At 42.7% G+C, this 72,089-nt stretch overlaps 1 protein-coding gene and 1 pseudogene across 1 annotated transcript; both read right to left on the reverse strand.

The window, feature by feature from the left end:
- Positions 1–24,111: 24,111 nt before the first annotated feature.
- LOC116480329 (large ribosomal subunit protein eL18-like) lies at positions 24,112–24,767 on the reverse strand. The gene has a single exon (XM_032753271.2). It carries the CDS (start codon positions 24,750–24,752, stop codon positions 24,186–24,188), a length of 567 nt encoding a protein of 188 aa, XP_032609162.1. The 5' UTR covers positions 24,753–24,767; the 3' UTR covers positions 24,112–24,185.
- Positions 24,768–27,937: 3,170 nt separating this feature from the next.
- LOC116480115 (zinc finger CCHC domain-containing protein 10-like) lies at positions 27,938–35,327 on the reverse strand (annotated as a pseudogene).
- Between the last annotated feature and the right edge of the window lie 36,762 nt (positions 35,328–72,089).

Genomic DNA, 72,089 nt, shown 5'->3' on the forward strand with positions numbered 1-72,089 from the left:
TCTAATGAGAAATCTGCTGTCGTTCTGATGCTTTTTATTTATAAGTAAGGTATTATTTTTTCCCTAGATGCTATAAAGGTGTTTTTCAACTGGGCTTACACGTATAACCCCAGTATTTTGGGAGGCTGAGGCAAAAGGGTCATTTGAATTCAGTAGTTTGACACTAGCCTGGGCAACATAGTGAGACCCTGTCTCTACAAAAAATGTAAAAAGTATCTGGACATGGTGGTGCATGCCTGTAATCCCAGCTACTCCAGAGGCTGAGGTGGGAGGATCACTTGAGCCTGGGAGAGTGATGCTTACGGTTTGCTCAGCTTGTTGAGCCCTTAGGTTTATGTCTGCTTTCAAATTTGGGACTTTTTAGCCCTGCCCTGTTTCTCCCCGCCTTCTGAGATTTCAGTGACACAAATAGTAGACATTTTGGTGTAGTACCAAAGATCCCTGAGGGTCTGTCTCTTTTTTTTGGTCTTTTTTTTTTTCTCTTTACTGTTCAGACTGGGTAATTCCTGTTGGTCTTTCAGCTTAGTGATGATTTCACCTGTCCCTCTCATTCTGCTGTTATGTCCATTCTCTAAGTTTTTTACTTTGGTTTTTGTATTTTAAAGTACTAAAATGTTCCTTTCACTCTTTTATCGTGTCTTCTGTTTTGTTTTGCTTTTTTTTTTTTGCTCAGGCTTGCTTTCTTTTATTTGTTTTTGTTTGAAGCATGTTTGTAGCTGTTGCTCACTGAAGCTTTTATTATTTATTTATTTATTTATTTATTTATTTATTTATTTATTTATTTATTTATTTATTTTGAGATTGAGTCTCATTCTGTTGCCCAGGCTGGAATGCAATGGCGGGATCTCAGTTCACTACAACCTCCGCCTCTTGGGTTCAAGCGATTCTCCTGCCTCAGCTTCCTGAGTAGCTGAGATTACAGGTGTGCACCACCACGCCCAGCTAATTTTTGTATTTTTAGTAGAGACGGGGTTTCGGCATGTTGGCCAGGCTTGTCTCAAATTGCTGAGCTCAGGTGATCTGCCCACCTAGGCATCCCAAAGTGCTGGGATTACAGGGGTGAGCCACTGCGCCCGGCCTCACTGAAGCATTTTTACTGTGGCTGCTTTAAAATCTTTGTGAGTTAATTCTAATGTCTCTGTTGTCTTGGAATTGGAATATACGGATTGTCTCTTTTCTTTTGAAATCTTCCTGGTTCCTGAGGAGATGAATGATTTTTCATTGAAAATCAGATATTTTCATATTATGTTTTGAAACTCTGCATCTTATTTAAAAATTCTGTTTTAGTTGGCTTTCTCTGACATCTCTCTTGCTAGGGAAGGAAGAGTGCCACCTCATCATTGCCATCTTGACACAGAAATCCAGCTCAATTATTAAGCTTCTGTTTATGCCTGAGATGGGGGTGCTCCTTGTTACTAATACACAGGAAGTTCCAGCTCCTGGCGTGGTCTCCACTGACACTGCAGTGGCCTTGTTACCACTGGTGCTGGTGAACATCGTGACTCTCCACTAGGCTTCCCTCGACCCTATTCAGTGGTGATGGGAAGGAATGCATATTACTGCCAGGAGTGGGTAAAAGTCTAGAATCTGTAAGTATCTCTACTGAAAACTGGGGTGGGAGTAGAGTCACGTTACTGGCCAGTAGGGATGACAATCCTAGCTCTCTGTTTGGCCTTCTCTGACACCATCCCAGTGTGGGTGCTGTGTCACTTCCCACAGTCTCACAAGGGTGAAATTCTAGGTCCCTACTTGGCCTTTGCTGGCCTGTGTGGAGGTGGTGCCATAGTTTTTCTGTGGTGTTTGGCTGCAGTGAAGCAGTTATTATCTAAAACGTCTGTTTTCCTAGGCTGCCCCTACCCTGGTTCTTCGGCAAGAGAGAGCAGTTTTTGTTGGGGTGGTTTTGTCTGCACTTATTAGCATTTCTGGGTTGCCAGCTCATTTAGCTCTGAACCTGAGATATATGAGGCAAAAAGAAAACCCAGGAAATTCACTACTGTGTTTTCCTTTGGGCCCCAAGTTTTCTTTTCTTTTCTTTCTTTTTTTTTTTGAGACGGAGTCTGGCTCTGTCGCCCAGGCTGGAGTGCAGTGGCAAGATCTTGGCTCACTTCAAGCTGCACCTCCTGGGTTCACGCCATTCTCCTGCCTCCGCCTCCTGAGTAGCTGACACCACAGGCGCCCGCCACCACGCCCAGCTAATTTTTTGTATTTTTAGTAGAGACAGGGTTTCGCCGTGTTAGCCAGGATGGTCTCCATCTCCTGACCTCGTGATCCACCCGCCTTGGCCTCCCAAAGTGCTGGGATTACAGGCGTGAGCCACCACGCCCGGCGGGCCCCAAGTTTTCTAGCCAGCATGGCTTTTCTCTTCATCTTTCTGAGCTGAGCCTTGATATGTGTGTGTATGTGTGTGTGTGTGTGTGTATATATATATGTATATTTCTTATCAATGTATTTTACATACAATATCAATGTAAATATATATGTAATATCTACATATATCTATATCTCTATATATTAGATATATGTAATATCAACATATATCTATACATTAGATATATCTATATATTATATATAGATATATTTATATATAAAATGTCCAAAGTTTTTCATTGTACTTAGCAGGAGTAATAAGAAAAAGTAAGTCTATTTCATTTCTCAGAAGTGGGAAATATTATTTTTTTAAAGATTTGACATTTTGTCAACAAAAATAATTCAGTATAAAGGGGAAACATTACAACACAGAATGGTGAGACAGAAAGCAAGGTCCTTGAGTTGGTGAGATGACACATGGAGGGGCTGGTTCTCTGATAGAATCAGGGACACCTCTTTCATTGGCACAAAGGGGAAGGTAGATGGACATATATTGCAGATAGGTCTAGAGAGTCAGGGTTGAGTAGATGAGGGGATTCCTCTACATTAGACCAGGGCTGTTCAATAGAAATTTCTGAGATGGTGAAAATGTTCTATATCTACACAGTCCAGTATGATAGTAAGGGGAGACGTGGCTGTTTAACATTTGCGATGTGGTTAGTGCAACTCAGGCACTGAGTTTTTAATTTAAATTAATTAAATTTAAATAGCTTCATGTGGCTAGTAGCTACCATTGGACAGTATAGCTCTAGATGAAAGATGAGGTAGATTTATTGGTTGAAAGTGAAGCTGAGAGGTGAGAATGTAGGGATAAGTTGGAAGTTACAGAAGAGATGAAAAGATGTAAGACAGTCCTCTTGATGTGTGATCATGACTGGTCAACACAGTGGTGTGATTTTCTCCAGCAAATATAGTTGCAGAAAAATCATATTATAAAAACATTGGCTGGGTGCGGTGGCTCATGCCTGTCATCTCAGCACTTTGGGAGGCTGAGGCAGGTAGATTGCTTGAGCCCAGGAGTTCAAGACCCTGTCTCTACAAAAAATACAAAAATTAGCTGCATGTACACTTGTAGTACCAGCTTCTTAGGAAGCTGAGGTGGGAGGATCGCTTGAGCCTTGGAGGCAGAGGTTGCAGTGAGTTGAGACCAGCCACTGCCCTGCAGCCTGGGTGACAGAGTGAGACTGTCTCAAAAAAAAAAAAAAAAACCCTCCCCACCGCCACATACACATTTTGACAACAGAGTTGAACCAACCCCCATTCTTCTCTAGTTTTCCAGGGAGGAAACAGATGGCCATGAAAATAAATAACTGAAGTTACTGGCCCAAGGTGACTACTACCTGGCATAACCAGGTCCTTCAGTGTTTTTTTCCCTCAAATTAGTACCCTTTCCTTCATTTGTCTGCCTCCTCTTGCACCCTCTATTTGAATAATTTAATACCTATAGGCAAATGTTTTCGTACTCTCTAAAATCAGACCTGGAATCCAGACTGATCTCAGGAAAGGTGTGACCTCCAATATTACTTATGTATAAAATATGAGCAAATATTTTGCCTTCTTTTGTATTTAATCATTTTTCTTTGGCTTCTTTTGTCCCCTATGCAGTCTCAATACCTTCACAGAGGTGAAGAAGCAGCAACCAAATGAATTAGACAGCAACGTGATTCCTAGAGAATGGCAAGACCAATTCTTCAACTGCTTCTTCAGCATTTCTGAAGCATATGGAAGATGACCCATTGTGTTCTCTTAATTCTTTGATAATCTGGACATTGACTTTTCCATTATATGACCTGGGCTTGTGGGCATCATGTCGTAATGCACCTGTTCAGACATCTCCCTGTACCAATATGGATCACTTGAAGAGACTCCTTTGCCTCCATCAAAAAGGATACAGTTGTGTATCTCTTCCATTTTTGTTTACAGTGCCTAAAATTATTTGAGCAGTTTTTCACCTCTTCTCTGATAAACACCTTATTAGTCCTTAAAAAGAAAAGAAAAAAGGAAAATAAAACTCTTATTGAGATCCTAACATGTGACAAATGCAATTATATAAACAATTTATTTATTCAACAAATAGTATATGCACAACCCAATGAAATAAATGAAGGATACATAGATGGTGAAGACAAAGTTCATGCTTAAAAGAAGCTCATAGTCTACTGAGAGAGACAGATAATGTCTAAGGATAAATTGCAGCATAAATAAATTCAACCCTGGGAGGTAACTATTTTTATTTTTATTTTACAGATTCAGAAACAGGCCACTAAAGGTTAAGTAATGAATTCATGATCACACAGCCAGACACAGGATTTCAACTCAGATTCAAATAACGTCAGAACACCTCCCATTGGGAAAAAAACCTGCCAGTAAACTACATTTAAAATTTTATTTTGAATGTCAAGCTTAAAAGACAAGATATAATTAACATATATCACTAAAACATTTTTTTAATGCTCTGAAATATTACCAGGAAAAGTCATCAACTTTGATTCTATCTTTTTTTTTTTTTTTTTTTTTGAGATGGAGTCTCACTCTGTCGCCCAGGCTGGCATGCAATGGCACAATCTTGGCTTACTGCAACCTCCACCTCCTGGGTTCAAGCGATTCTCCTGCCTCAGCCTCCCGAGTAGCATGCACCACCACTCTTTGCTATTTTTTTTTTTTTTTTGAGACAGACCCTTGCTATGTTGCCCAGGCTGGAGTGCAATTGCATGATCTTGGCTCATTGCAACCTCCGCTTCCCGGGTTCAAGTGATTCTGCTGCCTCAGCCTCCCAAGTAGCTGGGACTACAGGTGTATGCCACCATGCCTGGCTAATTTTTTCGTATTTTTTATTACAGATGGGGTTTCACCATATTGGCCAGGCTGGTCTTGAACTCCTTACCTCAAATGATCTGCCCGCCTCGGCCTCCCAAAGTGCTGGGATTACAGACGTAAGCCACTGTGCCTTGCCAACTCTATAATCTTTAAAAGACATAGAAATGTAGTCTTGGAAAATGAGCCCCGGGACTGAATCAAGGACAAAGTCACTGAAAATAACTCCTGGCTTCTTGACATTCTAGCTGTGTAAACATGGACTTGTAACTTAATGTCCTCTAAAATTCACATTTCACATACTTAAGGTGAAGATAAATAATACTTATTTCCCTGGGTGAGGATTATACAAGATATGTCTAGGGATGCAGTAGACATACATTCAAGGTCATCTGACTTCGAATCAAGCAGTGTCATTGTTCTGGTTTTTCCTAGGATTTGATTTTTACAGTATCCAGTTTGTTTATTTGTTGAGAAAAATTAAGGGGGGGCAGAGAAATGAAGCAATGGTTGGAGAGAGAAAGGAGGTGTGTTCACACTGAAGATGAGAGTGTGGATTTATAATCTATGAAACTGAAGTTTTCCTTTGAAAATTGCAAAGTGGACTTTGTAGAGGGTGGAGCTCCATGGTGCTTCACATCCTGGCACCTGGGAATAACTTCCCAAGGACTTAAAAAATTAACAAATTAAAACCACTGTTATTCCTAAGTCAAATTCTAACCGGTGTATCCAACACAGTAATGTGAGGTGTTTATGTTTGGAACCACTGGATAAGCTAAAAGTTAACTCAGGCTTAAAATTAGTTGACACAAAGCAATTTTGGTTGAACCAAATTGACCTAACAAAATGCAAAATTGTTCTAACAGCGGGATTGTTCATTTCACTCTGTGGGTCCTGAATGCAGTGGAAATCCCCACACTGTCTAATGACATTTCTAGGTATACTGCTCCCCAAATTAGTGCTTTCCTGAATGATAAGGCAGCACTAGAAAATATCAAATGGCCAACACTAAGAAGCCATTCTCATATTACTGCCTCTAGGGTGATTGCATTTCAAGGATGCCAAGTTATAGCAAAGACACACTTTCAGGATGCCCAAGACTTTTAGACAATTTGAGAACACCAGAGTTACTACAAAAACTTTACAGGAGGCCACTGATTCTCCATATCTATAGTCATTTGGGCCCAGGTAAGCATGGCCTTGAGCAGAAATGCACCAAATTTGTACTTTCTCTCCCTGGCACCAGGATGCTTCGTGTGCTGGAAAGTTCACATCCATAGTAATTCCCTGTGTTGGACCTGACCTCTCCATCCCAGTTGACTATGGAAAGAAGCCAAAAAAGAGGGGGGTGTTGATGCATTTATTTGCATTTGCCATTTTTATTTGCCTTAGGAACATTAGACCGCAGGCCTCCTTAAGCATGAACTGTTTGTTAAAGTCTGGTGTTGCCTTTTGTGGACTGGTCTAGCCAAGAGTTGTTTTAACCCAAATGGGGAGATGGGGGTGGGGGTGGGGCTGGGGTGGGGTAAGACATCTGCAGAGCCCAACAACCGTTACCAAGGCCTACCCTGGCTCTGCCCCTACCTGCCAAACGTTAAACAAAGCCCCTGGGAGAACTCGGGCAAGCTGAACACCTTGGTCAAACACGAAGCAAACCACCACCAGGTGTGCTTGCAGAACAGACTCTCCATCAGCGTCCTGTCATGCAGAAAATGTTTATCCAATTTGTCAAGATAATCTTTCCTCAAATAAGCTTTGGGCCTATTCCTTGGAACAGCCTGAATTTAGTCGGTATAATGTAACTCTATTTTTTTCACCCATTTTCCTTTAATTGCTGTGTCAACTTTTCCCTGGCTTTAAGCAAACTGAAAGTAATTATATCATTCTTAAGTGAGTAATCTTCTGACTGGGTTAGCTGATTCATGAGTTACTCTAAAATTCTAAACTGTGCAGTTCTTTTTCAAACACATTTTCTTAGATGTTTCGCAAAGTTTGGCTCATCGATGACCCATGGATGTGTTTATTTTGTCACGTTTTGTGGCTACGCCATGACTATATTAGGGCATTTGAAAAGAAGTTAAGTGTAGAAATACGAGAAGGGGGAAAAAGGAAACTTCACCTACTAATTTCGGTATTTCTTGGAAATATTACAGTCATTGTAAATAACTTGCAGCTTCAAGCATGAAGAACGTTTGATTAATGCTTTGAATCATGGTGTAATATTAGAGGCTGGGCTTGATGGACTTAAAAAGCACTCACTTCTTTCATTTCATTATATAGTTTCCTTGCTATTTGACACCTTGTGTGATATTGTTTTGTTTAAAACACAGAAACGCTAAAGGTTACCACATTTTTCTTACTTCTACTCATTGACACACTCCCACAGAACTCATGATATATTTAAAAATAGAAGGCTCAGCCATCTGGCTATTGGATGGTTTCTATTTTTGTTTCTCTTTGCATTCACAAAGTCTGTTGAGTCTGAAATTCTCTATGTTCTGCCCTATATGTAATTGTGTATACACACATACACTTTCTCATTTAAATTTAGCCATTATCAATCTGGGTTTGTTTTACCGACCACAGTGGCACTTTGGTGGGGACGCTAACCTTGCTTAATTTATGCATTAGTCAAGTCTGCATTAAATCCTAACTCTGAGGATTGTTACCTAAAGTCTAAAAGATGCCAAATCAAAGGCATTTCTTATTAATATATACCACCCATGTTTACTCAGGATTTTCATTAATGGAAATAGGCTCCTTGTCTTGGCTTTGATGAAGCCACAGGACTACAGGGAACTTTAAAGCTCATCTCATGAATCCCCATCATTTTACACCCGAGGAAACTAGGGTCTAGAGATGTAGCGAAAGATCAGTTTAAGGTCACATGGCTAATTAGTAGTAAAATTCCCTTTAGAATACAGGTCTCCTGACTTTTTCTAATGCTCTATCCATTTTCATAAACTAGATAAGAGCTAATAAGGATATTTTTTGTGAAGTTCACCAATGTATACTTTAATTACATTAATTATATGTTTATAACCTGTGTTATTTATAGGATTGTGTTTACAAGCAAAACTGAAGTGCATTGTTATGTTTTGATCGTTGAAAATAGTATTTCCTCACCTCTCAGGTGAGGAAACTTTATTGCATGCATGAATGAGCTGGTTAAAAAGGAAGATTCCTCAAGAGAATGGAAAGACAAGCCACAGACTGGGAGAAAATAATTGCAAAAGATACATTTGATAAAGTATTGTTATCTAAAATATACAAACGACTCCCAGTCAGGTGCAGAGGCTCGCGCCTGTAATCCCAACACTCTGAGAGGCTGAGGCAGGTGGATCACCTGAGATCAGGAGTTCGAGACCAGCCTGACCAACATGATGAAACCCCGTCTCTATTAAATACAAGAAATTAGCTGGGCGTGGTGGCGCATGACTATAATCCAAGCTACTTGGGAGGCTGAGGCAGGAGAATCACTTGAACTCGGAGGCAGAGTGAGCCAAGATTGTACCATTGCACTCTAGCCTGGGCAACGAGAGCAAAATTCCATCCCAAAAAAATTAAAAATAAATACAATAAAAATAATAAAATATACAAACAACTCTTAAAACTTGACAATAAGAAAATTGAACAACCTAATTTTTAAAGTAGGCAAAAGACCTAAATAGACATTTCACCAAAGAAAATAAACAGATTCCAAGTAACCATATGAAAAGATGTTCATCATCACATGTCCTCCTCAGGGAACTACAAATTAAAACAACAATATGATACCACTACATATGTATTAGAAAAAACAAAATATAGAACATTGACAACACCAAATGCTGGCAAGGATGTGGAGCAACAGGAACTCTCACTCATTGCTGGTAGGAATGCAAAATGGTACAGCCACTTTGAAGAAGGTTTAAACTAAACATACTCTTACCATATGACCCAGCAATCTTGCTCCTTGGTATTTATCCAAATGAATTAAAATTTTATTAAGATTTTAATATAGCCAGACGTGGTGGCTCACACCTGTAATCCCAGCATTTTGGGAGGCCGAGGCGGGCAGATCACGAGGTCTGGAGATCGAGACCATCCTAGTTAACATGGTGAAACCCCATCTCTACTAAAAATACAAAAAAAATTAGCTGGGCGTCATGGCGGATGCCTGTAGTCCCAGCTACTTGGGAGGCTGAGGCAGGAGAATGGCGTGAATCTGGGAGGTGGAGCTTGCAGTGAGCCAAGATCGTGCCACTGTACTCCAGCCTGGGCAACAGGGCAAAACTCTACCTCAAAAAAAAAAAAAAAAAAAAGAAAAAGATTTTAATAAGAGCTGGGTGTGGTGGCTCTCACCTCTAACCCCAGCTGAGGCTGAGGTGGGAGTTTGAACCTAGGAGTTTGAGACCAGCCCTGGCAACATAGCATGACTCCGTCTCTACAAAGAAGTATTTAAAAAATTACCTGGGCATGAAAGTGCATGCCTGTAGTCCCAGCTACTCAGGCTAAGGTGGGAGGACTGCTTGAGTCTGGGAAGATGAGGCTGCAGTGGGCCATGGTAGTGCCACTGCACTCCAGCTTGGGTGACAGAGCGAGACCCTGTCTCAAAATACAAAACAAAACAAACTCCACAAAAATTTATGTCCATACAAAAAGTTGCCCATGGATGTTTATGCCATCTTTTTTTTTTTTGAGATGGAGTCTCGCTCTGTCACCCAGGCTGGAATGCAGTGGTGCGATCTTGGCTCACTGCAACATCTGCCTCCTGGGTTCAAGCCATTCTCCTGCCTCAGCCCCCTGAGTAGCTGGGATTACAGGCATGTGCCACCACACCCAGCTAATTTTTGTATTTTTAGTAGAGACGGGGTTTCGCCAAGTTGGTCAGGCTGGTCTCGAACTCCTGACCTCGTGATCCGCCTACCTCGGCCTCCCAAAGTGCTGGGATTACAGGCATGAGCCAATACGCCCGTGTTTATGCCATCTTTATTTGTAATTGCCAAAACTTGGAAGCAACTAAGATGTTCTTCAGTAGGTGAATGGATAAACAATGGTACAGGCAGACAATGAAATATTATTCAGTTCTAAAAAGAAATGAGCTATCAAGCCATGAAAAGACATGGAGAAACCTCAAACACATATTATGAAATGAAAGAAGCCAGTCCGAAAAGGTTATATACTGTATGTTCTGGAAAAGGCAAAACTATGGAGACAGTAAAAAGATCAGTGGTTGCCAGGGGTTGAAAGGGGAAGGGAGGGATAAATAGGCACAGCACAAAGGATTTTCAGAACAGTGAAAGTATTCTGTATGACACTATAATAATGAATCATGTCATTATGCATCTGTCAAAGCCCATGGAATGTACAACACCAAGAGTGAACCCTAATATAAGCTATGGTCTTTGGATGACAATGATGTGTCAATATAGGTTTGTCAATTATAACAAGTGCAGGCCAGGTGCGATGGCTCAGGCCTGTAATCCCAGCACTTTGGGAGTCCGAGGCGGGCAGATCACCTGAGGTCAGGAGTTCGAGACCAGGCTGGCCAACATAGTGAAACCCCCATCTCTACTAAAAATACAAAAATTAGCCGGGCCTGGTGGCACGTGCCTGTAGTCCCAGTTACTCGGGAGGCCGAGGCAGGAGACTGACTTGAACCCAGGAGGCAGAGTGAGCTGAGATCGTGCCATTGCACTCCAGCCTGGGTGACAGAGTGAGACTCCGTCTCAAAAAATAATAAATAAATAAAACAAACATAGTGGCACAGATATTGATAGTGGGGCAGGTCGTGTGTTGTGGCAACAAGGGGTATATGGGGAGTCTCTACACTTTCTGCTCAATTTTGCTATGAATGTAGAACAGCCCTAAAAAATAAATTTTATTAATTAATTAATTTATTTATTTATTTTGAGACAGAGTCTTGCTCTGTCACCCAGGCTGGAGTGCAGAGGCCCCATCTTGGTTCATTGCAACCTCCATCTCCCAGGTTCAAGCCATTCTCCTGCCTCAGCCTCCCAAAGTAGCTGGGATTTCAGGCATGCACCACCACGCCCGGCTAATTTTTGTATTTTTAGTAGAGACCGGGTTTCATCATGTTCGTCAGGCTGGTCTTGAACTCCTGACCTCGTGATCCGCCTGCCTCGGCCTCCCAAAGTGCTGGGATTACAGGCGTGGGCCACCGCGCCCGACCAAATTTATTAATTAAAAAAAAAAGATTCCTGCTCTACTCTACCTCACATGTCATCCTCATCCCACCTCCACCCCCTACCAATGCCAGTGCTGATTTAGCTGTACTGAAGTGAGGCCCTGAAATCTGCATTTTTAGCAAGGATGCTAACAGTTCTGATGAGGGGTAGAAAACAGCATTTTCAGAAATCTTGGTCTCTACCCTCCAGCCTGCTGAGGACATAGCTCATATATGAATGAGACACACTGTTTATTCAGTTTACAGACAGCTTGCTTTGAATATCCATTTGCTAACCCACAACCTCCTGAAGCAACCTGCTGCTCAGGAACCCCTACTTTGCAATTAAAGTCATTAAACACAGAGGTCAAACTGTTTTGAAAAAAGGCAGCAGGCTAGGCAGGGCCACAGTATGGTTATTTCCCTCTACCTGTTGGAAGTGAGGACTGGGAAAACTTTTCCATCAACCAGACTGTTCAGCGTGTCTTGGTTAGCTGCACCTGCCTTCTAGCCTTTGCTTTTCTGTTCTGTGATAAGAGAACAAAGCCACCAGCTGAGGAATTGGTTGCCTGAGCCAGTAGGAGCAAAGTATTCCTGGAAGACTTCAGCCCTAATCAGGGGCTGAGGAGTTCTCAGCCAGCTGCGGTCAATGTCAAGCCAAGTAGGAAAGCGTACATCAGCTGGAGAATTCCAGGGTCTTTCTTGAATTTTTTTGTTCTTTTCTTTTCTTTTCTTTTCTTTTTTCTCTTCTTCCTTTCTTTTTCTTTTTTTTTTTTTTTTTTTTTTTCCGGAGACAGGCTCTCACTCTGTCACCCAGGCTAGAATGCAGTAGTGCAATCATGGCTCACTGCAGCCTTGACTTCCTGGGCTCAGGCAATCCTCACATCTCAGCCTCCCAAGTAGTTGGGACTGCAAGTATACGCCACCATGCCCTGCTAATTTTTTAATTTTTTTGTATTATTTGTAGGGACAGGACTTCACCATGTTTCCCAAGCTGATTTTTTTCCTTTTTAAATTTTATTTTACTTTGCTTTAGAGATGGAGGTCTCTCCATGTTGCCCAGACTGGAATGCAGTGGCTATTTCCAGGTTCGATCATAGCCCACTGCAGCCTCAAACTCCTGGCCTTAAGCCATCCACCTGTCTCGGTCTCCTGAGGAGCTGGGACTACAGGCATGAGAGGTCTTTGCATTTTTCAGTTATTTTGTGGGATATTGTGCTTACTCTGTGCAGGACGCTCTTCCAGGCAGTGTGAATATATCAGGAAGTAAAATCCTTGACCTCATGGAGCTTATATTCTATCTATATATAGTGCTTACTATGTGCTGGCACTTCTCTAAGCACTTTACTTGTATTGATTCTTTAATCTTCACAACATTATAAGTTAGGTGGCATTATTACCCCTGTTTAAAGATGCTGATACTGATGTACAGAGAGATTAAGATGTTTGCCTACGGTCGCATGCAACCCAAACTAAACCAGAAACTATGGTTGAGCACTCCCACAGGGCACTACTTTCTTTCAGATCCTGGGGCAAAAATTGCCCTACCTCATCGGTATTACATTATTATTATTATTATTATTATTATTATTATTATTATTGAGACAGGGTGCCACTCTGTCACCCCGGCTAGAATGCAGTGGCATAATCATGGCTCACTGCAGCCTTGATCTCCAGGGCTCAAGCAATCCTCCCACCTCAGCCTCCCGAGTACCTGGGACTACGGGTAGCCACCACCACGTCAGGCTATTTTTTTTTTTTTTTGGTAAAGATGGGGGTCTCACTTTGTTGCTCAGGCTGGTCACGAACTCCTGGGCTCAAATGATCCTCCTGCCTTGGCCCCTGAAGTGCTGATTTATAGGTAGAGAGCCACTGTGCCTGGTTTTACTACATTATTCATAAGGGGGGAAGAGGACTGTCTTAGTCACTTGGGCTGCTGTAATGAAATACCAGACCGAGGTGGCTTTAAACAATAAACAATAAACACTGATTTCTCACAATATGGGGGATAGAAGACCAAGATCGGGGTGCCAGGATAACCAGGTTGTGGTGAAAGCCCTCCTCCTGGGTTACAGGTAGCTATCTTCTCATTGTATTCTGACTTGGTGGAAGGAAAGAAGGCTGGCTCTCTTCCTCTTCTTATAAAGACACTAATCCCATCATGGGGACTCTGTCCTTATGACTGGATCCTGTATGGGAGGGAAAATCAATGCTGTGAAAGATATCATTAGATCAACTGAATAAATTGGAATAGAGATGGCGAATTAGATAAAAGCATATAGGCCATTTGTGGTGGCTCACGCCTGTAATCCCAACACTTTGAGAGGCCAAGGCAGGCAGATCACCTGAGGTCAGGAGTTCAAGACCAGGCTGGCTAAAATGGTGAAACCCCGTTTCTACTAAAAATACAAAAAAATTAGCCAGGCGTGGTAGTGCGCACCTGTAATCCCAGCTACTTGGGAGGCTGAGGCAGGAGAATCGCTTGAACCTGGGAGGTGGAGGTTGCAGTGAGCCAAGATCGCACCATTGCACTCCAGCCTGGGCAACAAGAGTGAAACTCCATCTCAAAAACAAACAAACAGAGGCCAGGCGCGGTGGCTCATGCCTGTAATCCCAGCACTTTGGGAGGCCGAGGCGGGTGGATCACAAGGTCAGGAGATCGAGACCATCCTGGCTAACACAGTGAAACCCCGTCTCTACTAAAAATACAAAAAATTAGCCGGGCGTGGTGGTGGGCGCCTGTAGTCCCAGCTACTCGGGAGGCTGAGGCAGGAGAATGGCATGAACCTGGGAGAGGGAGCTTGCAGTGAGCCGAGATCGCGCCACTGCACTCCAGCCTGGGCGACAGAGCAAGACTCTGTCTCAAAACAAACAAAAAAAACCAAAAAAGCATATAAATTTATGAAATTTATGTCTCTTATGATGACATAAGAGAATATCCTATTCTTGGGACATAGTCATCAATATATTTAGGGGTAAATAGCTAATATAGGCAACTACCCTCAAATTCTTCAGGAAAAAGTTTTATACACACAGATACACACTCATATACACACAAGCACACACACACACAGAGTGAGAATGGGCAAGCCAGAGGAATAAAATCATAAAACAAATGATGTTAATAGGTGAATCTGGTAAAGGATACATGAAAACTTTTTTTTTTTTTTTTTTTTTTTTTTTTTTTAAGAGACAGGGTCTGACTTTGTAGTCACTCCAGCCTCGGACTCCTGGGCTCAAGAGATCCTCCTGCCTCAGCCTCTCAAGTAGCTAGGACTACAGGCACAAGCTACCATGCCCAGCAGATGTTTATTTATTTTTTGGGGGAAGGGGAACACATATTTATGTTTAATAAAAAAAGAAATTTCCTCCTACAATTGAGATTGAGGGTCATGCATCATGCCTGCTGGTTCATTGTTTCAATTCTTTTTTTTTTTTTTTTTTGAGATGAAGTTTCACTCTTGTCCAGGCTGAAGTGCAATGGCGCGATCTTGGCTCACCACAAACTTTGCCTCCCGGGTTCAAGTGATTCTCCTGCCTCAGCCTCCGGAGTAGCTGGGATTACAGGCTCCCGCCACCATGCCCAGCTAATTGTTGTATTTTTAGTAGAGATGGGGTTTCATCATGTTGGCCAGGCTGGTCTTGAACTCCTGACCTCAGGTGATCCGCCTGCCTTGGCCTCCCAAAGTGCAGGGATTACATGTGTGAGCCACTGTGCCTGGGCCAATTCTTAAATATAAGCAACTATTTGAATCCCAGTGAGAACCAGTTACTATTCATTCCCCTGAGACACGTTCCACTTCTTCCTCTATTCGTAGATTATATTAGTAACTAAAGAGAGTAAGAGTCTGCCTGAGACATGAATATATTTTCTGCCTTCAAAGGCTAGAGCCAGAGAAAGTGCCTCCCTCTGACTGTGAGGGAAGGAGGGTCTTTGAGTCACTGAGTGGATGTCTGAGTCTCCACGCATGCTGCTGACAGCGTGCGACTACTGCCTCCAGGTCACCACACCTGGCACACCCGGATCACCTCCTTCAAGACCTTCACTCACTCCATGCCTTTGTTATTCATGGCCATAGCTGGGAGGACCACTTTGTTTCTGGCTTCTTGAGACACAAATGCACCAGTTTCTTTGCAAAGACATAGAAGAGAGGCTTATCCTGGCTGAGAAGGAGACTTTTGTGATGAGTACTGGTTTGTTGATGTCACTGAGGCTACATTTCTGGGCTCCAGGGAGATCAGGGTACCCACCTTCCTGAACTGGGTCACCATCTCCAGGATGTGACTGCTGAGGGCTGTGCATACCACATTGGTGGGACCCCACCCACTACTTTACCTGTTTCATCAATGGTTTGCCTTCCATGGCTGAGTCTCTTTAATGGCAACTGCACCCATACCACACCAGTCTGTGGATGTTCCTAATGCTATTTTTATTTTTGCAACTTTCTGTAAGTTTGAAATTGTTACTCAATAAAAATATTAAAATTGTACACATTTGTCTGGATGTGCACACGTGCATTTTCTGGGGAGAGGGTCGGTCCATGGGTGTTCTTAGGTTATCATGAGAGTATGACAGAAGTGACTTAGATCTGGCATCTTGATTTGTGAAGAACAGTTTATCTGGCTAGGCACAGTGGCTCATGCCTGTAATCTCAGCACTCTGAGAGGCCAAGGTGGGCTAATCACCTGAGGTCAGGAATAGCCTGTAGTCCCAGCTACTCCAGAGGCTGAGGCATGAGAATCGCTTCAACCTGGGAGGCAGAAGTTGCAGTGAGTCCAGATGGTGCCACTGCACTCCAGCCTGGGCTACAAGAGTAAAACTCTGTCATAAAAAAAAAAAAAAAAAAAAAAGAGCGGTTTATCCTTTATTGGAAAGAAATTTGTACTTTAAAAAGGAGAACTGTATTATTTTTAAGTTGCGGATTCCAATTTCTGGTACTCAAATCTGCATTTCACCTTAGCAACCCAGAGGTATGTAAAAACTAGTCTGTAGTATCTGACTGACCTCTGTTCTTCATTCATGGAGCAGTCTTTAAGAACCTATGTAGCACACACACACACACACACACACACACACACACACACAGAGAGACACATACACACAGACACACACAGACACATACACACAGACACACACAGACACACACACACACAGACACACACACACAGACACATACACACAGACACACACACAGACACACACACACAGACACACACACACAGACACACACGCACAGACACACACACACTCACATATTTTAGAGACACGGTCTCACTCTGTCGCCAAAGCTGGAGTACAGTGCACAATCAAGGCACACTGCAGCCTCCACCTCTTGGGCTCAAGGGATCCTCCTGCCTCAGCCTCCCCAGTAGCTGGGACTACAAGCACATGCTATACCTAGCTTTTTTTATTTTTTATTTTTATTTTTTTGTAGAGACATGGCTTTGCTATGCTGATCAGGCTGGTTTTGAACTCCTGGCCTCAAGTGATCCTCCTACCTCAGCCTCCCCAAGTGCTGGGATTAGAGGTGTGAGCCACCACACCTAGCCAGTAGCGTATACTCTGCTACATACACACAAAGATAAAACATAGGTAATTGTTTTATCTTTGTGTAATTTGTCTTTTGAGAAGCCTATAACCTAGTAGAGAAGAAACCTATGGAAAAATAACTGTGATTTTAGTTAGATAGTGCTGAATATCAGGCCAGCTGTGGTGGCTCACACTTTTAAATCCTTTGGGAGGCCAAGTCAGGTGGACCACTTGAGGTCAGGAGTTCGAGACCAGCCTGGTCAACATGGTGAAACCTTGTCTCTACTAAAAATACAAAAATTAGCTGGACTTGGTGGTGGGCACCTGTAATCCCAGCTACTCAGGAGGCTGAGGCAGGAGAATTGCTTGAACCCGGGAGGCGGAGGTGCAGTGAGCTGAGATCATGTCACTGGGCAACAGAGCAAGACTCTGTCTCAAAAAAACAAACAAACAAACAAAAAACAACAACAACAAAAACACAAAGAAAGAAAGTGCGGAATATCTCCAACGGAGGAACCAGAAAGCTATAAGGGTTCAGAGGAGAGAATATTTTAGGCTGAAAGATATTAGTTAGATTTCCCAGGGAAAGAGTCATTAAAGCTGAACTTCGCAACATAAATGAGCTCTGCAAAGGTAGACAATGTGTTTATGTGTGAATGTGTGTGTGTGTGTAGAGTGGGCAAAAGGCAATGTTGGTAATAAGGAACATTGACGGTTGGGCTAAAAATTTCAAATTTTTGTTTACTAGAAAATAGAGTGAGTGTGGAATTTTGAGCTGAAAAATAACATAGCACTATCCTTTTGGAGGAGGCAGAAAAGGGAAACAGGGCCTGACTCTAGCGTGTGCCTCTGAGGTACCCAAAATGGTGGCAGAGTGCAGAAGGCAGGGAGCCAGGGGTCCCAAGCAAGGCTGAGGGAGGGAAGTAAGCTGCCCACCAACGGTAGATGTGTAGAAATGAAGACTAGAACCTTCTTCAGCCTGGAAGTCAAAGAGAAGCAAACTGTCACGTGGCTCCCAGGCAGGGAGGCAGGAGGATGCTGCTGCCAGAGTGCTCCCTCCTCCCCATCCACAGATCTGTGCCACCTCTTGTGAGCACACCTGGCAGATGGCAGGGTCATCTGGGTGGGGGTAAATGAAGGCGGTGATGGGGTGTGGCACACCCCAGGCCTTGGATGACATTACAGCAGTCCTAGACTAGGCCTCCATTTACAGTGTTCTCAAGGCCGCCAAAATTTGAGGGCTCACAGAACCAACTCTTTTGTTGTGTTCAGCTATCACTGTCCCCTAATTATTCATGAATACTTCTGCATGGCAAGGCTATGGCTATTTTTGTTTTTTTTTTTTCCCATGGAAATAAAAACATAGCTCCAATTATCCAGGAGAAAGACAAATGCCAACTCACCTGATGCAGCCAGGCCTTTGATTTCCACACTTGATCTTAGCCAAAAGGCCGAGAAGCGATAGGCCTTTGATTTCCAAAGGATATCAGGAGTGTTGAATCCACAGTCTCACTTCTCAGTTTTTCAAGTGCAGAATTGGATGAGAATAACTCAAAATTCCCGAGAGACTGAGACCCTGCCTGAGTTCCTATTTCTCTTACTGTGAAGGAAGGGCCCACCAATCCACCCCAGGCCCTCCTCCTGCTGATCTTCATGAGGGATTTCTTCTGAGCCAGAGAATTTTCAAACTGAAACAGATTTTAGAGGTCCTTTACTTCAATTGTCTTCAATATAAATGAGGAAATGAAGGTTCCTAAAAGATGAGTGGCTTGTCCAAAGTTATATGAACAGGGCAAAGTACAACCCAAATCTAGATCTCCTGGCTCCCTGTCCAGTGTTAACTAATAAGAGTTGTAGGTTCCCCAAAAAGTTTCTTATGAACTCTTTGAACTCATCTTGTTTTCTGGAACTTTCTCTAGAGGGGTTCTCATGGGTAGTAGACACTAGAGGATGCTGCTGCCCTTGTGGGGTTCAGGTATGAAGTGATCAGGTATGATGACATGGTCTGAATCTCTGAAAGGCTTAAAGGAAATGGAAAGACCTGCTATTTAACAAGACCTGAAACAGGTGTCTTGCTTGTTCACGGAATCTTTCCAGAGTATACCATAATACATCCTGAAAGAGAAGAGAAAATCATAAAGTTTTAAGGAGATTAGATAGTTGAGATTAGCTTTTTGTGATCTTGCAATGTTTTCACTTATTTCCAAATCGTATAACGCTGAGTATGTTGAGCAATCAGGTGAAAATCACATGCAAACAGAGTCTAAGTACTGATAAGAATCCTAAAGGTAAACAATGAATTCCTACTAATGGCTAAGTCACTAAGGTAAGATCCAGTCTAAATACACACCCTTGGTTAAACAGGGTTTCATTAGCTCAGGTTACAGTGGCTCAGGGAAATTTTTCCTTTATGCTTGTCAAGTGAAATTAATTATATATCATCCATCAATCACTGCTGCCAAAGAAGTTCTAGGTGAATATTAAGGAATCCACAGCAGCTCCCCCACTGGGCCCCCACCCCCACTCCCTACTCCTTTAGGAGCCCTCTGGGGCATATTTTGGTGCCTATAGGTAAAAGTTCCTGAGATTTTCTGGGAAGTCACAACTTACGTTTTTGGCTGATAACCTGTGAAAGTTTCCCTTTTCAAAACTTGACACTTGGTGTGTGCTTCAAGTTACTCACAAATATTTGACTTTGTAGAGTGTATCTCAGACTGCACAGCAAATTAGATTCTTGCAAGTTTCCAATGTTAAATTTTTCATATAATAAGTGATGCAAATAATTCAAGAACATTTAAAAATAGACAATACTTTTTAAAATTATAATCCATGTCCTCACCACTCCATTAAATTATTGTTTGAATTTTAATGTATTTCCTTCTATGTATTTAATATATTTCCTTCTATGTATTTTTCTTTCATAGTCACTCTTTCTCCTTATTATAAAAGCAATGAATGTATAGTATAGAAAATTCAGAAAGTATGGATAAGAAAAGAACATAAAAATCGGCCATTAACTAATTTATTGGATGGACAAAGTGGCTCATGCCTGTAATCCCAGCAATTTGTAGGGCTGAGATGGGAAGATTGCTTGAGCTCAGCAGTTCAAGACCAGCCTGGGCAACATGGTGAAACCCTGTCTGTATTTAAATTAATAACTTTACATTTTTTAAATAAAAACCTTCTTTATCCAGACATAGTGAACCTTCCCAGTCTTTTTTAAATACACATTTATATTTTTTTGTTTTTTGAGACGGAGTTTCGCTTTGCCTCCCAGGCTGGAGCACAGCAGTGCGATCTCTGCTCACTGCAACCTCTGCCGCCTGGGTTCAAGCGATTCTCCTGTCTCAGCCTCCCGAGTAGTTGGGATTACAGGCTCTGACCACCGCGCCTGGCTAATTTTTGTAGTTTTAGTAAAGATGGGGCTTCACCATCTTGGCCAGGCTGGTCTTGAACTCCTGACCCCATGATCCACCCACCTTGGCCTCCCATCCTGCTGGATTACAGGTGTGAGCCACTGTGCCCAGCCTAAATGCATGTATTTTATTTTACTTAATTCTAAGCTGCTTTTTCACTTACCTTGCAAAAAAAAAAAAAATACATATTTTAAAATCTGTTCTTTTCAATCAAAAGAATGTGTATACATGCTTAAAACATCAAACGATTGGCTAGGCATGGTGGCTCACACCTGTAATCCCAGCACTTTGGGAGGCCGAGGCGGGTGGATCACCTGAGGTCAGGACTTTATATAAAATACCAAAATTAGCCAGGATGGGGACACACCTGTAATCCAGTATTGGCAGGTGCAGAAATTTTTGAAGCCAAGATTGCACCACTGCACTCCAGCCTAGGCCACAAGAGCGAAACTCCATCTCAAAAAAAAAAAAAAAGAAAAAATCAAATGGTCATTTTATTGGTGATTCGGTAGCATCTTATAATAGAAATTCATTTAATAGTCTACTATAGATGAGACAATTTGATTTTATCAGCTTTGATATTTAAATTTCCTCTCTTTTCTCTTCCCTTAGAGTATTTCATTCATCACACACACTTAGTTTTTTTTTTTTTTTTTTTTTTTTTTTGAGACGGAGTTTCCCTCTTGTTGCCCAGGCTGGAGCGCAATGGCACGATCTTGGCTCACTGCAACCTCCGCCTCCCAGGTTCAAGCGATTCTCCTGCCTCAGCCTCCCGAGTTGCTGGGATTACAGGCATGCGCCTCTATGCCCAGATAATTTTTTTTTTTGTAATTTTAGTAGAGATGGGGTTTCTCCATGTTGGTCAGGTTGGTCTCAAACTCCCGACCTCAGGTGATCTGCCCGCCTCAGCCTCCCAAAGTGCTGGGATTACAGGTGTGAGCCACCGCACCTGGCCCAGCACACGCTTAGCAAGCGTATTTCTGGCCCAGGCTCTAGGTTAGGCATTAAAGATACAAGTATATTTGCTTATTTTAAAAAGTAATTCTTGAGTACCTAATATGAGTCAGACAGCGTTCAAGGTATTTGGGATACAGCAGTGAATAAATGAGGTAAAAATCTCTGCCCTCTTGAACCATAAGTTCTGGTGGAGATGAACAGGAGATGTATTATCCTTGCTTAGGTCAAAATTCAGCATTTTTAGAAAATAAGGGTGGCAGAATTTAATGTCTATATTTAATACTTATCAACATCTACTCCGAACTCTCCTATCCTCAGAGATAAGTACACAACAGTGGGCAAGACATCAGCACCGAAACTCAAGTGGCTTATAGTCCAGGGTGCAGTGTTTCTAAGAGGTACCTGTGTGCCTGAAAAATTTTCATCAACCCAAAATGGATATAGTGATACTTGTTCTGCTCACCCTATTGGATGAGTGTGAAATCAAATGAAATGAATCTGCAAGTGCTTTGAAAGCTTTAAAATGAGGTACCTCATGAAAGAGTTAGTATTAATGTCCTTAGCAGTGGAGAGACATGTACCACATCTGAAACAAGGAGCTAGAATGCCTGAGACTGATCACAAGGCCAGGAAGTCAACGAGACTGGTGTGGGTTTTCCCAACAAAGGAGACACTTTTTAAAATATTTATTTATTTATAATTGAAAAATAAATATTGTATACGTTTACAGTGTACAACATGATGTTTTGAAATAGGCATACATTGTGGAATGGATAAATTAAGCTAATTAACATATGCATAACTTCACATACTGTTTATTTGTGGTGAGAACACTTATTAAGATGTTTTTCAAACTCTTTTTTTTTTTTTTTTTTTTTGGAGAAAGCATTTTGCTGTCTTGCTGGGGCTGGAATGCAGTGGGCTGATCATGGCTCACTGCAACCTCCCAGGCTCAGGCAATCTTCCCACTTCAGCCTTCTGAGTATCTGGGACTGTATGCACTACCACACCTGGCTAACTTTAAAAAAAAAATTGTAGAAATGAGGTCTCACTCCAGCCTGGCCAACATGGTGAAACCCAATATCTACTAAAAAAAAATACAAAAATTAGCCTGGCATGGTGGCAGGCGACTTAATCCCAGCTATTTGGGAGGCAGAGGCAGGAGAGTCGTTTGAAACCAGGAGGTGGAGGTTGCAGTGAGCCGAGATCAAGCCACTGCACTCACACCTGGGGGATAAGAGCGAGACTTCTCTCAAAAAAAAAAAAAAAAAAAAGAAAAGAAAAAGAAAAAGAAAAGAAATGAGATCTCACCATGTTGCCTAGGCTGGTCTCAAAATCTTTAGCTCAAGCGATCCTCCTGCTTTGGCCTCCCAAAGTGCTGGGGTTACAGGTGTGAGCCACCGCACCTGGTCAAGACATTATTTTTTAGAGCAGTATCAGGCTTACGTCAAGATTGAGAGGAAGGTACAAAGATTTTCGACATACTCCTGCCCCCGCACATGCATAACCTCCTCTGTTATCAACATTCCCCACCAGGGTGGTACATTTATTACAATTGGTGGACCTAATTGATACACCATTATTACCCAAAGTCCACAGTTTACATTAGGGCTCACCCTTAGTACTATATATTCTATGGGTTTGGACAAATGTATAACAATCTCCACTGTCCTAGTCATACAGAGTATTTTCACTGCTCTGGAAATCCTCTGTGCTCTGCCTATTCATCATTCCCTCCCCTCTAATCCCTGGTGACCAATGATCTTTTTACCATCAGGAGTCTCTCTCTCTCTCTCCTTTTCTTTTTTTTTTTTGAGATGGAGTCTTCCTCTGGCTCTGTTGCCCAGGCTGGAGTGCAGTGGCATGATCTCGGCTCACTGCAACCTCCACCTCCAGGGTTCAACCTCCAGGGTTCAAGCAATTCCCGTGCCTCAGCCTCCAGAGTAGCTGGGATTACAGGCACCCGCCACCATGCCTGGCTAATTTTTGTATTTTTAACAGAGACAAGTTTTCACTATGTTGACCAGGCTGGTCTCGAACTCCCTGGCTCAAGTGATCTGCTTGCCTTGGCCTCCCAAAGTGCTGGGATTATAGTCATGAACCACTGCACCTGGCCCATGGAGACTTTTTTTAACAGATGGGCAAAGACATGACCATAATTGACAATTGATCATTTCCAGAATTAAAGTCACTTGGTAAATAAGGCCCTATGGTAATACAGTAATAATAATATTTTAGTAGCACTTTACACTTTACTGTATCATCCCACTAATTCTCATGACAGTTACATATTTTCAAAAATCTATGCTCCGATTCTCATCCTTTCCCTAAGTCAGTGGTTCTTAAACCTTGGTCAGTATCAGAATCACCTGGGGAACTTGATCCACTCACCAGAGCCCAGATCCTATCCTCTGTGCTCTTTATTAGCTCTCCGAGTCAATCTGATAACACACAAACATTTGTGAATCAGTACTTTTAGTTTACAATCCGACAGTTTTCAGAGCTGAAAAACATCTTAGAAATCATCCTGCTGATGTCTTTACAAGAAAGTTGACAGAGGTTTGGAGATGTTAAGTGGCTGCTCCAGGGTTGCACAGCCAGCCAGGGCCTGAGCCATCATCACCCAAACATAGTTTTCGTACTGGATTGACCAAGGCGTCACTCCCTCCTTTCTGCTGTCTAGGGACCTCCAGGCGCATGAGTGTCCCTGCAGTGTTGGTGGCTCACAGCCACAGCTCTTGTTAGAAGCAAGTGTGATTTCCCAGAGAAAGCTGCTCTTGAGACTTTCTAGCACTGCCTTACCTAACCACAAAAGTACTTATTCTGTCTGAGAACAATGTATTCTATGTAGTGGCCCCTGAGATAAGGTTTTTTGTTTTTTTTTTTTTTTTTTTAGCATTCAAAATCTTTTTAATAAGAGTAGGATCCAGGGTTAGTTTTTGTAGCCTCGGCTGGCCCGTCGGCCTCTGGCACGCTCGAACTTCCGGCCCTTGGAGCGGACGTAGGGTTTGGTGTGGCTGTGCGGGGTTCCTGGGGCCTTGCCAAAATGCCGGTACACCTCTCGGCCCTTGTGAGGACCGGAGAGCAGGACAGTGCCGCAGCCCTTGGTGGAGTCCAGGGCCAGCTGGTCGAAAGTGAGGATCTTGCCCCCTGCCCTGAGGATGCGGCTGCGGGCCCGGCTGGTCACGCGCAGTGCACATACCTTCAGTTTGGGCACCTCTTGAACCCGCACGTCATCCGTTGTGGTCCCCACAACCACGGCCGTTTTGTTTTCCGGGCCAGGAAGCTTCATCTTCCGGATCGTCCGGGAAAGGGACAGAGGCGGCCGGTTGGTGCGACTCGTAAACAGCCTCTTCAACACAACCTGGTTGAATGTGGAGTTGGTTCTTCTGGCCAGAAACCTGTACAACTTGACCAACAGCCTCAGGTAAATATCCTGGCTCTTGGGCTGCTTGCGCCGAACCTTCTGGTCCTTGTTGTGGCGGATGTCGACTCCCATGATGGCGCCTCCTGCTCGGCCAGGTCCGGAAAGTGAGATAAGTTTTTAAAGCACTGTAAATTCTTCGGTTGAGGTGAAGAAATTTCCAAATTAATCTCTCCACATTAGGACGTTGTCACTTTCCATAGACAATCATTTCTCCATCTATCCGAGACTTTCACTTCTTCAGTTTCCTACCTAAAACTAAACACATTCATCGATTTTCTCTGACTGTTCTGAATCTGATGCATGGATTTTGACTCATATCCTCACAACCTGAGTCTACACATTATAAATGATACAGATACAGGATGGCACTTATTAATATACTGTTTCTGCTTTGTTTTTATTTTGTGTAGGGGGTAAAAGGAGTAGAAAATGATGTGTTTTCTTCTGTGAAAATACTTGGTTGCTCTTATTTTTTTATTTATTTATTTATTTTTTTTTTTTGAGACGGAGTCTCGCTCTGTCGCCCAGGCTGGAGTGCAGTGGCGCGCTCTCGGCTCACTGCAAGCTCCGCCTCCCGGGTTCACGCCATTCTCCTGCCTCAGCCTCTCCGAGTATCTGGGACTACAGGCGCCCGCCACTACGCTCGGCTAATTTTTTTTGTATTTTTAGTAGAGACGGGGTTTCACCGTGGTCTCGATCTCCTGACCTCGTGATCCGCCCGCCTCGGCCTCCCAAAGTGCTGGGATTACAAGCGTGAGCCACCGCGCCCGGCCTGAGCCACCGCGCCCGGCCGGTTGCTCTTATTAAACTTTTGGCCTCCTGGAGCCTCAGCAACAAGAATATTTCTGAAATGCCCACTATGCATCCTCATCCTTCTGGAGTGAATTGATTGGTCTAGTTCACATGACTCCTTAGTAAACTGGTTGATAATACCTGGTGCAGTGAGGTGGTGGAGGCATTTTTATCCACTCAAATTGAGATGGACTTGGTGCTACTTTGAAAGGGAAAGCTGGCAATACAGATTCAGATTAAAATGCAGGCATTCTGGCTGGGTGCAGTGCTTGACACCTGTAATCTCAGCACTTTGGGAGGCCAAGGCGAGCAAACTGCCTGAGGTCAGGAGTTTGAGACTACCCTGGCCAATGTGGTGAAACCCTATGTCTACTAAAAATACAAAAAAATTAGCCGGGCATGGTAGCATGCGCCTGTAATCCCAGGTACTCGGGAGGCTGAGGCAGGGGAATTGCTTGAGCCAAGATCGCACACTGCACTCCAGCCTGGGCAACAGATTGAGACTCCATTTCAAAAAAAAAAATATTAGCTGGGCATGGTGGGACGCGCCTATAGTCCCAGCTACTCGGGAGGCTGAGGTAGGAGAATTGCTTGAACTCAGGAAGCGAAAGTTGCAGTGACCTGAGATCATGCCACTGCACTCCAGCCTGGGTGACAGAGGGAGACTTTGTCTCCAGAAAAAAAAAGGCATTCTTTGTGCAGTTCTTCTAGGAAATTATTCTATAAAATTGTTAGCAGAAGTGTGCAAAAACATATGTACAAGGATGTTAAACATAGTGTGTGTATGTGTGTGTATATATATATATATTTTTTTTTCTTTTTTTTTTGAGACGGAGTCTTGCTCTGTCATCCAGGCTGGAGTGCAGTGGCACAATCTTGGCTCACTGTAACCTCTGCCTCCCAGGTTCAAGGGATTCTCATACCTCAGCCTCCCCGAGTAGCTGGGATTACAGGCTCCCGCTATCACGCCTGGCTAAGTTTTGTATTTTTAGTAGAGACGGAGTTTCACCATATTGGCCAGGCTGGTCTCGAACTCCGAATCTTGTGATCCGCCCGCCTCAGCCACCCAAAGTGCTAGGATTACAGGTTTGAGCCACAGCGCCCAGCCTTAACATAGTATATTTTTGTAGTAGTAATAAATAAGTAGGCCAGGCTCTGTGGCTCACACCTGTAATCCCAGCACTTTGGGAGGCTGAGGTGGGAGGATCACTTCAGTCCAGGAGTTCAAGACCAGCAACACAGGAAACTCTGTCTTTAAAAATAATTTAAAAATTAGCTGGGCATAGTGGTGCACACCTGTAATCCCAATTACTCAGGAGGATGAGGAGGGAGGATTGTTCAAGCTCAGGAGTTCAATCATATAGTGGGTCATAATTCCACCACTGCACTCCAGCCTGGGTGACAGAGCAAGACCCTGTCTCAAAAAAAAAAAAAAAAAAAAAAAAAAAGAAGTAAATTTATATGTGAGTAAACAACTGAAGGAAAATAATGATCTATTGATGTGGAATTTTATTTTAAAAATAGAGTTGGCTGGGCGCGGTGGCTCACTCCTGTAGTCCCAGCACTTTGGAAGGCTGAGGCGGGCAGATCATGAGGTCAGGAGATCGAGACCATCCTGGCTAACACAGTGAAAACTTGTCTCTACTAAAAATACACACACACAAAAATTAGCTGGGCATGGTGGCACGTGCCCCTAGTCCCGGCTACTCGGGAGGGTGAGGCAGGAGAACTGCTTGAACCCGGGAGGCAGAGGTTGCAGTGAGCCGAGATTGCGCCACTGCACTCCAACCTGAGTGACAGAGCGAGACTCCATCTCAAAAAAGAAAAAAAAAAAAGTATATACATACTAGAATACTATATGATACTATATGAGAGTAAAAATAAGTGAAATCTACATACAGTAGTCCCCCCTTATTTGAGGTGGATATGTTCCAAGACCCCCAGTGGATGCCTGAAACCTTGGATAGTAGTGAACTCTGTATACATTTTATTTTTTCCTACAGATTCATATCTACGATAAAGTTTAATTTATAAATTAGGCACAAGAAGAGATTGATAATAAAAACTAATAACAAAATAGGACAAATAAGGCAGGGTGCGGTGGTTCACGCCTGTAATCCCAGCACTTTGGTAGGCCAAGGCAGGCGAGGTCAGGAGTTCAAGACCAGCCTGGCCAACATGGTGAAACCCTGTCTGTACTAAAAATACAAAAGTTAGCCATGCGTGGTGTTGCATGCCTGTAGTCCCAGCTACTCAGGAGGCTGAGGCAGGAGAAGCGCTTGAACCCAGAAGGCGGAGGTTGCAGTGAGCCAAGATCATGCCACTGCACTCCAGCCTGGGTGACAGAGTGAGACTCTGTCTCCCCTCCCTCTGCAAAAAATAAATAAATAAATAAATAATAATATACTGTAATAAAAGTTATGCGAATGTGTTCCTCTCTTTTCCTCTCTTGATCTGAAAATACCTTATTCTACCATATTTACCTGAAACCACAGAAAGCAAAACCGCAGTTAAGCGGGACTGCTGGAGCTGGTGAGAAAAATGCAAAATAGCATGTAGTGTTTATTTGCTTATGTGTGTGGATTAACGTTATCTGTTTATCCTCTTATCTAGGATCTAAAATTAGTCAGAACTAAGAAGTGATACATATACATACTGCTAACAGTGGTTATCTTTGGAGGGTGGGGTCACAGATAATTTATTCTCTAGAATACGCTGCATTTTTTCATTGCATTACTTTTGTAATCAGGCAAAACCAAAACAAAACTGTTAAGCATAAATTTTACTAAAAAGTGAGATATATGATTCTAAAGACCATTTATTCTACCTTGGTTTCAAACTCAATCAAATTCAGTTTGGCAATTCAGTTTCATTACAGGTTCATGCCTGTAATCCCAGCACTTAGGGAGTTCAAGACCAGCCTGGGCAACATAGTCAGACTGTCTTTACAAAACAAAACAAAAAAATCCCATAGAGCTTTAATCTTTCTTCAGCATTTTGCAGATGACAATTATAATACATTTTAGCACCTTGAATGTGGAGGAGTCCAAGACTGGGTGAAGTCGGCCTGGAGTAGCTGGAGTTAATTTAATGCAAATAAGATAGATCGGTTTGAGGGAAATATTTTGAGCCAGAGATTTCTGGTTCCCTGGAAAAGTTAATATGAATGAGAATGCAGATTTTTGGTGAAGAGGTGATAAAGGCCTTCATTATCTTCAATTAGTATTTACTGACAGTGAAAGGAGCCTGTGGCCTGGGGGCTGAATCGCCAACCTTTCAGCCCAGCCTCCAAGCCTTTCACCTTCCTGCCTACTCCGGGGTGAATTTGGCACATTTCTGTTGGATTGATTTGACTTTTGTCAAGTTCTGCCTCATTTGTGTTTAAACGTGTGTGCCTTACCTCCCTCATTAGACCATAAACTGGTGGAAAGCAGGAATAATTGTTTAAATTCATGCAGCTATACCATATTACCAAGTACCTGAGGGAAGTCACAGAATAGATGACTAATAAATACTTCACTGGTTGTGTCACTTACTGTTCAGACACCCTCTTATTTCTTCCCAAGTAAAGGACAATTTCCTAGGATCTGGTTCCAATTAACTTCCCAGTTGTTATCTTGCCTTGTGACCCTAAATGCATCCAGTGTTTTGGAGAAATGTGACTGTGAGCTAGTCCCCAAATAGAGTCAGGATCCTCCCTCGTCTGAGTAAAGCCTGACCCATCATTGCTCGCAGAATAAAATTCAAATTTTGGCATGGCATTGAAGCCCTGTCATCAATAACCAGGAAAATAGTTATTCACATGCCTCCAGAACAAGTTCAAGTCTCAGCTCCCCTACCAGGAGCTCTGACCTTTGGTAAATTACTTACCCAGGAAATAAGAGTAGGAATAATGCATACCTCATAGGCTGTTAGTGAGTAATTTGCTTTGCATAGTTCCAGGGCAAAGGCTAAGTACTGGATATTGTCATTGTCATTTCTTTAACACCTTTATGGTAATTATCTGTACCCCTCACCCAAGGTACAATGTTTGCCATCCGTGAACCAGCAGGATTGAAACGATTGACTGCAGAAGGATGGGGAGAAAGAAAGAACATCCTGCAGTGAAGGGACCTTGAACTTCTTTTTTATTTATTTTTAGAATTTTTTAATTTTAATTTTATTTTTTTCTGAGACAAAGTCTCACTCTGTTGCCCAGACTGGAGTGCAATGGTGTGATCATGGCTCAATGCAACCTCCGCCTTGTGGGTCAAGCAATTCTCTCACCTCAGCCTCCCAAGTAGCTGGGATTACAGGCATGCACCACCACACCTGGCTAATTTTTGTATTTTTAGTAGAGACAGGGTTTCGTCATGTTTTCCGGGCTGGTCTCAAACTCCTGACCTCAGATGATCTGCCTACGTTGGGTTCCCAAAGTGCTGGGATTACAGGCATGAGCCACTGCGCCCGGCAGAACCTTGAACTTCTTAAAAGTTAGGTTGGAATTAAAGAATAAAGGACTTTGAATACCTTGCTAAAGATTTTAAGTTTGTGGTAATAGCCAATGAACTTTGAGAAGTAATGATATATTTCACTTTTCCTCTTTTTATTTGTACAAATGTGTGGGTTACCTGTGCAATTTTGTCATATGTATAGACTGCATACTTGTCAAGTAAGGGCTTTTAGGGTATCCAAGTAATGATAAATTTTAAACAAGGTAATTTAGGTACCTAATTGGCCAACCTCCCCAACCTATCAGGTATTATTCTTCTAATATCTGATAATAATAATAATGACTAGTATTGTTAATGGTTACCACATATTAAATACCAATTTTATTCCACCCAGTGTATTTGGTGCTTTACATTTTCGTTTATCAACTCACTTATTCACCCGCTCATTCACCTTCTCATTTATTCATTCAATGAACATTTGCTGGGCACTTACTAGAGGCCAAGCATTGAAGTAGGCTTTGAGGGACAGTGGTAAATGAGACTGACAAGGTCCTTCCTAACCTAACTTTTAAGAAGTTCAAGGTTCTGCCAAGTGCAGTGGCTCACACCTGTAATCCCAGCACTTTGGGAGGCCAAAGCAGGTGGATCACCTGAGATCGGGAGTTCGAGACCAGCCTGGCAAACATGGTGAAACCCTGTCTCTACTAAAAATACAATACTTACTAGAGGCCAAGCATTAAAGTAGGCTTTGAGGGACAGTGGTAAATGAGACTGACAAGATCCTTCCCTCATGGAATTTTCATTCTAGTGGGGATTCAGACAATAGATAGGGAAGTATGTACATATTGTGCCAAGCATTGTGAAAGACAGAGCTTCGAAGGTGTTGTTTCATTAGCTATTGATATAATCGGTATCTGCCCCCAACTCACTTTTCCATTTTCCTTTCCCATGGGATGCATGCTCACATACTCACAAGCACCATGCCCTTCATCTCCACTGAACTACTTTCTAGATTTTTCTGTCTTTGTGCCTGTGCCCATACAGTTCCCTCTAACAAAATATGCTGCTGCATATTTTTGTCTTTCGAAGGCTCGAATATCTGTTACTACTCTTTTCAAATGCTACCTTCTCGAAGAGCCCTTTTTCAGTCCTCCCTGTTGGGTCTAGTTTCTTCTTCATGCAGCAGGGATAGCATTTGAACTTCACATCTAGCACTTACTTAATCTGTCTGAATATTTAAAATGATTATTTGTACATATCAATTATCTGTCTTTCTCTTCCACCCTGTTGTTAGCTATTTGCTTTCCACCTCTGTCACTAACATCTCTTGCCTGGATTAACACATCTTGTCTGGTACAGCCAGGCTTCCTCTTCTGTAATCTCTTTTCCAAACCAGGGACCCTCAATCTCCTTTCTGCATTTTTCACTCCAGCTGATCCACTCATGCGTCTGAGCACACAATTGAGAGGAGCTGCTGACAGTGATCTTATTGAAAGGCAAATCTGAGGATTTCACTGCCTTACTTAAAAACCTACCAATGGTTTTCACAGTGAAAATACAATCCAAACCCTGTGACATGGCGCACATGCCCTTTTGTAACCTAGACCTACTTAAGCCTCCAGCTTCATCTCCTACTTGCCCACCAGGCCCCAACTAAACCCAACTACTTGCCAGGCAGGATCTCGCCAGCCTTCATCTAGCCTTGATGCATGCAGCGTCCCCTGCTGTAAAGACTCATACTAATCTCCCAGATCTCAATTGAGATGGCACCCCCTTCAGGAAGCCATCCTTGATTTTTCCTCGGCCCCTTTAATAACTAATTGCTTACTCCTGGGCAAAGTGTTTTCATTCCTTATTATGATCACATGTTTAATGGTCGGTCTCTGCTGCTGGACTATAAACTCTGTGAGGGAAGTACCCTTGAAGTTGTTGTTCACTGCTGTATCCCCTACTGTTTAGTACCTGATGCATAGTAGAACCTGAATAAATATGTGTTGAATGAGCCCTCTTTGCATCTCATAGTCCTCTTCCAACTTTTTTTTTTTTTTTTTTTTTTGAGACGGAGTCTTGCTCTGTTGCTCAGGCTGGAGTGCAATGGCGTGATCTCGGCTCACCGCAACCTCTGCCTCCCAGGTTCAAGCAATTCTCCTGTCTCAGCCTCCCGAGTAGCTGGGATTACAGGCATGTGCCACCACGCCGGCTGATTTTGTATTTTTAGTAGAGATGGGGTTTCTCCATGTTGATCAGGCTGATCTCGAACTCCTGATCTCAGGTGATCCACCCGCCTTGGCCTCCCCAAGTGCTGGGATTACAGGCGTGAGACCCCACGCCCGGCCCAACTTTTAAATATATATATATGTGTGTGTATATATATGTATATATATACACACGTATATATATATATATATATATATATACACATATATATGACATGCTTGTTGTAAAAGAAATTCAGACAAAACAGAATATTTGAATGCAAATATAGGTTCCCTTTTACCCTACTCTCTAAACTTCTCTCTCCAATTCTCATTCCTGGGATGTTAACTTAACGTGTATCTTTCCATTTATCTATACTATACACACACATGCACGCATACATAATAAAGCTCCCACTCCCAAACCCATATGGAGTGTTTTGATAAAGAGAAATGATATATTATAGGTGATGTTTTGCTTCTTATGTTTGCTTTTTAATTCAATATATTTCAGGCAGGGCATGGTGACTCACACCTGCAATCCCAGCACTTTGGGAGGCCGAGATGGGTGGATCACCTGAGGTCAGGAGTTCAAGACCAGCGGGGCCAACATGGTGAAACCCCACCTCTACTAAAAATACAAAATTAGCTAGAAGGAGTGGCACACAACTAGAGTCCCAGCTACTTGGGAGCCTGAGGCAGGGGAATCCTTTGAACCCAGGAGGCGGAAGTTGCAGTGAGCAGAGATCATGCCACTGCACTCCAGCCTGGGCAACAAAAGCGAAACTTCTCCTCAAAAAAAAAAATTAATTAATTAATTAAAATAAATAAATAAATTCAACTTACTTTAGAGATTTTTCTATTCTCAATGTAGATTTACACCTACTATCCCATTTTTTAAATAGCTGTATGTATTCTATAGTGAGGCTGTCTCACAGTTGATTTATTAGTCCACTATTAGTACACCTTGTATGTTCATATTTCACTCATGAATGCCAGTACAGCTGTAGGACAGATTTCTGGAAATGAATTTGCTGGCTCATAGAATGTAAGCATCTTTTTCTTTTCTTTTTTTTTTTGAAATGGAGTCTTGCTCTGTTGCCCAGACTGGAGTACAGTGGCACGATCTCTGCTCACTGCAACCTCTGCCTCCCAGATTCAAATGGTTCTCCTGCCTCAGCCTCCTGAGTAGCTGGGATTACAGGTGCACGCCACCACGCCTGGCTAATTTTTTTGTATTTTTAGTAGAGACGGGGTTTCACCATGTTGGCCAGGCTGGTCTTGAACTCCTGACCTCAGGTCAGGATCCACCTGCCTCAGCCTCCCAAAGTGATGAGATTATAGGTGTGAGCCACCATGCTCGGCCGAATGTAAGCATCTTAAAATATAAAATTGTTTTTCATATAGTTCTTAGTGGAGGAATTATCATACAAATTATAAAAAATGTTTCCTTTGTCAACCTGGCCCTTGACAAAACTGTGACAAGGGGGAAATTCATCTTTGTATCATTTCAATTCTTCTTAAAATTAAACTCTTCTGCTCCTCCCCTCTATCCCTCCCACCTTACTCAATACACCCTACCCCACCTCATGTGACTGATACCTTTAGCAATTTAAAAAAGTGTTTTATTTATTTATTTAGTTTTAAAAACCTATATTTAACTCAAATCAAATTTTTTCTACAAATGATACCTCTTTCCGAAAAGTTAAAAAGACATCACAGAATACTGTGATGTTAAACCAAAGACTCATCACAATAACTGCATTTTACTTTTAAGAAATATTGTGCAGTATTTCCTTTTTAGCCTTTCATGCTAGATTTCAACTATGTATATCCTATGTAAACACACCAGATTAATCCTAGTCATTCATATTTATGCAGTAGACTGTCATATATGACCAGTTACCATACAAACTATAATACCATATTTTCAAAAATAGCAAAAGACAATCTTTATGAAAGCTTAAAAAAAGCTTTTAATAAAAGGCGACCAACATTGCCCTAATTTTCAGTAAATTTACCTCTTTTTCCTCCCTTTCCCCCTGCTTTGAATGGTACCTTTTATTGCATGTTAATATACAAAGATATTTCTAGCACTTCTACTTAAGTTAGCCTCTTACATGGCTGCCTTCTTTTCTGATACACTGACTTTTATCAGAAGGCACCAAGATTAGACTCCTAAGTAGTTTCAAATTTTTTGTCCCTTTTTAGGATCCTCTAGAATAGTTTTCCTCAGAAAAGGATAACTTGAAAAACTTAAGGAACTAGAAGAAAATGAATCATGTAACAGCAATTTAAAACTTATAGCATTCAAAAACTGTAAATATATTAATAGGCTCCTTGAACATACCACTAAGGACAAAAAGTCAGATAACTTTCTGAACATAAATGTAAAAACAGAGCCCATTTATTAATAGTAGGAAAACGCCTGTGCTTACAGTAACAACATATTAAATCTTACATAACACACAGCCAAAAGCATTAGAAATCCACTGCCAGATATCCTGACGCACCATCCTGAAAATATGTCTGATATATACCACTAACATATATAACAAAGTATGCCATTTATTTCACAGACAGAAAAGATAGTTTCATCACACAAACAGATTGCAGATTTCAGCTTTAAGTTCTAACGATATATTTTATTATTTTATTTATTTATTTATTTATTTATTTATTTATTTATTTATTTATTTATTTTGAGACGGAGTCTCACTCTGTTGCCCAGGCTGGAGTGCAGTGGTGCGATCTCAGCTCACTGCAAGCTCCGTCCTCCGGGTTCACGCCATTCTCCTGCCTCAGCCTCCCGAGTAGCTGGGACTACAGGCGCCCGCCACCACACCCGGCTAATTTTTTGTATTTTCAGTAGAGATAGGGTTTCACCGTGTTAGCCAGGATGGTCTTGATCTCCTGACCTCGTGATCTACCCGCCTCAGCCTCCCAAAGTGCTGGGATTACAGGCATGAGCCACCGTGCCCCGCCGACCTTTTTTTCTTGTCCTTTTTTTCTACATTGGTTTCTCCAGTGTTTTGTTGTAATAATAATCTGTTTTCTTTTAAAGCTTTCTTTAGTTCTGCTGTCCTTGAGGGCCTATGTGGGTATTTTCTTTTTCCTGTGCATTCATAAGTCCAATGTCCAAATTCCAAGCATTTCTGACATCTTACATGTTGCTTATTTGCTTCAGCTTGTCTCCGGGCTCTAAGCCAATGCATGGGAGTCGCCAAAAAAAAAGTGTTTTAAAAATTTATTTGGGCCGGGCACGGTGGCTCACGCCTGTAATCTCAATACTTTGGGAGGCCGAGGCGGGCGGATCACCTGAGGTCGGGAGTTCGAGACCAGCCTGACCAACATGGGAAACCCCGTCTCTACTAAAAATACAAAATTAGCTGGGCGTGGTGGCACATGCCTGTAATCCCAGCTACTCGGGAGACTGAGGCAGGAAAATCGCCTGAACCCGGGAGGCAGAGGTTGTGGTGAGCCAAGATCACGCCACTACACTCCAGCCTGGGCAACAAAAGTGAAACTGACTCAGAAGAAAAAAAAATTATTTGAATAAAGTTTTTCTTTTTCATGAGAAGGCATATGAATGCAAAAATTAGCAATTTTTAGTAGTAGAAGAACATTTCTTCCCTCCGTGTCCACCTTTCATATTGTATTTTCTGTTTCAGTTCATGGGGCCTCCATGCAGCCACCAGGGAAGCAGCCCTCATGACTAGAAACCCGGAGTTCTTTCTAGATGCCACCTGCTTTAAATCACCCACAGGCAATTACCAAATGCTTTCATTCCTTCTCTAGTTTCTTCTGGAATTCAGCCTAGCTCTTATCACCATCATCTCCAACTAGAGTCACATTCGCAGTCTTGGTCTTGGAAGTTCAGGTTGCCTTCTGCATATTACAGCCAGAGTGATTTTTTTTCTAAACTATATTCTGTTCTCATGTATCTTCTGCTTATAACCTTTTTTTCTGGAGTCAGGGTCTCACTCTGCCACCCAGGCAGGAGTGCAGTTGTGTAATCACAGCTCACTGGAACCTCAACCTCTTGGACTCAAGCAATCTTCCCACCTCGGGCTTGGCACGGTGGCTCACGCCTGTAATCCCAGCACTTTGGGAGGCCGAGGAGGGCGGATCACGAGGTCAGGAGATCAAGACCATCCTGGCTAACACAGTGAAACCCCGTCTCTACAAAAATACAAAAAAATTAGCTGAGCCGTGGTGGTGGGCGCCTGTAGTCCCAGCTACTCGGGAGGCTGAGGCAGGAGAATGGCGTGAACCCGGGAGGCGGAGCTTGCAGTGAGCCGAGATCGCGCCACTGCACTCTGGCCTGGGCAACAGAGTGAGACTCCGCCAAAAAAAAAAAAAATCTTCCCATCTCAGCCTCCCAAGTAGCTGAGACCTCAGGTGTGTGCCACCATGCCCAGCTGATGTTTTTATTTTTATTAAAGACGAGCTGGTTTTGAACTCCTGGGCTCAGCGATCCTCCTCCCAGAGTGCTGGGATTATAGGCGTGAGCCAATGTGCCCAGCTGTTTATAATCTTTTAAAGTTTCCATCAGGACAAATTCATGTTTCCTGGTACTCCAAGGACCTTCTCTCTTTGGCTGTAACCTGTTTAGCCTCATTTCCAAAAACATTTCACTTATTTCCCTATCTCTGGTCCCACTGGCACCTCTACTGGTATACACTTGTGCTATGGCTTCCTGAAAGGCAATACTATCTCTCTCTTTGTATATTCTGCTCCAACTGACTGGAATGTTCCTCCTTCTGATCTACCTTTGCTGCTTATTTCGTATTCATCCTCCATGTCTCAGCTGAGATAGCACTTCCTTCAAGCTCCATTCAGGTTGGCTTAGGTACCTATGTGCTATGCGCTATGTGCTCATGTGCTCCCACCCCATGCTGAGCATCTCTCATGCTGGCCATTCAGGTCCTTAGTTACACTTTGAGTGTAATTGCCTCTTTACTTGCTGACTCATCCTGTAGAATGTAAGCCCCCTCAGGGAGGGGATTGCATTGTGTACATTGCTGAATACCCTATGCCTGGCACAGTTCTTGTTGCAATACAAGTTTGTGGATTTGAATGAATGTATAAATAAATGACTGGGTATATTAGATGTTTTCCAGCAGTCTGTACATTTAAACCCAGATCATAACAACAATTTCCATCTGAAAAATTTATTTAGTGCCAGGCAGGCTTAGGAGGTTGTAGGTATTATAAATTTAATTCTTAACATCATCCCATGGAGTAGACATTGCTAGCACCATTTAATGAGGATGCTGAGATGCAGAGAAGTTAAGCCACTCACCCTCATTCATAAAGCAAGTGAGGGGCAAACTTAGGATGGTAAGACTGTCTGATCTCAGATCTTGTGCCTTTAAACTAACAGCTGCTTTGGGATTCTGCCTCTGCTGTTTTCAGTTGGTCCTGATGCTAATGGAGGGCTCTGCTGAGTATAGTGGATCTGCACTTGGTCTGGTGGAGATGTCTATATTCTCTGGTGGAGATGTCTATATTCTTCAGAAAACAAGAGTAGGTGCTTATCACTTTCTTTTTCAGAGTAGGGCCAGTCAAGAAGGGATCACAGAAGTACTTTTGCTCAGTGGGCCAGAATAAATATTTAGAATATCCGGTTTTATATGTAATGTTTAACTTTTTATTTTGAAATAATTTTAACTTAGTTGCAAGAATTGTAGAAAGAATTCCTATATACCCATCACCCAGCTTCACCAATTGTTAATATTTTGCCCAATTTGTTTTACTTCTTTCTAAAAAAAAAAAAGTGTGGCCAGACGCGGTGGCTCACGCCTGTAATTCCAGCACTTTGGGAGGCTGAGGTGGGCGGATCACCTGAGGTCGGGAGTTCGAGACCAGCCTGACCAACATGGAGAAACCCCATCTCTACTAAAAATATAAAATTAGCCGGGCATGGTGGCACATGCCTGTAATCCCAGCTACTTCCAGCTACTTGGGAGGCTGAGGCAGGAGAATCACTTGAACCCAGGAGGCGGAGGTTGCAGTGAGCCAAGATTATACCTGGGCTCCTAGAGCAAAATTGCGTCTAAAAAAAAAAAATTGTTTTCTTTTTTGAACCGTTTAGGTTCCAGTCATCTTCCCTCTTTACCCCTAAGTACTTCAGCATGTATCTCCTAAGAACAAGGGCATTTTCTTCCATAATCACAGCAGTTATGAAATTCAGAAAATTTAACATTTATTAAATACTATTACTGATATTCAAGTTTCACAAAGTACCTCAACAACGTCCTTAGGCCAGACAGGGTGGCTCATGCCTGTAATCCCAGCATTTGGGGAGGCTAACTCAGGATAGATCACTTGATCCCAGGAGTTCAAGACCAGCCTGGGCAACATAGTGAGACCTTGTCTCTACTAAAAAAAATTTTAAAAAGAAAAATATATACAATGTCACTTATAGTATTTTCCCCAATACAGAATCTAGTCTAGTGCATTTGTTATTTGTCTTTTTTTTTTTTTTTAAAGCTCCCCCTCAGTGTTTTTCTGAACTCTTTTGAGCACGTGCCCTAAAATCAAGTTCAGAGATGGCTGTGTTTGTTATGATCTAGTGTGTTTGGCCAGGAGTTAGATACTGAGACCCCAGGTTTGCCCTGCTTTTGGCTTTGAGAAGTTCCTAAGGCCTTAGTTTTTTTTGTTTTTTTTTTTACCTGCCAACAGGGAAATGGGAGAATTGGACTTAAGCATGTCCAAAAATCCTCTCACAGCCCTTAAGGAACCACAATAAATAAATAAACAACAACAAAAAATTTTGTAAAGCTTTCTTAAAAAAAAAAAAGGTAGAAAAAAAGCCTGCCTGCTTCAGAATCTGTCAGTTCTGAAAGCCTGCGAAATGATTTTGTTTTCCGGATGTCTTACCTCTCTGATGTTGTCTTTTCTTCTGCTATTATCTTTTGCAAATGCTTGGCTGACAGTCTTTTCATCTTAGAAGTATTTTGAACATAATATGATGTTTATTTAGTGTCTCATGTACTTCAGGAGATAATGACCAGAAGAAGGAACTGTTTACCTATTTTTTGAGCACTATGGCTTATTCAGCTCCAGACTTTCCAGAGAGCCTGTATTAATTTGTCTTTATTTTGTCAGTTTGAAGTTAGATTAGCACTTGTGAGTTTTAATCTTTCTTTTCTGAAATCTGATGTGAATTTTTTTCCCAGATTCCTTGGCATTGACACTTTATGTTCATGAATTTCATCACCTAGATGCAAACATTTTGCTGGAAAATCCAGAAGGTGGCTGCAAAGTGGTAAATTTTTTTTTTTTTTTTTGAGATGGAGTCTCACTCTGTTACCCAGGCTGGAGTGCAGTGGCACGATCTCAGCTGACTGCAACCTCCGCCCCCCGAGTTCAAGCGATTCTCCTGCCTCAGCCTCCTGAGTAACTGGGATTACAGGCGCCTACCACTGCACCTGGCTAATTTTTTCGTATTTTTAGTAGAGATGGGGTTTCACCATCTTGGCCAGGCTGGTCTTGAACTCCTGACCTCGTGATCCACCTGCCTCCTCCTCCCAAAGTGCTGGGATTACAGGTGTGAGCCTTCATGCCTGGTACAAAGTTGTAAAATTGTGAGAATGACATTTTAGCCTCAAAATTTCCAAACTAATTTTTGTTTTCTCCTCCCTGCCCCCTTAATTACTATTTCAAGAGAATGGCAGATTTTAAGGTGGCAGGTCTTTGTTATGTCAAAAGTTATTTTTCCTCATGGAAATTACATACGGATCTAAAACATATGTGACTTCAAATATCTGTGAGCATTTGCGGAGTGCCTGCTCTGTTCAGGTACTGCTTTGGCTCTGGGGATGCAGCAACGAATTGGAGCATTGAGTTTGGCGGGGGAGACAGATTGTACATACATAATTTCAAAGGTCAGATAAGTGCTCTGCTAGAGGTACTGACATGCGTAAAGGAGTGACCAGCTCTGCCAAGAGCAGTGAGATGAGCCTGTTCCCGTGTTTATTAGCTTTAAAGCCTTAATATATCACTTTGCAGGCAATCTGTGAATTATTCCCTGAGGGATGTTTCTACTTCATCTTCCCATTTGATACAGGTTTCACTGGACTCTGAGTTCTTTGAAGGATGCAACTTCTTTTTGTATCATCAGTGAACCAGCAGGGTGTCTAAGCTTGAAGCTAGGCACATAGTAGGCCCACGATAAACATTTGCTGAAATCACAAGTCACATTGAGGCCTGGCGCGGTGGCTCACGCCTGTAATCCCAGCACTTTGGGAGTCCAAGGTGGGCAGATCACCTGAGGTCAGGAGCTAAGACCAGCCTGGCCAACACGGTGAAACCAGGTCTCTACTAAAAGTACAAAAATTCCCAGGCGTGGTGGCAGGCTCCTGTAATCCCAGCCATTTGGGAGGCTGAGGCAGGAGAATTGCTTGAACCCGGGAGGCGGAGGTTGCAGTGAGTCGAGCCGAGAACACGCCATTGCACTCCAGCCTGGGCAACAAGAGCAAAACTCCATCTCAAAAAAAAAAAAAAAGGCTCGTTGATATTAACAGTTTTCTAATAAGGGCCACCCCATTTGGTATTGTCAGAAATAGAGTTCACTCCTCTGATGTTTTCACATTAAGGAGACAGCTAGACATGAAATACAAGTTGGGAATGGGGGAATGGTATTCCCACCCTGCAGCGTCTAAGGCATGAGAGTTATCTAAGGCATCTCCAAAAGGCTGTGAATCTTTTGAATTTGGAGAAAGCCAGGAAGTTCTAGAGTAGGCAAGTCTGATCCAGTCAAGACTTCTGGAGTGACTGTGTAAGGAAGGGGAGGGGGAATAAGGGAAGAAGGGATATCTCAACATAGAAGTTCCCTCAATAAAGTGGGGTGGGAATGGGGGAGTTCTGGGCAAGTTTAAAAACTGTGTGCTCTCCAACACGGCACATGTATACACATGTAACAAACCTGCACGTTGTGCACATGTACCCTAAAACTTAAAGTATAATAAAATAAAACAAAAACAAAAAAACCTGTGTGCTCTCAATTTTGCAACAAAGGAAAATTCTGGCTTGTGAGATCGCAAACATTGTAAGCCTCTGTGTTTTTTCGTATTTTCTACATTGAGGTTGTACTGCTTTGCTAACTACCAAAGCTAATTTTAAATAATCTTGATAGGCTTGGAATGATGAGTCCAAAAACAAGATGTTTTGGGATCTGGATGGAGGAGATGAGGATAAACAGGACCAAGTGTGAGAAAGGAGCCCTTTTGGTTGACTAAAAGCTCAATATGATCAAGCAGTGTGTTCAGGCAGCTGCCCAAATGGTGATGTCATCTGGAGTATTGACAGCATGACATGTGGCCTAGTTTCTTGAGGAAATAATCAGAAATGAAGGCACAAATTCATCAACAAAGATGTTTATTGGCATTTCATTTCTAAGAGTGGGAAGTGTAGGTAAATTGTATGCTCCAAAATAGGGGCTCAGAATTAAATCATGCAATATGAAGCTATGAAAATTTATTCAAAGAATAATTAAATGATATAGTGAATATTTTTATATTAATACTTTACATATAAAAAATAAAAGCAGAAGACTTTTACAGAGAAATATTCTCCAAACGACAGATACAAAGGGGAATTAACAGATATAAAGTGTCCTGAGCAAGGGAGAGGATATTAGGTTTATTTTTATATAGTACAAGAAGACCTGGATAGATATTATGGATGGAAGTTATAATCCAAAACAAAGTTGGAGGCCAGGCGTGGTGGTTTATGCCTGTAATCTAAGCACTTTGGGAGGCCCAGGCAGGCGGATCACCTGAGGTCAGGAGTTTGAGACTAGCCTGGCCAACATGGTGAAACCCTGTCTTTACTAAAAATACAAAAATTAGCTCGGCGTGGTGGCACATGCCTGTAATCCCAGCTACTTGGGAGGCTGAGGCAGGAGAATCGCTTGAACCTGGGAGGCAGAGTTTGTAGTGAGCTGAGATCATGCCATTGCACCCCAGCCTTGGCGACAGTGCCAGACTCCGACTCAAAAAAAAAAAAGGGTGGGCTTTTTTGGTTTTATCTTTACTTTACTCATTAGCTATTATACCAACAATGCGGTAACAGTGGTGACATTTATTTTATTTATTTTATTTTTATTTTTATGCTGAGACAGGGTGGTACTCTTTTGCCCAGGCTCAAGTGCAGTGGGGGCCATCATGGCTTTACTGCAGCCTCAACCTCCTGGGGCTCAGTTGATCCTCCCACCTCAGCCACCCTGGTAGATGGGACTACAGGTGCACGTCACCATGTCCGGGTATTTTTTCTATTTTTTGTAGAGATGGGATCTCCCTATGTTGCCCAGGCTGGTCAAGAAATCCTGGGCTCAAGTCATCCACCCACCTTGGCTTCTTAAAGTGCTAGGATTACAGGTGTGAGATACCATGCTTGGCAGAAAATTGTTCTTATTTATTTTTAGTTTTTGAGATGGAGTCTCACTCTGTTGCCCAGGCTGGGGTCAAAAATTGTTTTTAAAAGAGAAAAATATTAGCTATTGTTTGATCACCTTTAATGCCTCGGCTGTTAGGCTATCTTGTTCTTTTCTGGTACTTGTCAATTTGTACACATCGTTTTAGCGTGCAGTCATTGTAAAGTTCACAAATGGTAGGTAGTCATGTGTTTCTCTGTTCCCCTACACCATGGCAGATCCCACTAACTCATGGCTACTGGGATGCAGCCTCAGAGTCATTTTCTTTTCTTTTCTTTTTCTTTTCTTTTTTCTTTCTTTTTTTTTTTTTTGAGGTGGAGTCTTGCTCTGTTGCCCAGGCTGGAGTGCAGAGGCACGATCTCATCTCATTGCAACCTCTGCCTCCCGGGTTCAAGCGATTCTCCTGCCTCAGCCTCCCGCGCAGCTGGGATTCCAGGCATGTGCCACCACACCCAGCTAATTTTTGTATTTTTAGTAGAGACGGGTTTTTTACCATGTTGGCCAGGCTGGTCTTGAGCTCCGGACCTCGTGATTTGCCCGCCTCGGCCTCCAAAGACCCAGAGTCATTTTCATCATACTTCTCTGAGATGCCACAACCAATCATAATAAAAATAGCCAAAATAGAGTCAGGCACTGTTCCACGTGCTTTACTTAAACTAAGTCATTTAGGTTGGTTTTAACAACCTTGTCAACTTGATCCTGTTATTCCTCATTTTACAGATGAAGAAGCAGAGGCTTAGAGAGGTTAAGTCATTTTGTCCAGTTGACACCACTTGGCATGGGGAGTGAAACTCTTCAGGCATCTTACTATAGATTTTATTAAGCACTATTTTTTAAAAATAGGAAGACATCATTAACAATTTATTAAAAAAAATTTTTTTTGAGGCAGGGTCTCACTCTATTTCAGGCTGGAGTGCAGTGGTGTGATCAAGGCTCACTGCCACCTTGACCTCCTGGGCTCAATTGATCCTCCTGCCACAGCCTCCCAAGTAGCTGAAACCACAGGCACATGCCACCACACCTGGCTAAATTTTTAATAATTTTTTTTTTTGTAGAGATAGGGTCTGGCTATGTTGCCCAGGCTGATCTTGAACTCCTGGGCTCAAGTAATCCTTTTGCCTCAGCCTCCCAAAGTGCTGAGATTGCAGGCATGAGCCACCGCACTTGGCCAACAATTTCTGTTTTACTCCATAATTTCCAAAATTATTATGTGCAATGATTATGTAAAAGTAAAAGTCTTTATTATAATCAAGACTAGGCCAGGCACGGTGGCTCACGCCTGTAATCCCAGCACTTTGGGAGGCTGAGGCAGGCGGATCATGAGGTCAGGAGTTCAAGACCAGCCTGACCAACATGGGAAACCCCGTCTTTACTAAAAATAAAAAAATCAGCCGGGTGTGGTGGCGGGCACCTGTAATCCCAGCTACTGGGGAGACTGAGGCAGTAGAATCGCTTGGACCCGGGAGGCAGAGGTTGCGGTGAGCCAAGATTGCACCATTGCTCTCTAGCCTGGGTGACAAGAGCGAAACTCCACCTCAAAAAAAAAAAAAAAAAAAGACTAAAACTGCAATAAAGATGTTTTGTCACTGGTTATTTAAGCAAAAGCTGGGTAGTTACTTCTTAGGAATCTTAGATGGGATGGGAGTTATACTTGGGGTAAGGAGTTAGACAAGGCTCCAGCTGAGAATTTTCCAGCTTTGTAATTTTATGAGTAACACCTATGAGTAGGTGTTACTTATCTGATGACTTTCATAAAACATAAAAGGGTCTTCTGCTAGGAACAAACAAAACACAAAATCAAAAGCACTTTTCCTTGTGTTAAGTGCATTTGTAAGCAGCTGGTTGAAATTCTTTTTTTTTTTTTTTGAGACAGAGTCTCGCTCTGTCACACAGGCTGGAGTGCAGTGGTGCGATCTCGGCTCACTGCAAGCTCCATCTCCTGGGTTCACGCCATTCTCCTGTCTCAGCCTCCTGAGAAGCTGGGACTCCAGGTGCCCGCCACCATGCCCAGCTAATTTTTTGTATTTTTTATTAGAGATGGGGTTTCACCGTGTTAGCCAGGATGGTCTCTATCTCCTGACCTTGTGATCCACCCTCCTTGTCGTTCCCCGCAATATTTTAAGAAAATAAAAATGAGAACAAAAATCAATGAAATGTGTAATGAAAACAATAGTGTTTCCTTCAAAATGAAAAATATTTATATAATTGATAAAACTGTACCTGGATTCAACAAGGAAAAAAAGACAGAAATCACCAATATCAGGAATAAAAGAGGTGACATCAGTAAAGATCCTAAGTATAAGCACTAAAGAATAATAGAATAAGAAAGGAATATTGTGAGAAACTTAATGTCAGTAAATTCGACAACTTAGATGATATGAAGAAATTATTATTATTATTATTATTATTTTGAGATGGAGTCTCGCTCTGTCACCCAGGCTGGGGTGCAGTGGCATGATCTCGGCTCACTGCAACCTCTGCCTCCTGGGTTCAAGCGATTTTCCTGCCTCACCCTTCCAAGTAGCTGGGACTACAAATGGGTGCCACCACGCCTGGCTAATTTTTGTATTTTTAGTAGAGACGGAGTTTCACCATGTTGGCCAGGCTGGTCTTGAACTCCTGACCTCAGGTGATCCGCCCGCCTCGGCCTCCCAAAGTGCTGGGATTACAGGCGTGAGCCACCACTCCTGGCCTTTTGTTTTAACTACCATAAAATTGGTATATTTGAGAAATGGGAGCCTTTGGATCATAACATTTCAGATAGATGGTTCTTTGGATAATATAAATTGTTACATTATTTCGTGAAGATAATTGAATGGTTTACCAATAATTATCAAAAATTCTTTTAAAAAAAACCCACATTCTTGTGACTAGTAAATATCCCTGTAAGAGACACAGTATAGTCCAGGTTCAAATCCATGCTTTCCTGCTTACTGGCTGTGTGACCTTGAGCAAATTAATTATTTCTCTCCACTATATTTCACCATTTGTACCTACCTCTTAGTGTTATTTTGATGGCTAATTAAATTAATAAAGCTATTATTAAAAACATAAGGAATCAGCTGGGCTTGGTGGCTCACACCTGTAATCCCAGCAATTTGGGAAGCCAAGGCGGGTGGATCACCTAAGGTCAGGAGTTCAAGACCAGCCTAGCCAACATAGTGAAACCCCGTCTCTACTAAAAATACAAAAATTAGCAGAGCATGGTGGTGCCCACCTGTAATCCCAGCTACTTGGGAGGCGGAGGCAGGAGAATCCAGGATGATTCTCTTGAACCGAGGAGGCAGAGGTTGCACTGAGCCAAGGTCATGCCACTGCACTCCAGCCTGGGTGACAGAACAAGACTGTCTCAAAAAAATATATATAATCTTATAATTATATATATATGGAATCTAGACAAAGATTTATGTTTCAAGATACTTGTTTCTAAGGTATTCATAATTGTGAAAATTTGAAACCAACCTGAATATCCAATCCTGGAAAAATGAAAAAATAAGTAGGAGTTTACTATTTATATAGTGAGATGTTAACAACAAAACAACGTTGCCAATCAATTTATAAAAATTGTGGAGGCTGGGCACGGTGGTTCATGTCTGTAATCCCAGCACTTTGGGAGGCCGAGGCAGGTGGATCACGAGATCAGGAGTTCAAAACCAGTCTGGCCAAGGTGGTGAAACTCCGTCTCTACTAAAAATACAAAAATTAGCTGGGCGTGGTGGTGGGTGCCTGTAATCCCAGCTACTCAGGAGGCTGAGGCAGGAGAATTGCTTGACCCCAGGAGGCAGAGGTTGCAGTGAGCTGAGATAGCACCACTGCACTCCAGCCTGGGTGACAGAGCAAGACTCTGTCTCAAAAAAACAAACAAACAAACAAACAAAAAAGATTATATACCGTTTGATCACAATTATATAAATTATGTAAAAACATTCATAGCAAAAAGATTCAGAGTATATACATAAAAATGTTACCTCTGAGTGGTGATATTCTGTTGTGGATTTAATTTTTTTATTATTACTATTATTATTTTATATTTTCCAGAATTAACCAACCTTCTTTCCTCCTTTCCTTGCCCCTCTCTTTCCCTCTCTCTCTCTTTCTGACTTTTTTGTAGAAACAGGGTCTTGCTCTGTTGCCCAGGCTGGCCTCAAACTCCTTGCTCAAGTGGTCCTGTCACCTAGGCCTCCCAAAGTGCTGAGATTATAGATATGAGTCACTGTGCTCAGCTCAGAATTAAGTTTCCAGAGCATTGTCTTTCTAATCAGAAGAGAACACAAAACAAAAATTAAATCATCACTAAATATTATTTAAGGGAAAAGCAGGGCCCTTAGTTGTGAACCAGCCTGACCACTGGTGAGGCCGAGAAGCCTGAACCTTCTGACCACAGCTGTCCTCTTGGGCTGTTTTTCTACAGATGCATTATGTTAATGAGTGCACTTCAGCAACTGTTTGCCAAGTTCTGGATTTTTTAATAATTCCACTTCATTCTTTTTTATATGAGAAGGTAGTGACCGTCCTGGAAATATATGTCATTTCAGCACTCCACTTGGCTCTGGATCCTGAATTGTTGCAGCCTGTTTGCCTGGTAATCTCCTTGTCTGTGTAAGTTGTTAGGGGTAACCAAAGGCAGCTGATCACTTAATTGTTGAAGGCCAGAAACCTGGCGCTTTCATTAGCTCCCATCATGTTCTTGAGAGCAGCCAGTGTTCGGCCTCGCCAGGTTTTCCATCCTTTCTAATTGAAATGGTATACTTTTCTTTGGTGTACTCACTGAGACTTTAGCCTGATGAGTGGTATACAGAAACAGCTACATACTAAAACAAATTAAAAATTTTCTATTGTTGATCATAGATAATCTATTTAAGGCAGATAAATGAAACCATCTTGGTGTCAATGACATACAATACAGTGTTTTTGTTTTTTGTTTTTTGTTTGTTTGTTTGTTTTTTGAGACAGAGTCTCGCTCTGTCGCCCAGGCTGGAGTGCAGTGGCGTGATCTTGGCTCACTGCAAGCTCCACCTCCTGGGCTCAGGCCATTCTCCTGCTTCAGCCTCCCGAGTAGCTGGAACTACAGGCGCCCGCCATCACACCCAGCTAGTTTTTTCTATTTTTAGTAGAGACGGGGTTTCACCATGTTAGCCAGGATGGTCTCGATCTCCTGACCTTGTGATCCACCCTCCTCGGCCTCCCAAAGTGTTGGGATTACAGATGTGAGCCACTGTGCCCGGCTTGTTTTTTTTGTTTTTGAGACAGAGTCTCATTCTTTTGCCCAGGCTGGAGTGCAGTGGCGTGACCTTGGCTCACTGCAACCTCCACCTCCTTGGTTCAAGTGATTCTCCTGCCTCAGCCTCCAGAGTAGCTGGGACTACAGGCGCCCACCACCATGCTGAGCTAAATTTTTTTTGTATTTTTAGTAGAGACGGGGTTTCACCATATTGATCAGGCTGGTCTCAAACTCCTAACCTCATAATTTGCCCCTCTTGGTCTCCCAAAGTGCTGGGATTACAGGCGTGAGCCACTGTGCCCGGCCCAGTTTTTTCTTTGCTTAAAATTGGCATCACAGTGTTCCATGTTTTCTTTTTCGTTTTTGTTAGGTTATTGATTGAGAATCCTCAAATGCATGGAAATTGTGGGTACTCTGTCTTTTTTTTTTCAAGAAGGAGTTTCGCTCTTGTTGCCCAGGTGCAGTGGCGTGATCTCAGCTCACTGCAACCTCTGCCTCATGGGTTCAAGTGATTCTCCTGCCTCAGCCTCCCTTGTCTCCATATCAAGCAGTATTGACTTCCAATGAGTCTGTTTCCTTATGTAGTCTAGAGTATTGGTATTTTACGGGCAAGTGTAGTTAAATCAAATGTCCAAATCCAGTTATTTAAATGGGCAGTAGAGATTTGAGGAGCTTAATTTGCCTTAAAAAAAAAAAAAAAAAAAGATTTCCCTTTCTCTTCCTCCCACTAACCCCATGGATAGTTTTTCTAACACTGAGGCTTTGAGAACCTAGTGCCAAAGCAACCAGTTGGAAAGAGAAACATCCACGTAATGACTAGTTGTTTTGTCTATGCAGTGTGAAACAAGAAGTTGGCATGATTTTATTTTTCACCTAGTTGACAGTTTTGTTTTGTTAGATTTCTTTGGACTGAAATGATTTGTTGATTTGGTATTGTGTAAACCAAGCCCAATTCCACAGTACTTCTGTGACTGTTAGGAAAAAAGAAAAAAAAAAAAGCAGGTGAAGAGTGCAAAGGATAATTAAACTGCTAGCCAGGAGACTTGGTGATTTTGTTCCAGCTTTGTCACCAATCAGTTACATGACCTTGGGCAGGTCATTTCACCTCCTCGGACCTTCATGTCCTTAAATGTAAAATGAGGAGTCTGGGCAAGACAAGTCCTCAGGTTCCTGGCAGTTCACCTTTTAATAATTTTTTTGACCTGGAGGCTGCAGAATAGAGCTCTAGTGTAATCCTGAGATCAGTTGGTGACTAACATTTGCATAGCTCAGGGAGAGAATCACAGGTTTGCAGTTGGTTTTTAGAACCAGATCAGCTTTTGGCAGAATTCTGACTTTATTTATTTTTATTTATATTTTTATTTTTTGAGACAGAGTCTCACTCTCTCACCCAGGCTGGAGTGCTGTGCTGCAATCTCGGTTTACTGCAACCTGTGCCTCTTGGGTTCAAGCAATACTGGTGCCTCAGCCTCCCAAGTGGCTAGGATTAAAGGTGCTTGCCACCACACCCGGCTAATTTTCATATTTTTAGTAGAGGCGGGGTTTCACCATATTGGCCAGGCTGGTCTCAAACTCGTGACCTCAAGTGATCTACCCTCCTTGGCCTCCCAAAGTGCTGGGATTACAACCCGCAATTCTGACTTTAAGAACATTTTTTTCCTATTTTTTATTACAAATGGGTAGATGTTACTTGAAGGAAACTTAGCAAATACAAATTAGCAGAAAGAAGAAAATTTAAACCTACCTAAAATCCGAGATACAGCTGACGTAAACAGTAGGTGTACATACCTCCAGATTTATAAATATCATCTAAATACAGTCAGTTCTGGTAAAATTCTTGTTTTGAAAACATGAAGTTGTTCCAACACTATTGATAATAATAGGGAACAATTTGAGCATAATGTGAATTTTGTTTTGCTTATGCACGATTTCATCCATGGGAAATACTATGCAAACACAGAAAACTTCACCCAACTGAATTGAGCCTCGTGGAAATACACATAACTTGCACACGTGTGCATACACACACACACACACACACTCCTCACAAGGACAATGAGCCACACCTACTGACATGTGGTATTACAACCTTTTGTCTCATTTCAGATAACCTTCCTTCAATCACTTCACAGTAACTGACAGCTCTGCCACCCTTCCTGCCTCTGCGACCCTGGCCCAGCCACACCTTTCCCAGTCCTTAGTTTTCCCCTCTGTCCTCTCAACGTGTTTTGTATTGTTCCTCTCTGTTTCCTGATCTTTTTTCTATCTTTCATTCTTATTTTTTTAAACTTACTTTAATTTTAATTTTTTTGAGGCAATATCTTGCTCTGTCACCCAGGATGGAGTGCAGTGGTGCTATCATAGCTCACTGCAGCCTCAAACTCTGTGGCTCAAGCGATCCTCCCATCTCAGCCTCTCCAGTAGCTAGTACTACAGGTGCCTCACCATGCTCAGTTGATTTTTTTATTTTTAAATTTTTTGTAGACACAGGTCTCATTATGTTACCGAGGCTCATCTCGATTGCCTCAAGCAATCTTCCCTCCTCAGCCTCCCAAAGTGCTGGGATTACAGGTGTGAGCCACTGCACCCAGCCCTTTTCCCTCTCTTTGTCTCATTATTCTCTTACCCTTTTTCTATCGATTATTTTTTTCCGTTCCCATACAAGGTGATGGGTGTGGGAACCTGGTGGGCAGCCTAGTAGACAGGGAGATGCTGGCTTCCACAAGCAAACTGCAGATATTTTTTTTTTCAAGGTAAAGTGCTCTACAGTAAGTCCTCATTGACGTCATGCATAGGTTCTTGGAAACTACCAATTGAAGCAAAATGAAGTATAACAAAACCTATTAATATAAACAAGAGTTAAGTTCCCACATCAGGTTTCTGGTCACAAAAACGTCATCAAACTACATAAAGACACAAAACACTTCTAATACTCAACACTGAATTGAAATAAATATGAGCTATACACACATTTAAGAAAGATGAGTCAAAACAAGTGAGATAATTATTTACCAAGTTTTTAGTCAATCGGTGTGTGAGGGTGGTCATAGAGGTGGTGGGTTAAATCAAGAAATAAATATTTGCAAAGCAAAAATTGTCAGGAGCACCTCCTACGACCAGGCAGTTCAAAAACAAACAATAACAAATATGGGGGTGCTCACTGAGCACTTTTGTGCTGCCCCATTTATGATTGTGCGTTTGTATGATTATCACATACTTTATGAATTTTTATTTGACAATAATTTGTACTTATTCATTCATTTTCTCACCCGTTTATTCCAGTTCAGGGTGTCAGGTAGCTGGAGCCTAACCCAGGAGCTCAGGGTGCAAGGTGGGAACCAACGCTAGGCAGGATGCCATTCCATTGCAGGGCACTCACACACACTCCCACACTCACGCAGACTGGGACAATTTAGACATGCCAATAAAACTAACATGCACATCTTTGGGATGTGGGAGGAAACAAGAGTATCCAGAGACAACCCAGGTAGACTTGGGGAGAATGTGTAGACTCCACACTGATGGTGGTTCCAGCTGGAAATCCATTTTTTCTCTTTAAAGTTATAATGAAAAGACATTGATCCAAATGTTATTTGAAAACCTGCTGTATTTATAAAGTGCATATTTAACTTGTGTAAAACTATGCTGTTGTTTTAATTCAGCTCTTTTTTTTTAATGCATCACTAACAAAATTTTTGAGTGTTATGCCCCAAACCCATACATAGTCATACATGGGTGTGTCTATGCCCATTTAATTTTGACTGAATTGGCCAACGTCCCAGGCCACAGACCACTGAACACAAGCTAGACTTGCAAAGGTGGAGATCAAGTTAAAGTTATCCCAACTTTTCAGAAATATTTGGAGCTTCTTTATTCTGATGTTTAAAATTACTTGGAGATACACTTATTGATGTACTCTTAAATTCGTAGCAGAAGGTGAAATCTCGTTTTGTCTTCTGAGAGGGAAACTCTAGAAAGTAGGGATCACAAATCTCTGTATGACTCAACAGTTCAAGTCTTGTTAAAAAATAAAGGATGTACCTTTAAATAGTGTTGTGGTCAAGCACACGGAGTTATAAGTTAAAAGTTTTTCTTTCGTAAAATCACAGCCTGAAGGAAGTAGACTATTTAGGAAACAGTTTAGCCTCTTGTAATAAAAATATAAGGAAATTGCTCTTCTGGCCCTCCTGGTCTTCCTCCTGGCCTTTGCTTTACCTAACCTCTTCTCTTCCCCTCCTAATTAGACAGACCACTTGAGTACGTAATCTCAGGGAGTCTTTTCTAACAAGCCCTAGTCTCTCCAAGAACTGAGAGGAGTGTGACAAAGCTGGAAGGGAGTTTTAGAAACAAAGCTGGTCTTCTGCCTCTCCTGTTTTTTCATTGTTTACCTTAATTAACCAATATTTCAGTTTAAAATCTTTTCTAATTTCTTTTAGATGCTTTCTGGTTGCTCTTATTTTATAACATATTGAATAATTTTTTGTAATGATATGAAACAGAATATATTTCTTAAATCATATTCATCTGAGAATCTCTAGAAATTCTACATGTATCACTTCACAAAACTTCTCGGTGTTTCTGGGCTTTCTTAACTTTTAGGCATTCTAAAGTGAAGCCATTTATTTCACTGTCAGGAAACAAACTGAAAATGAATAGTTGCACTGCAAATCGGTGCATACTAAACAATACCATGCAACTGCAAACAAGAATGAAGAGGTTCTTTTTGTACCAATATGGAACAATTATAAGATACATTTAATGAAATAAAAAAGGCAAGGTTTAGAATAGGGTGCCTAGGATGTTCTGTTTTATGTAAAAAGAGGAAGAATAGGGCTATGTGCAGTGGCTCACACCTGTAATCTCAGCATTGTGTGAGGCCAAAGTGGGAGGATTGCTTGAGGCCAGAAGTTCGAGACCAGCCTGGGCAATACAGCCAGACCCCATCTCAACAAAAAATAAAAAGAAAAATAATTAACTGGGCATACTGACACAAGCCTGTAGTCCCAGCTATTCAGGAGGCTGAGTTGGGAGGATTACTTTAGCCCAGGAATTTGAGGTTACAGTGAACTACGATTCTACCACTGCACTCCAGTCTGGGTGACAGAGTGGGACCCTGACTCAAAAAAAAAAAAAAAGAAAAAAATGTAAATATATATTTGTATTTGCCTGTTTTTGCGTATATTCTAGAAGGATATACAAGAAACTAAATACAGTAGTAATCTGTTTGCACAGGAGGAAGGGAACTGGGCAGATTGCCAACAAAGATAGAAGCAAGATTTTTACCTTGTATCTTGTTTGTTTGTTTTAAACACGTGAATGTATTTTCTTCGTAAAAATTAATAACTATTTTAAAAGAGTTGCATTTGTATTCAGGAAACAGAATCATGACATATTAATAGCATATGATAGAGCCCAGTCCCTGATAGTGAGAAGGTACTTTCTTACAGGTTTATATTTTATTCATAATTCTGGGATTCTTCCCACTATTGAGATGTGTGATGGGCTTGACCTTGGGTCTTGGCTGCTCTTCTTAGTTGGAGGGTATCCCTGGAGAGGAGGAAGGGAGCCTTTTCCTTTCCCCCGGGCAGACCCTCCTCTGTTTCCCTCACATTCTTTAGCTGTCTGGATCATGCTGGAACTGGCACTGCAGACGCTGGCAGGCAAGGGGAGGAGGCAGCCACGAGTTCTGGCACTGTCCCCAAGGTGAGCTGTCTCTGACTGTAGGTATCACTGAGAAAGCACTTTGAGGAGCTGACAAAACCAACCCCTTGCTTTATTTTGTGGGATGATGAAGATGCTAACACTGGGGCCGTTGAAAACAAAGCATATGCTCAGAGGACAATGCTATTAACGATCCTTCGCCTGGTTCAAAATTTGCCGATATTCCAGATGCCTGAGAATAGTGCAGCAGCACATATCTAATTTGAAGTCATTTATTCTGTTAATATTTTGGTTTTCTGCTGGCAGAAACTCTGGGCATATGGCACTTTAAGATGTGAAGAAGGAACCCATTATGGTTGAGAATAAGAAATGCACATTCATTGATATGTTTAACATCCTGGCTTGAAGTTGGAATTCTAAGTCATGAATCCCAGTGGCTTTCTAGCTGTGTGCAAGTTAAAGTCCATTTCCCAAAGGCTGCTATATTTATTCCAATAATGATAACTCTGGGAGCCACCCTGGGCCTTGGCTTTGTGACAGTGATAAGAATCATCTGGGATGCTTGCTAAAAATACAGACTCCTGGACTCTACCTAAGCCTTGCCTGGAAATCTGCTTTGTAAAAACAGTCTCAGATAATGCTTATCTGTCAAGTTTGGGAAACATTGTGTTTTAGAATCTTGAGAGGAAAGTGATATTTCACTGAGTTATCCTATCTTTAGGCTGACCTCTTCCACCTGGAATGACAAATGTCAGTCTCCAGAAAGACAAGGATCTCCGTGTGTGGGATGTCATGCAGTATTAAACCTGAGAGAGAACCTTCGTGGTCTTCATTTGGCTTTACTAGTGACTCACGTGCTTAGAATATCTGGCTTTTCTTTTCTTCTTAGGACAAGGGAAATTAAATGTCTGCTGTTTCTGCACAGAAGTTTTCATTTTAATTGCAGAGTTCAGAAATCTGAACATATGTAACATTTGATGCTATAATGGGTAGAGGCATCTGGTAACAGCTACATAATTCAATTACCCTTAGAATTTCACAATTCACCACACCCTATTTCCTCTATCAGATGCATACGGGCTTCTAAAGGGGAAAGACTAGGTTACAAGCAGAGTGTATTTATTGGTACCTCTAGTGGGCACAACAAAATACCCTTCCTATACAAAATGAACTCTCATTGACTATAAAGTAAAAACCCCCAAATACAAGGTACTAGTTCATGAAGTTTAGAAATTAAAGTTGGCTTCTTCTGTTCTTATGCAGAAAAAGATAAAAGTTAAATGAATCCTTCTCTGGGGTTCTCCTAGCAGTAGACAGAGTCTTTTTCTGTTGCCCCAGCTGGAGTGCAGTGAGGCAATCTCAGCTCACTGCAACCTCTGCCTCCTGGGTTCAAGCTATTCTCCTGCCTCAGCCTCCCAAGTAGCTGGGATTGCAGGTGCCCGCCACCATGCCTGGCTAATTTTTGTATTTTTAGTAGACACGAGGTTTCACCACGTTGGTCAGGCTTGTCTCAATCTCCTGAGCTCAAGTGATCCACCCGCCTCACCCTCCCAAAATGCTGGAATTACAGATGTGAGCCACCACGCCCGGAACCTAGTAGTAGCTTTAAAAACCTCACCAACCGCCGGGTGCGGTGGCTCACGCCTGTAATCCCAGCACTTTGGGAGGGCGAGGCGGGTGGATCATCTGCGGTCAGGAGTTCAAGACCAGCCTCAACATGGAGAAACCCCGTCTCTACTAAAAATACAAAATTAGCTGGGCGTGGTGGCACATGCCTGTAATCCCAGCTACTCGGGAGACTGGGGCAGGAGAATTGCTTGAACCTGGGAGGTGGAGGTTGTGGTGAGCCGAGATTGCACCATTGCACTCCAGCCTGGGCAACAAGAGCGAAACTCTAAGAAAAAAAAAAAACCAATCAAACTTTTCCTTCTTCTAGTCCTAGAAGGAAGGGGAAGAGAAGACAGGAGGAGAGCTAGGAGAGGAAGGGAGGGGAGAGAAGAGAGGAAATTCATCTCTGAATATAGGGATGGTTGCAAGTTTTATAGGTCCTCAGTCTTTTTTTTTCAGGGGGCGGGGTGGCGGATGGAGTTTTGCTCTTTTTGCCCAGGCTGGAGTGAAATGGTACAATCTCGGTTTGCTGTAAGCTCCGCTTCCCAGGTTCAGGCAATTCTCCTGCTTCAGCCTCCCGAGTAGCTGGGATTACAGACATGCACCACCACACCTGGCTAATTTTTGTATTTTTAGTAGAGATAGGGTTCACCATGTTGGCCAGGCTGGTCTCGAACTCCTGACCTCAGGTAATCCAACCACCTCAGCCTCCCAAAGTGCTGGGATTAGAGGCGTGAGCCACCATGCCCTGCTGGGCCTCAGTCTTACTGCCTTCTTTAAGGAAAAGAATGCAAAAATATCTCACTTTTGCAAATTTTATACAATTGTATGATCATGTGAACCCATTGCTATGGTTCTCCCAGGATCTTGGAACACCTCGTACTCTGAAGCTGTGGCTTCATCAGTTTTACTGTAAGCAGCTTCTGCCTGCACACCCCTTTTTGTCTTCTGAATTTGAACACTATAATTCTATTTCTTATCCTTAAGGATTATGCATTTCTGAGTGACTAAACGAGTGAAAGTATTCCCAGGACCGGGTAAAGGATATTCTGAGAGATGCATATATGAATCATCAGACGAGTCTTCTGGGGCACTAATGGGCTGCAGGATAATTCAGCTTCTACCATTTTTCTCATCTTCCTGGGACTTTGCAATTGGATGTGTTTCCTCAGCGTCGGTATTTCTTTTTGGGAGATCAGAGAGAGCCCAGGGTAGGGGCTCAGGAGGATGAGTTCTAGTCCCAAGTTCACAAACATAGAGTGGGTTAGAGTAGAAGAAGCAATAGTCGAACTGTATAATTCCCCAGGAAAGGCTGAGGGCTGAGGCCTGGAGAGGTGTGGCCACTGACCCAGTGTGGCATAATTAGTTCTTTGTAGAGTAAGGACTCCCTGTCCAGTGCTCTTTCCTTCTTAAACCATGCTTCCTCCAGCTGTGCATTTTTGGGGAAATGACTTTTGACTCTTGTTGTCCTGGTCCTTGGTTTACTCATTTGTACAAGAAAGGAATAGAACCAGATAACCTGCAAATTCCTTTCAGTTGTAATATTTTCTAATTTTTTTGTTTTTTATTCTCCAGCTATTTTTTTTTTTCTTTTTTTTTTTCCTTTCTGATGGACATTCAGCTCTGGATAGCCAAGGTTTTATGTCTAGCCCTAGTGTCCAGCACAGGGTTTGCTGATGCTTTGGAATGGAGATTTCACACCTTAACTTTTCAAGGCAGGGCAGTGAGCAACATGGCTTTACCCTGGCCGATCATTGACTTCCAGAAGTTTGTTAATTTGATAGTTTTCAGAGAAGCACAGAACCAGAAGGCCACTGACAGGGCACTCAAAGATTCGTTTCATTGCACAAATGAAGAAACAGAGGCCCAGGGACCCTCCTAGGACTGCTTTACAAACATTAATCATCAAAACATTGGAACTCAGGTCCCTGATGCTTTTCCCACTACATTATTCTCAGCCTTTGAGTTGCTTAAATAGTTAATACTGGTCCATAAGCACCCAAGTTAAGTTGTAATTAAACTGCTTCTGAAGGACCCAGGTGTCTTGCCCAAAGAACAGACTAAAGTAAGGATTCTACTTGGGATTCATGTTATTCTTGTTTCTTTAAAGTGAAAATCTCTATTGTTTATATATTGAAATTAAAATGTGACTTAGCCTAAGGCCAGGCGTGGTGGCTCACGCCTGTAATCCCAGTACTTTGGGAGGCCGAGGCAGGCGGATCACGAGGTCAGGAGATCGAGACCATCCTGGCTAACACAGTGAAACCCCTGTCTCTACTAAAAATACAAAATAAATTTAAAAAATCTAAAAAATTAGCTGGGCGTGGTGATGGGTGCCTGTAGGCCCAACTACTCAGGAGGCTGAGGCAAGAGAATGGCATGAACCCAGGAGGTGGAGGTTGCAGTGAGCCAAGATTGTGCCACTGCACTCCAGCCTGGGCGACAGGGCAAGATTCTGTTTCAAAAAAAAAAAAAAAAAGTGACTTGGCCTATTAACACATTTTCTTTTTTTTCTTTTTTCTTTTCTTTTTTTTTTTTTTTTTGAGATAGAGTTTCGCTCTTGTTGCCTAGGCAATGGTGCAGTCTCGGCTGACTGCATCCTCCACCACCCGGGTTTAAGCGATTCTCCTGCCTCAGCCTCCTGAGTAGCTGGGATTATAGGCATGCACCACCACGCCCGGCTAATTTTGTATTTTTAGTAGAGATGGGTTTCTCCACGTTGGTCAGGCTTGTCTCGAACTCCCGACCTCAGGTGATCTGCCTGCCTCGGCCTCCCAAAGTGCTGGGATTACAGGCGTGAGCCACCGCACCCGGCCCACATTTTCTTTTTCTTTTTCTTTCTTTCTTTCTTTTTTTTTTTTTTTTGAGACGGAGTTTCGCTCTTGTTGCCCAGGCTGGAGTGCAATGGCACAATCTCGGCTCACCACAACCTCCGCCTCCGAGGTTCAAGTGATTCTCCTGCCTCAGCCTCCCTAGTAGCTGGGATTACAGGCATGTGCCACCATGCCCAGCTAATTTAATATTTTTAGTAGAGATGGGGTTTCTCCATGTTGGTCAGGCTGGTCTCAAACTCCCGACCTCAGGTGATCCGCCCGCCTCAGCCTCCCAAAGTACTGGGATTACAGGTGGAAGCCACCATGCCCGGCCATCACATTTTCTTATACTGTTCTTAGGTCTGTAATTCTTTCTGGCCACTGTCATAAATATAAGGGACAACAGTTATTTTAATTTTGCTTTTAGAATCTTTTCCTACTATTAGAAGATCACAGGTAAGTTAAGTTCTCCCTCTGTGAATTCTTCCACCAAATTATCTTCCTCCTCCTCTTCTTTATTATTATTATTATTGTTATTATTATTATTATTTTGTGATGGAGTCTTGCTCTCTTGACAAGGCTGGAGTGCAGTGGCATGCTCTCGGCTCACTGCAACCTCCACCTCCTGGGTTTAAGAGATCTCTGGCTAATTTTTTTATTTTTGGTAGAGACGGGATTTCACCACGTTGGCCAGGCTGGTCTCAAACTCCTGACCTCAAGTGATCCACCCTCCCCAGCCTCCCAGAGTGCTGGGATTACAGGCATGAGCCACTGCGCCCGGCCCTCTTCTTTAAAAAAAAGTAGATTTGTTTGTTGGTTTGTTTGAGACAGGGTCTCACTCTATTGCCCAGGCTGGAGTGCTGTGGTGGATCATAACCCACTGCAGTTACTAACTCCTAGGCTCAAGCCATCCTCCCACCTCAAAGTAGTTGGGGCTACAGGTAATGCCACCATACCCAACTAATTTTTAAATTTTGTGTGTGGGGCGGGGCGTGGGAAGTCTTATTATGTGGCCCAGGCTGGTCTTGAATTCCTGGCCTCAAGTGATCCTTCAGCCTCAGCCTCCCAAAGTGTTGGAATTACAGGTGTGAGCCACTGTGCCTGGCCAAAAACTAGATTTCTTTCCTTGGAAGCCATCTTTGACAAAACACAAATCCTTTTGCCTTCCTGCTCTCACATTGTGCAGACTTTTGGCTGGCCCATCATTCCCATAAACTACCTTATTTAAACCTCCGGGGCTCCTCTTTGAAGTGGACACAATTTCTTCGTTTGTTGAAATGGGAGAATTGTGATTTTCCCACAGTTCTACAGGTAGTTGGTGGCAAGATCTGAATTTTAATCTAGGTTTTCTGAGTCAAATTCTGATATTCTTTTTGCTACCTCTTAGCTACCTGCAGATAAAATGTGAGGAATGCCACTAAGGCTTTTGAGACAACGTAGGTGGGAATGTAGAGGAGGAAGAGGGTTCTTCTATTAGCTGAGGGCGGGGAAAGCTTAAGGCAAAGGCAGTATTTGAGTCTGAGCTGAGGCAAGGTAGGGGGTTCTGGGCAAACATGAGGAGTCTGTGTGTGTATCAGGGAAGTACGTTCCATGTCTGAGGGTGGAGTGTGGGCTAGTGATTATCATCAGCACTGGCTGGGTTTGGGAGCCACTGAGTTGTGCCTGTTGGTTCCCTCATTTATCACTGTGAGGACAGATGGCCTTTGCCACCAGCTCCTCTTGCCCTTTCTTTATCTATACATAATTATCCTCCTGTTCTTCTATGTTTGCATATCCGTTTTCTCCTCCTTTTGTAGAAATAGGCCTCATAAGGCATATACCATGAAAGGTAAAGGTAATACCTATGTAACCTGAAAAGCAAAATTCCACCATTTAGCAACCAGTCTTGGTCTACTCATTAAGAACTCTTTTAATGAACAAGAACATTTTCTCCTCATTATCACTTCCTTAAGTTGAATAGAAGTGGGAGGCCTAGACTTGGCCTTGGGGGTTTTTCAAGGTGATAATGAGATGGCATTCTGTCCAACTTCGGCCTTATTTTAGTTCCTGGTTTATTTGCTTTATTATCTCTACTAGATTTTAAGTTGTTTTTGCAGGGACAGTGTCATTTTCAGAGTTGAATTCCTCACTGTGTCAACCAAGGTCATGCCTGTCATATAGTAGGTGTTCAGGCAGCCAGAGATTCGGACTGGGGTTTCCAAAATTTCTCTAATGTCAGAACCAAAGGGGTGAGAAAAAATTAAGAGATTATTCTAGCTCTGGGCAGCAATAACTCCTAATTCATACAAGACTAATTTCTATGTCTTGGTAATGGAGAGCTTTCCTTCGAGGGCCAGAAATATTTCTGTGCACTCTACCAGGACACTCTTTGGAGATCTAGGTATTAATCAGAACGTCGCTTGGTAAATGTAGAATCTGAGCAGTACATGGTTGAGAGTTGCAAGGGTTATTTAATCTTTTTTTTTTCTTTTTTGAGATGGAGTCTCACTCTCTTGCCCAGGCTGGAGTGCAATGGTACGATCTTGTCTCACTGCAACTTCTGCCTCCCAGGTCCAAGCGATTCTCCCACCTCAGCCTCAGTAGCTGGGATTACAGGCATGCGCCCCCATGTCTGGCTAATTTTTGTGTTTTTGTGGAGATGGGTTTCACTATGTTGACCAGGCTGGTCCTGAACTCCTGACCTCAGGTGATCCGCCCACCTGGGCCTCCCAAAGTGCTGGGATTATAGACATGAGCCACCGCACCCAGCCTTAATCTAAACTTTGATGAAGTTTGAAAAAGCTCTTCTTGCCCCCAGCAAAAAGTACACCGCTTTAGGAATAGGCATGCTCTTGCCTACAACATTTACTTCCTCTCGGCCCCAGGCCTGCTTTATTCTCAGACCCTAGAAAACTTTCTGGGAGCTTGAAGCCAAAAGCTTCAAGTGCAGTCAATTCTGGGAATGCCATCCATTTACTTACTACATCTAATACATAGGATTATGTGTTTTTTAAATTTTTTACTCTGAGGCAAATATTATTTCTGTCTGGACTGCTATGTAGTGTCCAATTTTGTGAGCATGAATGGATTTAAACAGAGAAGGCAGGTGAGGTCCATTTGCACCATATCTCATTTAATCTTTTTACAATTTTTAATATTTATTTGTTTTATAGGGATGGGGTTTTGCCGTGTTGCCCAGCCTGGTCTCGAACTCCTGACCTCAAGTGATCCTCCCACCTCAGCCTCCCAAAGTGCTGGGATTACAGGTGTGAGCCACCATGCCAGGCCAAAGCCCATATTCTTTACCCTACATTATAGTGCCTCCCCATGGACACTCAAGGTTCTCCCTAGCTTCACTCCCGTCCTCAAAACTGTCTCATCTCTCTCCATTCAGAGCTCCTTTTAGGAATGCCAAACTGCTTTTAGCTCCCTGTATGTGCCAAGCTATGTCTGATCTATAGGCAAAATGATATGATTGTTCTTTACCTGTTTGGCTGAGATCTGAGTATCCAAGACCAGGAAGTAAAAATGTTACAATGGGAGCAGCATAGAATTTATTGTGTGCAGCATATACTGTGTAATAGATCTTTAATATAGGTTGTTTTATTTAATGCTCAGAATTATCTCATGCAGTATCAATAAGAGGACATGTAGTATAGGGGTTAGGAATTTAGGCTGGCTCACACCTAAAATCCCAGGGTTGGCCAGGCGCGGTAGCTCACGCCTGTAATCCCAGCACTTTGAGGTCGAGGCGAGCGGATCACGAAGTCAGGAGATTGAGACCACGGTGAAACTCCGTCTCTACTAAGAATACAAAAAATTAGCCAGGCGTGGTGGTGGGCGCCTGTAGTCCCAGCTACTCGGGAGGCTGAGGCAGGAGAATGGCGTGAACCCAGGAGGCGGAGCTTGCAGTGAACCTAGATCGCGCCACTGTACTCCAGCCTCGGTGACAGATCGAGACTCCGTCTCAAAAAAAAAAAAAAAAAATCCCAGTGTTTTGGGAGACTGAGGCAGGAGGATTCCTTGAGGCCAGGAGTTTGAGACAAGCCTGGCCAAAATAGCGAGACCCCATTTCTACAAAATTTTTTTTTTTGAGATGGAGTCTTGCTCTGTTGCCCAGGCTGGAGTGCAGTGGCACGATCTCGGCTCACTGCAAGCTCCACCTCCCTGGTTCAAGTGATTCTCCTGCCTCAGCCTCCTGAGTAGCTGGGACTACAGGTGCCCACCACTACGCCTGGCTAATTTTTTTGTGTTTTTAGTAGAGACGAGTTTCACCGTGTTAGCCAGGATGGTCTTGATCTCCTGACCTTGCGATTCGCCCGCCTCGGCCTCCCAAAGTGCTGGGATTACAGGCATGAGCCACTGTGCCCGGCCCCCAGTTTTTTTTTTTTTTTAATTAGCCAAACATGATGGCACGTGTCTGTAGTCCCAGCTGCTTGGAAGGCTGAAGTGGGAGAATTGCTTGAGCGCAGGAGTTTGTTTCTAGCTGCATGATCTAGAGTAGGCCACTTACCCTTCTTTGCCTTAGTTTGCTTCTCTATAAAATGGGAATGATAATAATTGAACTTGCCTCATTAGATTGCGTTGAGGATCAAATGAGCCAGTACAAATAAGACACTTACAACAGTGTCTGGCACGTGTTATACTCTATCCAGAGGTTCTGTTCAAGGGTTAGCTATTATTTTTAATGTTTAATTTTTATTTATTTATTTATTTTTGAAATGAAGTCTTGCTCTTTTGCCCAGACTGGAGTGCAATGGCACAATCTCAGCTCACTGCAACCTCTGCCTTCTGGGTTCAAGCAATTCTCATGCCTCAGCCTCCTGGGTAGCTGGGAATACAGGTGCCTGCCACCACACCTGGCTAACTTTTTTTGTATTTTTAGTAGAGATGGGGTTTCACCATGTTGGCTAGGCTGGTCTTGAGCTCCAGACCTCAAGTGATCCGCCCTCCTCAGCCTCCCAAAGTGCTGGGATTACAGGCATGAGCCACTGAACCTGGCCAAGGGTTAGCTATTATTAGTGCTTCAAGTTTAGAGATGAGCAATTTGGGTTCTAAGAGATTTTTATACTACTTGTTCAAGGTCACACAATTAACAAATGATGGCACTAATTTTTAAACCCAAGTCTGTCCACTTTCAAAGACCATATTGTTTCCAGTACCTATCACTGCCTTCAGTAGGATAAAGACAGTTAACTTTTTCAAATGAGGGGCCATCTGTTACACTTGTACTCACAAGTACAAGGTGAAATATTAGGAAGTTAAAGAGAGTAGGTCTTCAGACAAATTCACAAATAACTGCCTTCAGTTTATGTACTTTTCATAGTCTAGTATCACTTTCTGGGGTCATGGAAGTATAGGTTGTTCTGCTAGGAGCAATCAAGAGTTGTCAACATGCAAACACCATGTAAAGGTTAGCTGTCATGATTAGAGTGTGCCAATTTTATAGTGGGGAATCTGGGCTTAAAGAAATTAAGTGCAGGTCCCTGAGGGAATAGGATACTCTAAAGTTAGATACAAGTGTGTGGCACACACATAGCAAGAAGAGTTTCGGTGGGAGGTAGACTGCATGAATCAATGTACAGCCAAGAGGACTGCTTAGAACTGGCGGCTGACTGCTTAGGTTGCTTGCACTGGAGGAGGGCAAAGAAACTGAGGGCAAGCAGAGAGAGTAGGGTGAAGATGTAAAAGGGAAGATAGCAGGCACAGTAAAGGTAAAATAGGAACTTTCACTTCTGGAGAGAGTGTTAATATCCTTTCTGATCAGGACTATGGCATCATATATCAAATACCTGCACCCCCCAACCCCCCCCCAAAAAAAGTCTATACTTTTTTTTGTTGTTGTTTGTTTGTTTGTTTTTGAGACGGGGTCTCGCTCTGTCGCCCAGGCTGGAGTGCAGTGGCGCAATCTCGGCTCACTGTAAGCTCCGCCTCCCAGGTTCACGCCATTCTCCTGCCTCAGCCTCTCCGAGTAGCTGGGACTACAGGCGCCCGCCACCATGCTCGGCTAATTTTTTGTATTTTTAGTAGAGACGGGGTTTCACTGTGGTCTCGATCTCCTGACCTCGTGATTCGCTCGCCTCGGCCTCCCAAAGTGCTGGGATTACAAATGTGAGCCACCGCGCCTGGCCAGTCTATACTTCTTTACTTTTTTTTTTTGAGACAGAGTCTCACTCCGTTGCCCAGGCTGGAGTACCGTGGCGTGATCTTGGCTCACCGCAACCTCTGCTTCCAGGGTTCAAGCGATTCTCGTGCCTCAGCCTCCTGAGTAGCTGGGATTACAGCCGCCCACCACCACTCTGGGCTAATTGGCCAGTCTGGTTTCAAACTCCTGACTTCAGGAGACCCGCCCACCCTGGCCTCCCAAAGTGCTGGGATTACAGGTGTGAGCCATCACACCTGGCCCTTTTTACTTTGAATGCGCTCTTTTTTTTTTTTTTTTTTTTTTGAGACGGAGTCTCGCTCTGTCGCCCAGGCTGGAGAGCAGTGGCGCGATCTCGGCTCACTGCAAGGTCCACCTCCCGGGTTCACGCCATTCTCCTGCCTCAGCCCCCGGAGTAGCTGGGACTACAGGTACCTGCAACCACACCCGGCTAATTTTTTGTATTTTCAGTAGAGACGGGATTTCACCACGTTAGGCAGGACAGTCTCGGTCTCCTGACCTTGTGATCCGCCCACCTCGGCCTCCCAAAGTGCTGGGATTACAGGCGTGAGCCACCGTGCCCGGCCGGAATGCTCTCTCTTAAAGACCTAATACTTACGGCCAAATATTTGTATTCATCACAATGTTATTTAAAATAGAAAAAATTGTCCGGGCGCTGTGGCTCACGCCTGTAATCCCAGCACTTTGGGAGGCCGAGGCGGGTGGATCATGAGGTCAGGAGATCGAGACCATCCTGGCCAACACGGTGAAACCCCGTCTCTACTAAAAATACAAAAAATTAGCCAGGCATGGTGGCTGGTGCCTGTAGTCCCAGCTACTCGGGAGGCTGAGGCAGGAGAATGACGTGAACCCGGGAGGCGAAGCTTGCAGTGAGCCGAGATCGTGCCACTGTACTCCAGCCTGGGTGACAGAGCCAGACTCTGTCTCAAAAAAAAAAGAAAAAATTTGGAGATGTTTTGTTCCTAATGAACAGATATAATGGAATAGTATGCAGTCATTTATAATGATCTTAAAAGTTTTTTTTTTTTGACAGGGTCTTTCTCTGTCATTCAGGCTGGAGTGCAGTGGTGCCATCACAGCTCACTGCAGCCTGAACCTCCAGGGCTTAACTGATCCTCCCACCTCAGTCTCCCATGTAGCTAGGATGACAGGTGCGTGCCACTATACCCAGCTAATTTTTGTAGAGATGGGGTTTTGCCCTGTTGCTTAGGCTGGTCTTGAACTCCTGGTTTAAGCAATCTGCCCACCTCAGCCTCCCAAAGTATCTGGGATTATAGGTGTGAGCCACTACACCTGGCAATAATTTTTGTTTTTTTTGAGACAGAGTCGAGTTCTGCTGCCCATGCTGGAGTGCAGTGGCATGATCTCGGCACATTGCAAACTCCACAGCCCCGGTTCAAGCAATTCTTGTGCCTCAGCCTCCCGAGTAGGATTACAGGCATGCACCACCATGTCTGGCTAATTTTTGTATTTTTAGTACAGATGAGGTTTCATCATGTTGGCCAGGCTGGTTTCAAACTCCTGACCTCAAGTGATCTGCCCACCTTGGCCCATCAAAGTGCTGGGATTATAGGTGTGAGCCACTGTGCCCAGCCAACCATCATCTACATTTGAAATAAACAGAAGTGGCAAAGAAACAAAACTTGCAAATGTATATTCTAAACATAGATGACTTTTTTTTTTTTTTTTTTTTGAGACAGAGTTTCACTCTTGTTGTCCAGGCTGGAGTGCAATGGCGTGATCTCGGCTCACTGAAACCTCTGCCTCCCGGGTTCAAACGATTCTCCTGCCTCAGCCTCCCCAGCAGCTGGGATTACGGGTACCCTGCACCACACCCAGCTAATTTTGTATTTTTAGTAGAGATGGGGTTTCACCATGTTGGTCAGGCTGGTCTCAAACTCCCAACCTCAGGTGATCCGCCTGCCTCGGCCTCCCAAAGTGCTGGGACTACAGGCGTGAGCCACCATGCCTGGCCATAGATGACTTCTTCAGTCTCATATTTCCCCTTGGAATATCTTCCTTCTCTTCTCTGCTACCATATTTATTGAGCAATTGTATTAGACCCTTGGATTCTTTAACAAACAAGACAGGCATGAGCCCTGCCCTTAAGGATACTGAAAAAACTAGCTTTCAACAGTCAGAGTAGGTGTTTTTCCATAATTTGGTGCATATGCTCACCTCTAATGACCTCAGTGCTTGTTTTATTCTGTGTTGGCCTTTAACATGCTCTCCTAGGTCACAAGCAGGGTAGCCAATACTGCCTTGGGCTGGTACACGAGATTTTAAAGACTTTACTGTCTCTACTTTTGTGACATTTTATCACAGCTACCACCTCTGAAATTGGTGTCTTAAGGATACCTTGAAAAACCCGCGGACATGTCATTATCTTTCATTTGAAAAGAATAGTAGCCACAGTGAGATGGCCATAGGGTTGGGGAGGAGTGGTCATTTAGCCTGTGACCATATAGTGTTGAGTTTCACACTAAGACTCCTTAGATTTGGCTTACACCAAATTGGCAGAGATATTGGCTCACGGACGTTCAAAGAGAATTCTTTCTGGGGCAGAACTCTCAGCTCAGCTCACAGGCTCAACTGATGGAGTGCTACCACTTTATTCTTTATGGTTCCCATCTAGCATCTGGCTTCTCCTTACCTGCCTATGTGCCTAATTTGTTTCATCTGAGTAGCAAAGGCAGGATACCGATTCTTAGAGAGTTTCTTTGGTCAGTGTGGTCAGTGAGGTATTGTAGATCACAGCACACTATTTCCCTAGTCCCCCACCTGTCACCTCTGGTGGTAATAGCCGTGACAGAAGTGATAGAATCATATTTTGAGGTGTTTTTTGCCCACAAGGTATTCCCAGTGTATTTTAGGAGGCATATCTAACTCCCCACAAGCATCTAAACAAGGTTCAAAGTTCTGATCTGTAGATAGAGTAAGACTGGTCTGTTTCTGCCTCTGACAGATAAGTTGGAACAATTTCTTTGAGTGTAGGCACTAAGAAGTTTCCAATAAACAGTCTGGGAGTGAGGAGCTAGAGCTGGAATGTACAGAATGACTATGTTTAAGCCCCTAATACAGGGCTGACTTCATGAGCGTGCAACCTGTGAAGTCCTACAGGTTCTGCTTAGAAGGGCCCTGCGTTAGGTTTAGTGCTCTGCTGTCACTGTCTTGGAATGAATAATGATTTTCAAACAAAGGGTCTCCATTGAATTTTGCACTAGGCCCCACCAATTATGTAGCTAGTCCTGCTCATGTGCAGTAAGTACAGGGGGACCAGACAGATTGGGGTTCAAATTCAGACTCAGATTTTTGCTAGCTGTGAGATCAGAAGTGATTCCTCACTTAACTCTCTGAGCCTCAGTGTCCTCATCTGTTAAGTGGGGACAATTCCTCATTGTGAGAAATACTTAAATGGGAAAACATAGTTTAAAGAGCTAGTATGGTCCTAGGCACACTGCATATATCTGTCTACCCAACCATTTATCTGTTTGATCATCTATCTACACATCCAACAAGCATTTACTATTTGCCTATTTGCATAAGGCACAATGCAAAGTTGAATAAAACATGCTCTCAAATAGCTTACAATACAAGAGAGAAGATTTATCCGTCCACAATGATCCTGACCAACAGAATTTAAATATGGCATAAATTAGAAGACTGGTTATTATTTGCAGAAAGGTAGAAAGGAGGTAAGAGGGAAGTGTGTGTAAAATTTAGGGATGAGAAGGTGAGTCTATAATCTGAGACAGCCTAAGTCTCAGACAAAAGTTAACAGGAGCTATGACAATTGTAGTCTCGTTTCAACAAATTCCCCAGGAAGGAAGAGGATTATAATATGGATGAAGACAGAAGAAAAAGGGTAGGAAGGGAGATGGCAGAGTTAAAGGTCTAGGGCTGAGAAAAGAACAAAATTGGATCCAATAACTGAATAGAATATACAATTTAACACTGGCCTTGTCAAGCCAAGCAACTGGCTTTAAAATAATAAGAGATTTCTTGTTTTAACTGTAACAGTTTTTATCAGGTTAAGCATGTAAGCAGACTAGCAATGCACATACATGGGGCAATTTACCATCTTGGTTTAATAAACGAGTTTATGTGCTGTGTTGAAACAGTGCAACGTCCTTAATCCAATATCTGATGAAGGAGCACGGGTAGAAGAATTAATTTACCACACAGTAATTAAAGAGGGGTATGCACTATATATACTGTGAAAGTCTCTGAAATGAATATTTGATAAACAATTTCTGGTAAATTAAAAACCTGAAATGTTAAATTAAATGCAAATTAAAAATCTGGAATGTTAAATTAATTAAATACAGAAACCTGCATCAAATATCATTATAGGTCTCAGTTAAATCAGAGAGGAAAAAAAAAAAGCCAAGTAACTCAGCATCCATCTTGCCAGCGTGCACTCTTGACTCACCTGTTGGGAATAAATGAGGGTGCCAGGAGCTTCACTTTACTGGTGAATTAACATATCATATGCACAATCATTTCTGGGCACCTTTTACTTGTGAAACTAAGTAAGGAATGAAATGAACTTTTTGCTTTATCATGGAAAAAAAGGCTAGGAGATTTATTCACATCACTAGATCCTCTTCTAGTTTTGAGCTAAGGATGGCCAAATTGCTACATAAAGGGTACCCTCAAGGCAGAGTAATTCATACTGTGTGGTGGCTGAGCTTATGTCCGATGGGCAGGAGAATAATGAGCTTGCAAAATCAGGCTCAGAATGTTCCTGGAGACATGCCTTTTGCTGTGGTTTTGCTGTGAAGCCCTGTTGCCCCGAAAGGGAATCTAATGGGTTGAGGTCAGCCATAACTTCTTGGATTTCTTGACCATAGGAGATGCCTATAAACCCTGACCTACTGTCATCTGACTCTTGGTTTGAACACAGAATCAATCCATCAATCCCAGTTGCTTCTCTAGATTTGAAATTCCGTAGCAGCCACTGATTTTTTTTTTTTTTTTTTTTGAGATGGTGTTTCACTCTTGTTGCCCAGGCTGGAGCACAATGGCGCAATCTTCGCTCACCACAACCTCTGCCTCCCGGGTTCAAGCAATTCTCCTGCTTCAGCCTCGCAAGTAGCTGAGATTACAGGCATGCACCACCAAGCCCGGCTAACTTTGTATTTTTAGTAGAGACAGGGTTTCACCATGTTGGTCAGGCTGGTCTTGAACTCCTGACCTCAGGTGATTCGCCTACCTTGGCCTCCCAAAGTGCTGGGATTACAGGCATGAACCACCGTGCCTGGCTTCAGCCACTGATTGTTGAGCTATTCTGGGCAAGATACTTATTTTTCCTTTTTCCCATTTCCTCACCTATTAAATGAGGCACACAATGCTGACATGTCAGAAAGCTGCAGCAGGAATAACTAATCAACATGAGTGCTTTATAATTTTGGTTCAAACTTCTGCAAATTAACCAGCATCCTAAAGCCGTCATAAACCACCAAAGTAGGTGGTTTTCTTGGTCTGAGTCTCTGGGGTCTATATCATGAACACTTGAGATACATAATTTATTTTTGGGAAAAAAAGAATAAAGACTTATTTAGTGAATGGGGAACTTTACAGAATAGATTATTTTCACCTTCCCTTGGGACACATAGTACCTTGTACGTATCTCTATTTTAGCACAAATTCTGTATTGCAATTATTTTTTAAAAATATACTAATTTTTTATTTTATTTTTATATTTATTTATTTATTTTATTTTATTTTTGAGACAGAGTTTCGATCTTGTTGCCCAGGCTGGAGTGCAGTAGTGCAATCTTATCTCACCGCAACCTCCGCCTCCTGGGTTCAAGGGATTCTCCTCCCTCAGCCTCCTGAGTTGCTGGGATTACAAGCATGCGCCACCATGCCTGGCTAATTTTGTATTTTTAGTAGAGATGGGGTTTCTCCATGTTGGTCAGGCTGGTCTCAAACTCCCAACCTCAGGTGATCTGCCCGCCTCAGCCTCCCAAAGTGCTAGGATTACAGATGTGAGCCACTGTGCCTGGCCAAAATATACTAAATTTAAAAAATTCATTAAAAATAACACTGGTAATATATGACAGCATTCTCTTTAAAATATCCAAACAGGACAGATACAGATAAAGGTTTCTTAATGGCAGCAATCAACCCAGGGCATCCCCTGCCATTGACATGTACCCTTCTAGGCCTTTTATTTTTTAACAACATGCGTTCACAAAATTTTTTTTTTTTTTTTTTTTTTTTTGGAGGTAGAGTTTCTCTCTTGTCACCCAGGCTGGAGTACAATGGCATGATCTTGGCTCACTGCAACCTTCGCCTACTGGGTTCAAGGGATTCTCCTGTCTCAGACTCCCGAGTAGCTGGGATTACAGATGCCCACCACCACGCCCAGCTAATTTTTGTATTTTTGATAGAGACGGGGTTTCACCATGTTGGCCAGGCTGGTCTCGAACTCCTGACCTCAGATGACCCACCCGCCTCAGCCTCCCAAAGTGCTGGGATTACAGGTGTGAGCCACTGTGCCTGGCCAGAAACATGATTTTTAAATAAAAAAATTTTTTTACCTAAATAGTTTTGTACTGTGCCTTGTAATTCTGCAACTTGCCAATTTTTAAAAATTGCATAAAGTCTTGAAGAATTTTGTGTCATTGAATTATAGATCAACTTCATTCTTTACTGCTGCACAGCATGCTGCTGTATCATAAGTTATTAACTATTTTTATAACAATTGTATTTAGGTTGTTTCCAGCTTTGTGCTAACATAAGCAAGCTGCACTCCTTGGCTGTGTCCTTTTGTCCAGTGTATTTCTAGAAATATAAAGAAAATTGGAGTCTATGATGAGCACCTTTAAAAAGTTAATGAATTGTTGCTGATTCACCTTTGAAATTTGCCACATTATAGTCCCACTAGTAGCACATGAGAATATATGTTTTCCTACAAACTTAAAGCTGAATGTTACAATGTATCCTCCTTTTAGTCAATCTGACTGGGGTGGGGTTAGGCTGGCGAAGAGGAAACTCATTCTAATTTACATTTCCCTGAACACCAATAATACCAAGCAAATTTTATATGTTTATTGGCCATTTTAATTACCTCTTTTATGAATGACCTTTTTATATTTTCCATTCACCCATTAAATTTTTTTGTCCTTTTTTTTAAAATAGAGATGGGGGCCAGGCGTGGTGGCTCATGCCTGTAATCCCAGCGTTTTGGGAGGCCGAGGCGGGTGGATCACAAGGTCATGAGATCAAGACCATCCTGGCTAACATGGTGAAACCCTGTCTCTACTAAAAATACAAAAAAATTAGCCGGGCATGGTGGCGGGTGCCTGTAGTCCCAACTACTCGGGAGGCTGAGGCAGGAGAATGACATGAACCTGGGAGGTGGAGCTTGCAGTGAGCCGAGATCGCGACACTGCACTCCAGCCTGGGCAACAGAGCGAGACTCCCTCTCAAAAAATAAATAATTAAATAAATAAAAAATAAAAAACATAGAGATGGTGTGTCAGTACATTGACCAGGCTGGCTTTGAACTCCTGGCCTCAAGCAATCCTCCCACCTTGTCCTCCCAAAGTACTAGGATTACAGGTATGAGCCACCACACCGTGCTGACTACTTCTTGATGGGATAAATATCAACACACAGTAACGACAGCATGTGGGTTGGGAGATACTGTTGGAGCCATTTTCGGAAAATGCAGTCTGCCAAAATATATCTCCCAAAAAGAAACACTGCAACCTCTATGAGAAACCTGTTGCTAAAAGTAAAGAGGTATACCCCAGATAACCTTCCATAGGAGTCTGACGTGTAAAATAGTTCATCAGAGATGGTATTGTGGAAGTTGGTCTGGGATTCAGGAAGCTTGGGCTACAGTCCCAGTTTTACCATTATGTAATATTTTGAAATTAGGTATATTATGAATATCTTTGGGATTGTTTTCTCACCTGTAAACAAGATTTTTTTTTTTGTTTTGAGACGGAGTCTCGCTCTGTCGCCCAGGTTGGAGTGCAGTGGCGCAATCTCCGCTCACTGCAAGCTGCGCCTCCCGGGTTCCCGCCATTCTCCTGCCTCAGCCGCTCCGAGTAGCTGGGACTACAGGCGCCCGCCACAACGCCCGGC

Source organism: Hylobates moloch, unplaced genomic scaffold (assembly GCF_009828535.3).
Source record: "Hylobates moloch isolate HMO894 unplaced genomic scaffold, HMol_V3 SCAFFOLD_13, whole genome shotgun sequence".
Lineage (NCBI taxonomy): Eukaryota > Metazoa > Chordata > Mammalia > Primates > Hylobatidae > Hylobates > Hylobates moloch.

What these genes read in the sequence shown, in the direction of transcription:
- LOC116480329 (XM_032753271.2), bottom strand. Translation starts at nt 24,752, where the DNA reads ATGGGAGTCGACATCCGCCACAACAAGGACCAGAAGGTTCGGCGCAAG.